At 45.9% G+C, this 60,948-nt stretch overlaps 1 protein-coding gene across 2 annotated transcripts; it reads right to left on the reverse strand.

Moving 5' to 3' along the window:
- Positions 1-2,615: 2,615 nt before the first annotated feature.
- emilin2a (elastin microfibril interfacer 2a) lies at positions 2,616-57,972 on the reverse strand. 2 transcript variants are annotated; one of them, XM_090226064.1, is made up of 10 exons: positions 57,603-57,972; positions 56,781-56,906; positions 36,805-37,136; positions 35,321-36,690; positions 34,427-35,008; positions 33,745-34,012; positions 16,150-16,614; positions 15,937-16,044; positions 11,201-11,338; positions 2,616-3,526 (listed from the first exon to the last, which is right to left on the reverse strand). In XM_090226064.1, the coding sequence occupies exons 1-10, from the start codon at positions 57,755-57,757 to the stop codon at positions 3,201-3,203; spliced, it is 3,870 nt and encodes a 1,289-aa protein (XP_090082190.1). In that variant the 5' UTR covers positions 57,758-57,972; the 3' UTR covers positions 2,616-3,200. The 2 variants fall into 2 exon arrangements, with proteins under 2 accessions (XP_090082190.1, XP_036822425.2); XM_036966530.2 differs by having other exon boundaries at positions 34,427-35,041.
- Positions 57,973-60,948: the final 2,976 nt, after the last annotated feature.

Consider the following 60,948-nt stretch of genomic DNA (forward strand, 5'->3'; position numbering starts at 1 on the left):
CGAGACACATGCTATCTGAATCCATGTTAAACCGTCTAACCCAACCCTGAGACACATGCTATCTGAATCCATGTTAAACCAACGTCTAACCCAACCCTGAGACACATGCTATCTGAATCCATGTTAAACCAACGTCTAACCCAACCCTGAGACACATGCTATCTGGATTCATGTTAAACCAACGTCTAACCCAACCCTGAGACACATGCTATCTGAATCCATGTTAATCCGTCTAACCCAACCCTGAGACACATGCTATCTGGATCCATGTTAAACCGTCTAACCCAATGCTGAGACACATGCTATCTGAATCCACGTTAAACTGTCTAACCCAACCCTGAGACACATGCTATCTGGATCCATGTTAAACCGTCTAACCCAACCATGAGACACATGCAATCTGAATCCATGTTAAACCAACGTCTAACCCAACCTGAAGACACATGCTCTCTGAATCCATGTTAAACCAACGTCTAACCCAACCCCGAGACACATGCTATCTGGATCCATGTTAAACTGTCTAACCCAACACTGAGACACATGCTATCTGGATTCATGTTAAACCAACGTCTAACCCAACCCTGAGACACATGCTATCTGAATCCATGTTAAACCAACGTCTAACCCAACCCCGAGACACATGCTATCTGGATCCATGTTAAACTGTCTAACCCAACACTGAGACACATGCTATCTGGATCCATGTTAAACCAACGTCTAACCCAACCCTGAGACACATGCTATCTGGATTCATGTTAAACCAACGTCTAACCCAACCCTGAGACACATGCTATCTGAATCCATGTTAAACCAACGTCTAACCCAACCCTGAGACACATGCTATCCCGATCCCTTTTAAACCGTCTAACCCAACCCTGAGACACATGCTATCTGAATCCATGTTAAACCAACGTCTAACCCAACCCTGAGACACATGCTATCTGGATCCATGTTAAACCGTCTAACCCAACCCTGAGACACATGCTATCTGAATCCATGTTAAACCCTCTAACCCAACCCTGAGACACATGCTATCTGGATCCATGTTAAACCAACGTCTAACCCAACCCTGAGACACATGCCATCCGGATCCCCTTTAAACCGTCTAACCCAACGCTGAGACACATGCTATCTGAATCCATGTTAAACCGTCTAACCCAACCCTGAGACACATGCTATCTGAATCCATGTTAAACCAACGTCTAACCCAACCCTGAGACACATGCTATCTGAATCCATGTTAAACCAACGTCTACCCCAACCCTGAGACAAATGCTATCTGGATTCACGTTAAACCAACGTCTAACCCAACCCTGAGACACATGCTATCTGAATCCATGTTAATCCGTCTAACCCAACCCTGAGACACATGCTATCTGGATCCATGTTAAACCGTCTAACCCAATGCTGAGACACATGCTATCTGAATCCACGTTAAACTGTCTAACCCAACCCTGAGACACATGCTATCTGGATCCATGTTAAACCGTCTAACCCATCCATGAGACACATGCAATCTGAATCCATGTTAAACCAACGTCTAACCCAACCTCGAGACACATGCTCTCTGAATCCATGTTAAACCAACGTCTAACCCAACCCCGAGACACATGCTATCTGGATCCATGTTAAACTGTCTAACCCAGCGCTGAGACACATGCTATCTGAATCCATGTTAAACCATCTAACCCAACACTGAGACACATGCTATCTGGATCCATGTTAAACCAACGTCTAACCCAACCCTGAGACACATGCTATCTGGATTCATGTTAAACCAACGTCTAACCCAACCCTGAGACACATGCTATCTGAATCCATGTTAAACCAACGTCTAACCCAACCATGAGACACATGCTATCCGTATCCCTTTTAAACCGTGTAACCCAACCCTGAGACACATGCTATCTGAATCCATGTTAAACCAACGTCTAACCCAACCCTGAGACACATGCTATCCCGATCCCTTTTAAACCGTCTAACCCAACCCTGAGACACATGCTATCTGAATCCATGTTAAACCAACGTCTAACCCAACCCTGAGACACATGCTATCTGGATCCATGTTAAACCGTCTAACCAAACCCTGAGACACATGCTATCTGCATCCATGTTAAACCAACGTCTAACCCAACCCTGAGACACATGCTATCTGAATCCATGTTAAACCCTCTAACCCAACCCTGAGACACATGCTATCTGAATCCATGTTAAACCGTCTAACACAACCCTGAGACACATGCTATCTGGATCCATGTTAAACCAACGTCTAACCCAACCCTGAGACACATGCTATCTGGATCCATGTTAAACCAACGTCTAACCCAACCTCGAGACACATGCTATCTGAATCCATGTTAAACCGTCTAACCCAACCTGAGACACATGCTATCCGAATCCATGTTAAACCGTCTAACCCAACCTGAGACACATGCTATCTGAATCCATGTTAAACCGTCTAACCCAACCTGAGACACATGCTATCTGAATCCATGTTAAACCGTCTAACCCAACCTGAGACACATGATATCTGAATCCATGTTAAACCGTCTAACCCAACCCTGAGACACATGCTATCTGAATCCATGTTAACACCATCCATCCAACTATCAGACAAATCTTCAAATGGGTTTATTGACAACATACGTGAAGGAATGAATCAACCCTACTGTTTTACTAATGGTAACAGTGTTTTGGTATGGAATAACCTGTAAAACAGATTAATCTAAACAGGATGTGGTATGGAATACTGATTAAACTATATGGTTGTCTCTTCCCTCTGACATTTATTTAAAGAAAAAAAAGTACATATATAATTGTATAAATGTTAATTTAGGAAAATGTTTTAAAACAAAAGGTAGAAAAAAAACAGATATCCAAATTGTCAAATACATGAATTAACACTTAATATTTTTTTATATCTTTGGCATAATTGTTCAGTAAAAAGGCGAGCATAGAATTACTTTTTACATGGTGAATATCTATATCTATGATACAAATCATTATTCTGAACAACTGCAGGGTTGCAGAATTACTTTTTACATGGTGAATATCTTTGATACAAATCATTATTCTGAACAACTGCAGGGTTGCAGCTGATTGGATTTCTGGTGTCTGTTTAAATGTATTCCTGCTTTCTGATTGGTTGTGGAATGTACATGACCAAGTCCTTGCTGTGTGATTGGTTGGCCCAGTGGTAACTATCTGGTGATTGGCTGCGGGGCATAGAGGAAGATGGCGCTGAATGTTGATAGGATGTCTCTGGACTCTGTGGTGGCCAGCTGCCCTGCGGTCCGGACCAGAGCTACGTGGTCCCCTTGCCTCAGAGACAGGATCAGGCTGAACGAGATAGAGCCTCCACAGGGACAACTGTCCTGGGCCACTGTCCCTGCTCCAGACGCGGAGCTCATCAGCCTATGGACACTACGGTTGGAGACAGACAAAACAGCCTCCAGTCCCTTCCCCTGCCGAGCCATCAGAACTCCTGAGATCAGGTAACGCCCTTCCATCGGTATCGTGAAGATACCTGGAGAGAGAGAGGGAAAATATTATATTAGTCTGTGTCTGTGTTTTGAAAACCATCCCTAGGTAACCCTAGTAACATAACCCAAACCCAGGTCAACACTGAACCCTGCCTCACTTACAGTCGTGGCCAAAAGTTGAGAATGACACAAATATTAATTTTAACAAAGTCTGCTGCCTCAGACTGTATGATGGCAATTTGCATATACTCCAGAATGTTATGAAGAGTGATCAGATAAATTGCAAAGTCCTTCTTTGCAATGAAAATTAACTGAATCCCCAAAAACATTTCCACTGCATTTCAGGCCTGCCACAAAAGGACCAGCTGACATCATGTCAGTGATTCTCTCGTTAACACAGGTGTGAGTGTTGACGAGGACAAGGCTGGAGATCACTCTGTCATGCTGATTGAGTTTGAATAACAGACTGGAAGCTTAAAAAGGAGGGTGGTGCGGTCACAACTTTCCGGTCACAACTTGCAGACTTGTTTTCGAGTTGCTGTGCGTTTTGTTGCCAACCTGTTTTGCTACCTGACAAATTTATGGTTTTTACTTTTTAATTACCGTTTATATATATATATATATATATATATATATATATATATATATATATTTTTTTTTTTTTTTTTCCTCAACTTTTTCACTCCGGACGCTTTATCTGGACACGATTCGTCAGGACCTCCAACAGCCGAAGCTAAGTAGTAACAATACCATGATGCCTTCTAATTGCAGTCGCTGTACTCGCCTTACGGCGAGGATAGCTGTGCTACAAGCCCAGCTTCAGACGCAATCGTTAGGCAAGGGTAATTTCAGTGTAGGAAAGGATGAAACAGCGTCTGTGCCACCAGTAAGTACAGATAGTAGTATAAATCCACTGGCACAGTCCCCGCAGCCGGACAACTTTCTCACGGTTTCTGGAAGGAAATGAGGTAGGAACGCACAACCAGTGTCGCTCATTCAGCCGACAGAAACTTTCAACCGGTTTTCCCCATTAAGCAGCGGGTCGGAGTCAGAGGCCGAGTCTTCTCTGGTCTCTACTCCTCCCGTTAAGGGGTCTGAGACGCCGAAGCTTCCCACCATTAGCTCTGACAAATTGAAAACTCTAGTCATTGGCGACTCCATTACCCGCAGTATTAGACTTAAAACAAATCATCCAGCGATCATACACTGTTTACCGGGGGGCAGGGCTACCGACGTTAAGGCTAATCTGAAGATGGTGCTGGCTAAAGCTAAAACTGCCGAGTGTAGAGAGTATAGAGATATTGCTATCCACGTCGGCACCAACGATGTTAGGATGAAACAGTCAGAGATCACCAAGCGCAACATAGCTTCTGCGTGTAAATCAGCTAGAAAGATGTGTCGGCATCGAGTAATTGTCTCTGGCCCCCTCCCAGTTAGGGGGAGTGATGAGCTCTACAGCAGAGTCTCACAACTCAATCGCTGGTTGAAAACTGTTTTCTGCCCCTCCCAAAATATATAATTTGTAGATAATTGGCCCTCTTTCTGGGACTCACCCACAAACAGGACCAAGCCTGACCTGCTGAGGAGTGACGGACTCCATCCTAGCTGGAGGGGTGCTCTCATTTTATCTACCAACATAGACAGGGCTCTAACTCCTCTAGCTCCACAATGAAATAGGGTGACAGGCTTTTAGCCAGCCTGCCAGCATAGTGGAGTCTGCCACTAGCACAGTCAGTGTAGTCAGCTCAGCTATCACCATTGAGACTGTGTCTGTGCCTCGACCTAGGTTGGGCAAAACTAAACATGGCGGTGTTCGCCTTAGCAATCTCACTAGGATAAAGACCACCTCCATTCCTGTCATTATTGAAAGAGATCATGATACCTCACATCTCAAAATAGGGCTACTTAATGTTAGATCCCTTACTTCAAAGGCAATTATAGTCAATGAACTAATCACTGATCATAATCTTGATGTGATTGGCCTGACTGAAACATGGCTTAAGCTTGATTAATTTACTGTGTTAAATGAGGCCTCACCTCCTTGCTACACTAGTGACCATATCCCCCGTGCATCCCGCAAAGGCAGAGGTGTTGCTAACATTTACGATACCAAATTTCAATTTACCCCCCAAAAAATGACGTTTTCGTCTTTTGAGCTTCTAGTCATGAAATCTATGCAGCCTACTCAATCACTTTTTATAGCTACTGTTTACAGGCCTCCTGGGCCATATACAGCGTTCCTCACTGAGTTCCCTGAATTCCTATCGGACCTTGTAGTCATAGCAGATAATATTCTAATCTTTGGTGACTTTAATATTCACATGGAAAAGTCCACAGACCCACTCCAAAAGGCTTTCGGAGCCATCATCGACTCAGTGGGTTTTGTCCAACATGTCTCTGGACCCACTCACTGTCACAGTCATACGCTGGACCTAGTTTTGTCCCATGGAATAAATGTTGTGGATCTTAATGTTTTTCCTCATAATCCTGGACTATCGGACCACCATTTTATTACGTTTGCAATTGCAACAAATAATCTGCTCCTACCCCAACCAAGGAACATCAAAAGTCGTGCTATAAATTCACAGACAACACAAAGATTCCTTTGATGTCCTTCCAGATTCCCTCTGTCTACCCAAGGACGCCAGATGACAAAAATCAGTTAACCACCTAACTGAGGAACTCAATTTAACCTTGCGCAATACCCTAGATGCAGTTGCACCCCTAAAAATTAAAAACATTTCTCATAAGAAACTAGCTCCCTGGTACACAGAAAATACCCGAGCTCTGAAGCAAGCTTCCAGAAAATTGGAACGGAAATGGCGCCACACCAAACAGGAAGTCTTCCGACTAGCTTGGAAAGACAGTACTGTGCAGTACCGAAGAGCCCTTACTGCTGCTCGATCATCCTATTTTTCTAACTTAATTGAGGAAAATAAGAACAATCCGAAATTCCTTTTTGATACTGTCGCAAAGCTAACTAAAAAGCAGCATTCCCCAAGAGAGGATGACTTTCACTTTAGCAGTGATAAATTCATGAACTTCTTTGAGAAAAAGATTATGATTATTAGAAAGCAAATTACGGACTCCTCCTTAAATCTGCGTATTCCTTCAAAGCTCAGTTGTCCTGAGTCTGCACAACTCTGCCAGGACCTAGGATCAAGAGAGACGCTCAAGTGTTTTAGTACTATATCTCTTGACACAATGATGAAAATAATCATGGCCTCTAAACCTTCGAACTGCATACTGGACCCTATTCCAACTAAACAACTGAAAGAGCTGCTTCCTGTGCTTGGCCCTCCTATGTTGAACATAATAAACGGCTCTCTATCCACCGGATGTGTACCAAACTCACTAAAAGTGGCAGTAATAAAACCTCTCTTGTAAAAGCCAAACCTTGACACAGAAAATATAAAAAACTAAAATCGGCCTATATCGAATCTTCCATTCCTCTCAAAAATTTTAGAAAAGGCTGTTGCGCAGCAACTCACTGCATTCCTGAAGACAAACAATGTATACGAAATGCTTCAGTCTGGTTTTAGACCCCATCATAGCACTGAGACGGCACTTGTGAAGGTGGTAAATGACATTTTAATGGCATCGGACCGAGGCTCTGCATCTGTCCTCGTGCTTCTAGACCTTCGTGCTGCTTTTGATACCATCGATCACCACATTCCTTTGGAGAGATTGGAAATCCAAATTGGTCTACACGGACAAGTTCTGACCTGGTTTAGATCTTATCTGTCGGAAAGATATCAGTTTGTCTCTGTGAATGGTTTGTCCTCTGACAAATCAACTGTAAATTTCGGTGTTCCTCAAGGTTCCGTTTTAGGACCACTATTGTTTTCACTATATATTTGACCTCTTGGGGATGTTATTCGAAAACATAATGTTAACTTTCACAGCTATGCGGATGACACACAGCTGTACATTTCAATAAAACATGGTGAAGCCCCAAAATTGCCCTTGCTAGAAGCATGTGTTTCAGACATAAGGAAGTGGATGGCTGCAAACTTTCTACTTTTAAACTCGGACAAAACAGAGATGCTTGTTCTAGGTCCCAAGTAACAAAGAGATATTCTGTTGAATCTGACAATTAATCTTAATGGTTGTACAGTCGTCTCAAATAAAACTGTGAAGGACCTCGGCGTTACTCTGGACCCTGATCTCTCTTTTGAAGAACACATCAAGACCATTTCAAGGACAGCTTTTTTCCATCTACGTAACATTGCAAAAATCAGAAACTTTCTGTCCAAAAATGATGCAAAAAAATTGATCCATGCTTTTGTCACTTCTAGGTTAGACTACTGCAATGCTCTACTTTCCGGCTACCCGGATAAAGCACTAAATAAACTTCAGTTAGTGCTAAATACGGCTGCTAGAATCCTGACTAGAACCAAAAAATTTGATCATATTACTCCAGTGCTAGCCTCTCTACACTGGTTTCCTGTCAAAGCAAGGGCTGATTTCAAGGTTTTACTGCTAACCTACAAAGCATTACATGGGCTTGCTCCTACCTATCTCTCTGATTTGGTCCTGCCGTACATACCTACACGTACGCTACGGTCACAAGACGCAGGCCACCTAATTGTCCCTAGAATTTCTAAGCAAACAGCTGGAGGCAGGGCTTTCTCCTATAGAGCTCCAGACTTTTGGAGGATGGCCTTGTGTCAAGAAGGGCTGCAAAGAAGTCACTTCTCTCCAGGAAAAACATCAGGGACAGACTGATATTCTGCAAAAGGTACAGGGATTGGACTGCTGAGGACTGGGGTAAAGTCATTTTCTCTGATGAATCCCCTTTCCGATTGTTTGGGGCATCCGGAAAAAAGCTTGTCCGGAGAAGACAAGGTGAGCGTTACCATCAGTAAAGTATCCTGAGACCATTCATGTGTGGGGTTGCTTGTCAGCCAAGGGAGTGGGCTCACTCACAATTTTGCCTAAGAACACAGCCATGAATAAAGAATGGTACCAACACATCCTCCGAGAGCAACTTCTCCCAACCATCCAGGAACAGTTTGGTGACGATATATATTTTGGGTCCATGGCTAGGAAACTCCCCAGACCTTAATCCCATTGAGAACTTGTGGTCAATCCTCAAGAGGCGGGTGGACAAACAAAAACCCACAAATTCTGACAAACTCCAAGCATTGATTGTGCAAGAATGGGCTGCCATCAGTCAGGATGTGGCCCAAAAGTTAATTGACAGCATGCCAGAGCGGATTGCAGAGGACTTGAAAAAGAAGGGTCAACACTGCAAATATTGACTCTTTGCATCAACTTCATGTAATTGTCAACAAAAGCCTTTGACACTTATGAAATGCTTGTAATTATACTTACATTTTCCATAGTAACATCTGACAAAAATACCTAAAGACACTGAGGCAGCAGACTTTGTGAAAATTAATATTTGTGTCATTCTCAAAACTTTTGGCCACGACTGTATACCACTCCTGGGACCTGACTGTGTCAACTAATAAGTCTACTCATGAATGGCTGGATTGACAGAATTACAACCACACCCAACACACACACTGACAAATACCTGTCTGTCTGTCTGTCTGTCTCTCTGTATGTCTCTGTCTGTCTGTCTCGGTCTGTCTGTCTGTCTGTCTGAATCTCTGGCTGTCTGTCTGGCTGGCTGTCTGTATCTCTGTCTGTCTCTGTCTGCCTGTCTGTATCTCTGTCTGTCTGTATATATCTCTGTCTGTCTGTATATATCTCTGCCTGTCTGTATGTATCTCTGCCTGCCTGTCTGTATGTATCTCTGCCTGTCTGTCTGTCTGTATCTCTGTGTCTGCCTGTCTCTCTGTGTCTGCCTGTCTCTCTCTGTCTGCCTGTCTCTCTCTGTCTGCCTGTCTCTCTCTGTCTGCCTGTCTCTCTCTGTCTGCCTGTCTCTCTCTGTCTGCCTGTCTCTCTCTGTCTGCCTGTCTCTCTCTGTCTGCCTGTCTCTCTCTGTCTGCCTGTCTCTCTCTGTCTGCCTGTCTCTCTCTGTCTGCCTGTCTCTCTCTGTCTGCCTGTCTCTCTCTGTCTGCCTGTCTCTCTCTGTCTGCCTGTCTCTCTCTGTCTGCCTGTCTCTCTCTGTCTGCCTGTCTCTCTCTGTCTGCCTGTCTGTCTGTATCTCTGTTTGTCTGGCTGTATGTCTCTCTGTTTGTCTCTGTCTGTCTATCTCTGTCTGTCTATCTCTGTCTGTCTGTCTATCTCTGTCTGTCTGTCTGTCTGTCTGTCTATCTCTGTCTGTCTGTCTGTCTGTGTCTGTCTGCCTGTCTGTCTGTGTCTGTCTGCCTGTCTGTCTGTATCTCTGCCTGTCTGTCTGTATCTCTGCCTGTCTGTATGTATCTCTGCCTGTCTGTATGTATCTCTGCCTGTCTGTATGTATCTCTGTCTGTCTGTCTGTATCTCTGTCTGTCTGTCTGTATGTATCTCTGTCTGTCTGTCTGTCTGTCTGTCTGTCTGTCTGTCTGTCTGTATCTCTGCCTGTATCTCTGCCTGTCTGTATGTATCTCTGTCTGTCTGTCTGTGTCTGTCTCTCTGTCTGTCTCCCTCTCTCTGGCTGTCGGGTCTGTTTTTATCTCTGTCTGTCTGTCTCTCAAGGTCTGCCTGTCTCTCTCTCTGTCTGTATCTCTGTCTGTCTGGCTGTATGTCGCTCTGTTTGTCTCTGTCTGTCTGTCTGTTTGTATCTCTGTCTGGCTGTATCTCTGTCTGTATGTCTGTCTGTCTGTCTGTCTGTCTGTCTGTATCTCTGTATCTCTGTATCTCTGTCTGTATCTTTGTCTGTCTGTATGTATCTCTGTCTGTCTGTCTGGCTGTATGTCTGTCTGTTTGTGTCTCTGTCTGGCTGTATCTCTGTCTGGCTGTATCTCTGTCTGTCTGTCTGTCTGTATCTCTGCCTGTCTGTCTGTATGTATCTCTGTCTGTCTGTCTGGCTGTATGTCTGTCTGTCTGTCTGTGTTTCTGTATTTATGTCTGTCTGTATCTCTGTCTGTCTGGCTGTATCTCTGTCTGCCTGGCTGTATCTCTGTCTGCCTGGCTGTATCTCTGTCTGTCTGGCTGTATCTCTGTCTGTCTGGCTGTATCTCTGTCTGTCTGTGTTTCTGTATTTATGTCTGTCTGTATCTCTGTCTGTCTGTATCTCTCTCTGTCTGTATCTCTCTCTGTCTGTATCTCTCTCTGTCTGTATCTCTCTCTGTCTGTATCTCTCTCTGTCTGTATCTCTCTCTGTCTGTATCTCTCTCTGTCTGTATCTCTCTCTGTCTGTATCTCTCTCTGTCTGTATCTCTCTCTGTCTGTATCTCTCTCTGTCTGTATCTCTCTCTGTCTGTATCTCTCTCTGTCTGTATCTCTCTCTGTCTGTATCTCTCTCTGTCTGTCTGTTTGTCGACGTGTTTAGCTATCCCACAAGAATAGTAAACAAACAAAAATTTGACCAACTGTTAGTCCCCAAATTCCAAATACTATTTCTAGGGGGTTTAGGGTTAAGGTTAGAATTAGTGTTAGGGTTAAAATTAGGAACTAGGGTTGGAGTTAGGGTTAGTTTTAGGGTTAAGGCTAGGAGCTAGGGTTAGTTTTAGGGTTAGGAGTTAGGGTTAGTTTTAGGGTTAGGGAAAATAGGATTTTGAATGGGACTTAATTGTGTGTACCCACAAGGTTAGCTGTACAATACTGTGTGTGGATGTCTCTCTCTGTGTGTGTGTGTATGTGTGTGTGTGTGTGTATGTTACCTGTGTGAGAGTTGTAATGTCCTCCATCGTTGACCAGCACCTTGTTGAAGAGGATGGTTCCAAACTCCCCAGAGAACTGAGTGGTCAGGCCAGCAGAGAAGGAGAAGGGGTCTGCCAGGAAACTACTGTCTGAAGACACTGACACAAAACAGACAGGATAGAGAACAGACAGATGCTATTAAATCAAAGTGCTTATGGGGAGTTAAATGTACACCTAATGCAATTAGTGACACATTGCTGTTCTGCATACTTGTGTAACAAGAATACACAAACGTGTACAGCGTGTAAACGTGTACAGCCGGAGGGTCTAATGGCCCCAGAGGGTCTAATGGCCCCAGAGGATCTAATGGCCCCAGAGGGTTTAATGGCCCCAGAGGGTCTAATGGCCCCAGAGGATCTAATGGCCCCAGAGGGTCTAATGGCCCCAGAGGATCTAATGGCCCCAGAGGGTCTAATGGCCCCAGAGGGTCTAATGGCCCCAGAGGATCTAATGGCCCCAGAGGATCTAATGGCCCCAGAGGGTTTAATGGCCCCAGAGGGTCTAATGGCCCCAGAGGATCTAATGGCCCCAGAGGATCTAATGGCCCCAGAGGGTCTAATGGCCCCAGAGGATCTAATGGCCCCAGAGGGTCTAATGGCCCCAGAGGGTCTAATGGCCCCAGATGATCTAATGGCCCCAGAGGATCTAATGGCCCCAGAGGGTTTAATGGCCCCAGAGGGTCTAATGGCCCCGGAGGGTCTAATGGTCCCAGTGGGTCTAATGGCCCCAGGGCCCCAGAGGGTCTAATGGCCCCAGGGCCCCAGAGGGTCTAATGGCCCTAGAGGGTCTAATGGCCCCAGAGGGTCTAATGGCCCCAGAGGGTCTAATGGCCCCAGAGGGTCTAATGGCCCCAGAGGGTCTAATGGCCCCAGAGGGTCTAATGGCCCCGGAGAGTCTAATGGCCCCGGAGGGTCTAATGGCCCCGGAGGGTCTAATGGCCCCAGAGGGTCTAATGGCCCCAGAGGGTCTAATGGCCCCAGATGGTCTAATGGCCCCGGAGGGTCTAATGGCCCCAGAGGATCTAATGACCCCAGAGGGTCTAATGGCCCCAGAGGGTCTAATGGCCCCAGAGGGTCTAATGGCCCCAGAGGATCTAATGGCCCCGGAGGGTCTAATGTTTCCTGTGACCGAAAAGAGCTTCTGTGCATCAGAGCAGCTATCACTAACCACGATTTGGACGAGGACTTCTACTTCAATTAGTCGTAAGCGAAAGACATATTGAACATTGCGGACCAGGCCCAACTCCCTGACACTCGTAGGAGGAGGAAATGGCGCTCTAGAGGCCGGCATGCGGGATACTTGACGAGACTACGTCGGAGAGTGGATAAATTGCGTCTACCCACTGTTCTATTGGCGAACATGCAATCACTGGAGAATAAACTGGATAACCTCCGTTCATGCACGGATCTGAAGAACTACAGTGCATTCGGAAAGTATTCAGACCCATTGACTTTTTCCACACTTTGTTAGTCACAGCCTTATTCTAAAATGGATTACATAGTTTTTTTCCCTCGTCAAGCTACACACAATACCCCATAATGACAAAGCTAAAACAGGTTTTTAGAAATGTTTGAAAATGTATTAAAAATAAAACACTGAAATATCACATTTACATAAGGATTCAGACCCTTTGTCATGTTGGAAGGTAAACCTTCGACTCAGTCTGAGGTCCTGAGTGCTCTGGAGCAGGTTTTCATCAAAGATCTTTATGTAATCTGCTCTGTTCATCTTTCCCTCGATCCAGACTGGTCTCCCAGTCCCTGACGCTGAAAAACATCCTCACAAATGATGCTTCACTGTAGGGATGGTGCCTAGTGTCCTCTAAACTTGACATTCAGGCCAAAGAAATCTTGGTTTCACCAGAACAGATATTTTTTTTCTCATGGTCTGAGAGTCCTTTGGGTGCCTTTTGGCAAACTCCAAGTGGGCTGTAACATGCCTTTTACTGACGAGTGGCTTCCGTCTGGCCACTCTACCATAAAGGCCTGATTGGTAGAGTGCTACAGAGATGGGAGAACCTTCCAGGAGGACAACCATCTCCTCAGAGGAACCCTGGAGGTCTGTCAGAGTGACCATTGGGTTCTTGGTCACCTCCCTAGACCAAGGCCCTTCTCCCCCGATTGCTCAGTTTGGCCGGGCGGTGGCCAGCTCTAGGAACAGTCTTGATGGTTCCAAACGTCTTCCATTTAAGAAAGATGAGGCCACTGTGTTCTTGGGACCTTCAATGCTGCAGAAATGTTTTGTTACCCTTCCCCAGATCTGTGCCTGAACACAATCCTGTCTCGGAGCTCTAAGGACAATTCCTTCGACCTCATGGCTTTGTTTTTGCTCTGACATGCACTGTCAACTACGTAAACAGGTGTGTTCCTTTCCAATCAATTGAATTTACGACAGCTGTGACCAATAACATTTAATTATAGCATAGGGTCTGAATAATTATGTAAATAAGGTATTTCTGATTGATTTATTTAAAAAAAAAACATTTTGCTTTGTCATTATGGGGTATTGTGTCATTATCAAGTATTGAGTCATTACGGGGTATTGAGTCATTACGGGGTATTGAGTCATTATGTGGTATTGTGATGTAATTATGGGGTATTGAGTCATTGCGTGGTATTGAGCCATTACGGGGTATTTAGTCATTGCGGGCTATTGAGTCATTGCGGGGTATTGAGTCATTACGGGGTATTGAGTCATTACGGGGTATTGAGTCATTACGGGGTATTGAGTCATTGCGGGGAATTGAGTCATTGCAGGGTATTGAGTCATTACGGGGTATTGTGATGTAATTAAGGGGTATCGTGATGTAATTAAGGGGTATTGTGTCATTACGGGGTATTGTGTCATTACGGGGTATTGTGTCATTATGGGGTATTGTGTCATTACGGGGTATTGAGTCATTACGGGGTATTGAGTCATTACGGGGTATTGAGTCATTGCGGGGAATTGAGTCATTGCGGGGTATTGAGTCATTATGGGGTATTGTGTCATTACGGGGTATTGTGTCATTACAGGGTATTGAGTCATTACGGGGTATTGAGTCATTGCGGGGTATTGAGTCATTGCGGGGTATTGAGTCATTGTGGGGTATTGAGTCATTGCGGGGTATTGTGATGTAATTATGGGATAGTGTGTCATTGCGGGGTATTGAGTCATTGCAGGGTATTGAGTCATTATGGGGAATTGAGTCATTATGGGGTATTGTGTCATTATGGGTTATTGTGATGTAATTATGGGGTATTGTGTCATTACAGGGTATTGAGTCATTACGGGGTATTGAGTCATTACGGGGTATTGAGTCATTACGGGGTATTGAGTCATTACGGGGTATTGTGTCATTGCGGGGTATTGTGTCATTAAGGGGTATTGTGTCATTACAGGGTATTGTGTCATTACGGCGTATTGAGTTATAATGGGGTAGTGTCATTACGGGGTATTGTGTCATTATGTCATTACGGGGTATTGAGTCATTATGGGGTATTGTGTAATTACGGGGTATTGAGTCAATAAGGGGTATTGAGTCATTATGGGTATTGTTATGTAATTATGGGGTATTGTGTCATTACAGGGTATTGTGTCATTATGTCATTATGGGCTATTTAGTCATTATGGGGTATTGAGTCATTATGGGGTATCATTACGGGGTATTGTGTCATTATGGGGTATTGTGTCATTATGGGCTATTTAGTCATTATGGGGTATTGAGTCATTATGGGGTATCATTACGGGGTATTGTGTCATTATGGGGTATTGTGTCATTACGGGGTATTGAGCCATTACGGGGTATTGAGTCATTATGGGGTATTGAGTCATTATGGGGTATTGTGTCATTATGTTATTATGGGCTATTGAGTCATTATGGGCTATTGAGTCATTATGGGGTATCATTACGGGGTATTGTGTCATTATGGGGTATTGTGTCATTATGGGGTATTGTGTCATTATGTCATTATGGGCTATTGAGTCATTATGGGCTATTGAGTCATTATGGGGTATTGAGTCATTATGGGGTATCATTACGGGGTATTGTGTCATTACGGGGTATTGTGTCATTACGGGCTATTGTGTCACTGCGAGGTATTGAGTCACTGCGGGGTATTGAGTCACTGCGGGTTATTGAGTCACTGCGGGTTATTGAGTCACTGCGGGTTATTGAGTCACTGCGGGTTATTGTGTCACTGCGGGGTATTGTGTCATTACGGGGTATTGAGTCATTACGGGGTATTGAGTCATTACGGGGTATTGAGTCATTACGGGGTATTCTGTCATTACGGGGTATTGCATTTTTGGCAAAAAATAAGGGTGTGTGAATATTTTCTGAAGGCACTGTACCTCAATGAACTCATACCCCTACACATCGACTCAGTACTGGTACCCTGTGTATATAGCCAAGTTATCATATTTTTCTACTATTTCTAATGTTTTTCTCTCTGCATTGTCAGGAAGCATTTCACTGTTACACCTGTTGTTTACTTTCTCTCTGCATTGTTGGGAAGGGCCCGTCAGGAAGCATTTCACTGTTACACCTGTTGTTTACTCTCTCTCTGCATTGTTGGGAAGGGCCCGTCAGGAAGCATTTCACTGTTACACCTGTTGTTTACTTTCTCTCTGCATTGTTGGGAAGGGCCCGTCAGGAAGCATTTCACTGATAGTTTACATTGTTGTTCTAGTATGGGTATAGGTGTAGTTGTGTTACCTGGTGTGACTAGTGGGGTCTGTGACGCTGGGTTCCAGGGGACCTTGGCAGCTACTGGGATCGTCTCATGTTTGTTGAAGGAGAATGGCTTTTCGGGAGGGTTGTATCCTGGTGGTTTAGAAAACATTCACTTGGTTATAATCTCTCATACCATTTAAAACACTTGGGCAACATTTTGGTGGTAACTCCATCCACATCCCCATCACTACTGACCTGGTGCTCCAGCGAATCCTTTAACAGGTGTGGAGGATGAGTCATCTGATCCTCTCCTGACTGTTACCCTCCTCATGTAGCCTGGTGGACCAGCCTCTCCCACCTCCAGGACCCGACGCGGCTGACTGGGAGGGTTAGAGGGGGGGCTGGGCTGGCGGGGTACCATCGTTAAGAAGGGTTGGTTAGGGTTGGATGGTTGGTTAGGATGGGGTACGAGGATGACAGTGGGCTGGCCTGGCTGATTAGGCTTATGTGGCACCAGGTACAGAGTTGGTTGGTTCGGATGGCGGTGGGTGTTGGGCTGTAGAGGGTTGGTAGGCTGGTGTGGACTGGCTGGCTGTCTGGGGTTGTAGGGTTGCCTGGGGGTCTGGGGGGACGAGTCAAGGGGGGTCCTGTGGGGAATGTGGATCTGGTTAACCCTGGTTCTGGTCTGATCTGGGACAGAACCAGGTCTCACAGCTTCATCTGAGAGAGAGAAACAGGGAGAGAGAAAAACAGGGAGAGAGAGAAAAACAGGGAGAGAGAGAGAAACAGGGAGGCAGAGAGAAACAGAGAGAGAGAAAAACAGGGAGGCAGAGAGAAACGGAGAGAGAGAGAGAAACAGGGAGAGTGAGAGAAACGGAGAGAAAGAAACGGAGAGAGAGAAACACAGGGAGAGAGAGAGAGAAACAGGGAGAGAGAGAGAGACAGGGAGAGAGAGAGAGACAGGGAGAGAGAGAGAAAGAGAGAGAAACGGAGAGAGAGAAACACAGGGAGAGAGAGAGAGAAAGAGAGAGAAACGGAGAGAGAGAAACACAGGGAGAGAGAGACAGAAACGAGAGAGAGAAACAGGGAGAGAGAGAGAAACGGAGAGAGAGAAAGGCAATGAGAGAGAAAGGCAAGGAGAGAGAAACAGGGAGAGAGAAACAGGGAGAGAGAGAGAAACAGGGAGAGGGAGCAGAGGGGAACAGGGAGAAAGAGAGAAATAGGGAGAGAGAGAGGCAAAGAGAGAAACAGGGAGAGAGAGAGAAACGGAGAGAGAGAAACAGAGAGAGAGAAACGGAGAGAGAGAGAGAGAGAGAGAAACGAGAGAGAGAAACGGAGAGAGAGAGAAACAGGGAGAGAGAGAGAGAAACGGAGAGAGAGAAACAGGGAGAGAGAGAGAGAGAGAAACGGAGAGAGAGAAACAGGGAGAGAGAGAGAAACGGAGAGAGAGAGAAACAGGGAGAGAGAGAGAAACGGAGAGAAACGGAAAGAGAGATACACAGGGAGAGAGAGAGAGAAACGAGAGAGAGAAACGGAGAGAGAGAAACAAAGGGAGAGAGAGAGAGAAACGGAGAGAGAGAAACACAGGGAGAGAGAGAGAGAGAGAGAAACGGAGAGAGAGAAACAGGGAGAGAGAGAGAGAGAGAAACGGAGAGAGAGAAACACAGGGAGAGAGAGAGAGAAACGGAGAGAGAGAGAAACAGGGAGAGAGAGAAACGGAGAGAAACGGAGAGAGAGATACACAGGGAGAGAGAGAGAGAAACGAGAGAGAGAAACGGAGAGAGAGAAACAAAGGGAGAGAGAGAGAGAAACGGAGAGAGAGAAACACAGGGAGAGAGAGAGAGAGAGAGAAACGGAGAGAGAGAGAAACAGGGAGAGAGAGAGAGAAACGGAGAGAGAGAGAAACGGAGAGAGAAAGAAACAGGGAGAGAGAGCAAAACAAGGCGAGTAGAGAGAGAAACAGGAAGAGAAAGAGAGAAACAAGAAAGAGTTACAGAGATATTGTTTTTTAGTTGGTTTACCATAAGGATGGGTGTTGTTGAGTGAGTATATGTGAAACCATAACAATGCATCATATCTCATAATTAATACCAGTACTTTGGAACACGTGATGGAAAAACAGGGTAACTATAACACGCCTAAGTTGAACAACCTGCTCATAAACACCCACACTGTTTCTCTCTGGGGAATCAGCTGCTAGGCATTCTGCTGATGAAATTCCAGCGAGGTCCTCCTCACCTTAACCTCACAGAGAGACAGGCAGGGTCATCCTCACATTAACCTGCCAGAGAGACAGGCAGGGTCCTCCTCACATTAACCTCACAGAGAGACAGGCAGGGTCCTCCTCACATTAACCTCACAGAGAGACAGGCAGGGTCATCCTAACATTAACCTCACAGAGAGACAGGCAGGGTCATCCTCTCCTTAACTTCACAGAGAGACAGGCAGGGTCATCCTCTCCTTAACTTCACAGAGAGACAGGCAGGGTCCTCCTCACATTAACCTCACAGAGAGACAGGCAGGGTCCTCCTCACATTAACCTCACAGAGAGACAGGCAGGGTCATCCTCTCCTTAACTTCACAGAGAGACAGGCAGGGTCATCCTCTCCTTAACTTCACAGAGAGACAGGCAGGGTCCTCCTCACCTTAACCTCACAGAGAGACAAGCAGGCAGTGGAACACCCACCCCTCTGGCCTCCTGCCCCCTAAAGCAGATAGTTTGTGTAGTTGCAGACTTTTGTTCAAGCCAAGCTGTAATATACAGCGCCTTGCGAAAGTATTCGGCCCCCTTGAACTTTGCGACCTTTTGCCACATTTCAGGCTTCAAACAAAGATATAAAACTGAATTTTTTTGTGAAGAATCAACAACAAGTGGGACACAATCATGAAGTGGAACGACATTTATTGGATATTTCAAACTTTTTTAACAAATCAAAAACTGAAAAATTGGGCGTGCAAAATTATTCAGCCCCTTTACTTTCAGTGCAGCAAACTCTCTCCAGAAGTTCAGTGAGGATCTCTGAATGATCCAATGTTGACCTAAATGACTAATGATGATAAATACAATCCACCTGTGTGTAATCAAGTCTCCGTATAAATGCACCTGCACTGTGATAGTCTCAGATGGTCCGTTAAAAGCGCAGAGAGCATCATGAAGAACAAGGAACGCCCCCTATCCACATCGACGGGACAATAGTGGAGAGGGTAGTAAGTTTTAAGTTCCTCGGTGTACACATCACGGACAAACTAAATTGGTCCACCCACACAGACAGCGTGGTGAAGAAGGCGCAGCAGCGCCTCTTCAACCTCAGGAGGCTGAAGAAACTTGGCTTGTCACCAAAAGCACTTACAAACTTTTACAGATGCACAATCGAGAGCATCCTGTCGGGCTGTATCACCGCCTGGTACGGCAACTGCTCCGCCCACGACCGTAAGGCTCTCCAGAGGGTAGTGACCCGATGTCACAGGAAGGCCATAAAGATCATCGAGGACATCAACCACCCGAGCCACTGCCTGTTCACCCCGCTATCACCCAGAAGGCGAGGTCCGTACAGGTGCATCAAAGTAGGGACCGAGAGACTGAAAAACAGCTTCTATCTCAAGGCCATCAGACTGTTAAACAGCCACCACTAACATTGAGTGGCTGCTGCCAACATAGTGACTCAACTCCAGCCACTTTAGTAATGTAAAAATGTATCTAAAAATGTATCACTAGCCACGTTAAACAATGCCACTTAATATAATGTTTACATACCCTACATTACTCATCTCATATGTATATACTGTACTAGATACCATCTACTGCATCTTGTCTATGCTGTTCTGTACCATCACTCATTCATATATCTTTATTTACATATTCTTCATCCCTTTACACTTGTGTGTATAAGGTAGATGTGGAATTGTTAGTTAGATTACTCGTTGGTTATTACTGCATTGTCGGAACTAGAAGCAAAAGCATTTCGCTACACTCGCATTAACATCTGCTAACCATGTGTATGTGACAAATAAAATATGACTTGATTTGAGACTCACTAAACACGCATGCTTAGTTTGTAAATTATCTCTGAGTATTGGAGTGTGCCATTTGCTATCTGTATATTAAAATAACAAGAAAATGGTGCCGTCTGCTTTGCTTAATATAAGGAATTTGAAATTATTTATACTTTTACTTTTGATACTTAAGTATATTTAAAACCAAATACTTTTAGACTTTTACTTAAATAGTATTTTACTGGGTGACTTTCAATTTAACTTGAGTCATTTTCTTTTAAAAGTATCTTTACTTTTGCTCAAGTATGATAATTGGGTACTTTTCCACCACTGAGTCTGGTAGTAAGGTCTCAGTTTGACTGAAAGGAAATTCACTTTCTATAGATAAGCACGTTAGCTATAACCTGCTATGTTTGGTTTTGGATCTCATCCTTTCACACCATTATACCCACCCCCATCCAAACACCCTCTGACCCAGGTTAATCAAAACTGTGGAGAGATCCCAGCTCCAGGGAAGCTTCCTCTGTCATGACATCACAGCTGAGGAGAGGAGAGAGCATCTGGAGTGGGGGTGTAGAGCCATGAGTCTCCCCTAGTTCCCTGAACTCTGCCTCTCTTCTCATCTCACCCTGAACAGGCAGAGTGCAGGGAGAGGAGGAGGCTGGAGTGGTGAGGGGAGAAGAGAGGCAGAATGGAGGGAGAGGAGGAGGTTGGTGTGGTGAGGGGAGGGGAGAAGAGAGGCAGAATGCAGGGAGAGGAGGAGGTTGGTGTGGTGAGGGGAGGGGAGGGGAGAAGAGAGGCAGAATTCAGGGAGAGGAGGAGGTTGGTGTGGTGAGGGGAGAAGAGAGGCAGAATGCAGGGAGAGGAGGAGGTTGGTGTGGTGTGGGGAGAAGGGAAGAGAGGCAGAATGCAGGGAGAGGAGGAGGTTGGTGTGGTGTGGGGAGAAGAGAGGCAGAATGCAGGAAGAGGAGGTGGTTGGTGTGGTGAGGGGAGGGGAGGGTCAAAGAGAGGCAGAATGCAGGGAGAGGAGGAGGTTGGTATGGTGGGGGGAGAGGAGAAGAGAGGCAGAATGCAGGGAGAGGAGGAGGTTGGTGTGGTGAGGGGAGAAGAGAGGCAGAATGCAGGGAGAGGAGGTTGGTGAGGGGAGGGGAGAAGAGAGGCAGAATGCAGGGAGAGGAGGAGGTTGGTGTGGTGAGGGGAGAAGAGAGGCAGAATGCAGGGAGAAGAGGAGGTTGGTGTGGTGAGGGGAGAAGAGAGGCAGAACGCAGGGAGAGGAGGAGGTTGGTGTGGTGAGGGGAGGGGAGGGTCAAAGAGGCAGACTGCAGGGAGAGGAGGAGGTTGGTGTGGTGAGGGGAGGGGAGAAGAGAGGCAGAATGCAGGGAGAGGAGGAGGTTGGTGTGGTGAGGGGAGGGGAGAAGAGAGGCAGAATGCAGGGAGAGGAGGAGGTTGGTGTGGTGAGGGGAGAAGAGAGGCAGAATGCAGGGAGAGGAGGAGGTTGGTGTGGTGAGGGGAGAAGAGAGGCAGAATGCAGGGAGAGGAAGAGGTTGGTGTGGTGAGGGGAGAAGAGAGGCAGAATGCAGGGAGAGGAGGAGGTTGGTGTGGTGAGGGGAGAAGAGAGGCAGAATGCAGGGAGAGGAAGAGGTTGGTGTGGTGAGGGGAGAAGAGAGGTAGAATGCAGGGAGAGGAGGAGGTTGGTGTGGTGAGGGGAGGGGAGGGTCAAAGAGAGGCAGAATGCAGGGAGAGGAGAGGGTGCTATGGTGAGGGGAGGGGAGAAGAGAGGCAGAATGCAGGAAGAGGAGGAGGTTGGTGTGGTGAGGGGAGGGGAGAAGAGAGGCAGAATGCAGGGAGAGGAGGAGGTTGGTGTGGTGAGGGAAGGGGAGGGGGGAAGAGAGGCAGAATTCAGGGAGAGGAGGAGGTTGGTGTGGTGAGGGGAGAAGAGAAGAGAGGCAGAATGCAGGGAGAGGAGGAGGTTGGTGTGGTGTGGGGAGAAGGGAAGAGAGGCAGAATGCAGGGAGAGGAGGAGGTTGGTGTGGTGTGGGGAGAAGAGAGGCAGAATGCAGGAAGAGGAGGTGGTTGGTGTGGTGAGGGGAGGGGAGGGTCAAAGAGAGGCAGAATGCAGTGAGAGGAGGAGGTTGGTATGGTGAGGGGAGAGGAGAAGAGAGGCAGAATGCAGGGAGAGCAGGAGGTTGGTGTGGTGAGGGGAGAAGAGAGGCAGAATGCAGGGAGAGGAGGTTGGTGAGGGGAGGGGAGAAGAGAGACAGAATGCAGGGAGAGGAGGAGGTTGGTGTGGTGAGGGGAGAAGAGAGGCAGAATGCAGGGAGAGGAGGAGGTTGGTGTGGTGAGGGGAGAAGAAAGGCAGAACGCAGGGAGAGGAGGAGGTTGGTGTGGTGAGGGGAGAGGAGGGTCAAAAAGAGGCAGAATGCAGGGAGAGGAGGTGGTTGGTGTGGTGAGGGGAGGGGAGGGGAGAAGAGAGGCAGAATGCAGGGAGAGGAGGAGGTTGGTGTGGGGAGGGGAGGGGAGAAGAGAGGCAGAATGCAGGGAGAGGAGGAGGTTGGTGTGGTCAGGGGAGGGGAGAAGAGAGGCAGAATGCAGGGAGAGGAGGAGGTTGGTATGGTGAGGGGAGAAGAGAGGCAGAATGCAGGAAGAGGAAGAGGTTGGTGTGGTGAGGGGAGAAGAGAGGCAGAATGCAGGGAGAGGAGGAGGTTGGTGTGGTGAGGGGAGAAGAGAGGCAGAATGCAGGGAGAGGAGGAGGTTGGTGTGGTGAGGGGAGGGGAGGGTCAAAGAGAGGCAGAATGCAGGGAGAGGAGAGGGTGCTATGGTGAGGGGAGGGGAGAAGAGAGGCAGAATGCAGGGAGAGGAGGAGGTTGGTGTGGTGAGGGGAGAAGAGAGGCAGAATGCAGGGAGAGGAGGTTGGTGAGGGGAGGGGAGAAGAGAGGCAGAATGCAGGGAGAGGAGGAGGTTGGTGTGGTGAGGGGAGGGGAGGGTCAAAAAGAGGCAGAATGCAGGGAGAGGAGAGGGTGCTATGGTGAGGGGAGGGGAGAAGAGAGGCAGAATGCAGGGAGAGGAGGAGGTTGGTGTGGTGAGGGGAGGGGAGAAGAGAGGCAGAATGCAGGGAGAGGAGGAGGTTGGTGTGGTGAGGGAAGGGGAGGGGGGAAGAGAGGCAGAATTCAGGGAGAGGAGGAGGTTGGTGTGGGGAGGGGAGGGGAGAAGAGAGGCAGAATGCAGGGAGAGGAGGAGGTTGGTGTGGTGAGGGGAGGGGAGAAGAGAGGCAGAATGCAGGGAGAGGAGGAGGTTGGTGTGGTGAGGGGAGAAGAGAGGCAGAATGCAGGGAGAGGAAGAGGTTGGTGTGGTGAGGGGAGAAGAGAGGCAGAATGCAGGGAGAGGAGGAGGTTGGTGTGGGGAGGGGAGGGGAGAAGAGAGGCAGAATGCAGGGAGAGGAGGAGGTTGGTGTGGTGAGGGGAGAAGAGAGGCAGAATGCAGGGAGAGGAGGAGGTTGGTGTGGTGAGGGGAGGGGAGGGGAGAAGAGAGGCAGAGTTCAGGGAACTAGGGGAGGATCATGGCTCCACACCCCACTCCAGATGCTCTCTCCTCTCCTCAGCTGTGATGTCATGACAGAGGCTTGGAGCTGGGATCTCTCCACAGTTTTGATTACCCTGGGTAAGAGGGGTGTAGATTGGGGTGGGTATAACGGTGTGCAGGGATCAGATCCCAAACCAAATGATGGCGTAAAAATAAAAAAAAGCACACTAGTACCTAAAAAATAGCACTACACCACTGCCCCCAACAGAAAACCGAAGATAAAATAAAGTATATTTAAACGTTAAGAAATGTTTTCCAATTGTCACATCCCTACCGTGGGCCTCTACTAGAGAGAACTGTGCCAATGATGGCTGCAGGGTTGAGGATGACGTACTGCAGGGATGCATGACAGCCCCAGTGACCTCAGCACGGCCCTCTCCTAAAAACACCATCAGGATACACAGACAGGAGGAGACCCTCTCTATGAGGCCCAGCAGGACAGGGGGACGGGAGGAGACTAGAGGTCGACCGAGTATGATTTTTCAACGCCGATACCGATTATTGGAGGACCAAAATGCCGATAATGATTAAATCGGCCAATTTTTTAAAATGTATTTGTAATAATGCCAATTACAACAATACTGAATTAACACTTATTTTAACTTAATATAATACATCAATAAAATCAATTTAGCCTCAAATAAATAATGAAACATGTTCAATTTGGTTTAAATAAGACAAAAACAAAGTGCTGGAGAAGAAAGTAAAAGTGCAATATGTGCCATGTAAGAAAGCTAACGTTTCAGTTCCTTGCTCAGAACATGAGAACATATGAAAGTTGGTGGTTCCTTTTAACATGAGTCTTCAATATTCCCAGGTAGGAAGTTTTTTGAATATCCGGTTGTTCTTACAGGCACTATAGTATTGCCAGTGTAACAGTATAGCTTCCGTTCCTCTCCTCGCTCCTCCCTGGGCTCGAACCAGGAACACAATGACAACAGCCACCCTCGAAGCAGCATTACCCATGCAGAGCAGGGGAAACAACCACCCCAAGGCTCAGAGCGAGTGACGTTTGAAACACTATTAGCGCGCGCTAACTAGCCAGCCATTTCACTTCGGGTTACACCAGCCTCATCTCGGGAGTTGATAGGCTTGAAGTCATAAACAGCGCAATGCTTGACGCACAACGAAGAGCTGCTGGCAAAACGCACGAAAGTGCTGTGTGAATGAATGTTTACGCGCCTGCTTCTGCCTACCACCGCTCAGTCAGATACTTAGATACTTGTATGCTCAGTCAGATTACACGCAAAGCAGGACACGCTAGATAATATCTAGTAATATCATCAACCATGTGTAGTTAACTAGTGATTATGATTGATTGATTGTTTTTTATAAGATAAGTTTAATGCTAGCTAGCAACTTACCTTGGCTTACTGCATTCGCGTAACAGGCAGTCTCCTGTGGAGTGCAACGAGTGCAACGGTCGTTATTGCGCTGGACTAGTTAACTGTACGTTTTCAAGATTGGATCCCCCGAGCTGACAAGGGGAAAATCTGTCGTTCTGCCCCTGAACGAGGCAGGTAACCCACCGTTCCTAGGCCGTAATTGAAAATAAGAATGTGTTCTTAACTGACTTGCCAAGTTAAATAAAGATTACATTAAAAAAAAAACGATTTCCGATTGTTATGAAAACTTGAAATCGGCCCTAATTAAATCGGCAATTCCGATTAATCGGTCGATCTCTAGAGAAGACCTTCTATGAGGCCCAGCAGGACACAGACAGGGGGACAGGAGGAGACCCTCTCTATGAGGCCCAGCAGGACACACAGACAGGGGGACAGGAGACTCTCTATGAAGCCCAACAGGACACACAGACAGGGGTACAGGAGACCCTCGCCATGAGGCCCAGCAGGACACACAGACAGGGGGACAGGAGACCCTCTCTATGAGGCCCAACAGGACACACAGACAGGGGGACAGGAGACTTTCTATGAAGCCCAACAGGACACACAGAAAGGGGGACAGGAGACCCTCTCCATGAGGCCCAGCAGGACACACATACAGGGGGACAGGAGACCCTCTCCATGAGGCCCAGCAGGACACACAGACAGGGGGACAGGAGACCCTCTCTATGAGGCCCAACAGGACACACAGACAGGTGGACAGGAGGAGACCCTCTCTATGAGGCCCAGCAGGACACACAGACATGGGGACAGGAGACCCTCTCTATGAGGCCCAGCAGGACACACAGACAGGGGGACAGGAGACCCTCTCTATGAGGCCCAGTAGGACAGGGGGGCAGAAGGAGACCCTCTCCATGAGGCCCAACAGGACAGGGGGACAGGAGGAGATCCTCTCTATGAGGCCCAACAGGACACACAGACCGGGGGACAGGAGGAGACCCTCTCTATGAGGCCCAACAGGACAGGGGGACAGGAGGAGATCCTCTCTATGAGGCCCAACAGGACACACAGACCGGGGGACAGGAGGAGACCCTCTCCATGAGGCCCAGAATGGAGCTTCATATTAACCTTTAAAAACCTCTTCATCAAATCAAATGTATTTATATAGCCCTTCGTACATCAGCTGATATCTCAAAGTGCTGTACAGAAACCCAGCCTAAAACCCCAAACAGCAAGCAATGCAAGTGTAGAAGCACGGTGGCTAGGAAAAACTCCCTAGAAAGGCCAAAACCTAGGAAGAAACCTAGAGAGGAACCAGGCTAAACTCACTACATGTCATCAGTTAAACCAAGCAGACTACATTCCTTCCCCGTGGCTAAACACAACCCTATGGCCTATTCCTTACATTTGGCCATTTCCTCAAATCTGAACCTCTCCATGTCCAAGCGCTCCATACAGGGGATTTACTTTCAGGAAACAGCTTCTTCAGAGTGGAAACACGCCACTGGCTGCATATTAGTTTTCCAGTTATCCAGGTCTCTAATATGACTTTATCTCCGTAGCCCATATTGACACAGCTGTCTGCAGGTCACAGGATTTAGGAGGAGCTGGGAGTGAGACTTAAACAGAAACTGTGTCTTTCAAACTGAGGTAATCTTTCCATCTTCTATCCCTGTTAATTATCTAGAAGGTCTGGGACCCAACAGCCCAATTCATTAATTAATCCATCCATCCACCCAAGCCATACATAGTCACTGGGGCCAAGCTTCCTGCCATCCAGGACCTCTATACCAGGCGGTGTCAAAGGAAGGCCCTAAAAATGGTCAAAGACTCCAGCCATCCTAGTCATAGACTGTTCTCTCTGCTACCACACGGCAAGTGGTACCGGAGTAACAAGTCTAGGTCCAAGAGGCTTCTAAACAGCTTCTACACCCAAACCATAAGACTCCTGAACATCTCATCAAATGGCTACCCAGACTATTTACACCCCCCCCCCCCCCTTGACGCTGCTGCTACTCTCTGTTTATTATCTACGCATCACTTTAATAACTCTACCTACATCAAATCAAATTTTATTTGTCACATACACATGGTTAGCAGATGTTAATGCGAGTGTAGCGAAATGCTTGTGCTTCTAGTACCGACAATGCAGTAATAACCAACAAGTAATCTAGCTAACAATTCCAAAACTACTACCTTAGACACAAGTACATATTACCTTAATTACCTCGACTAACCGGTGCCCCCGCACATTGACTCTGTACCGGTACCCCCTGTATATAGCCTCCACATTGACTCTGTACCAGTACCCCCTGTATATAGCCTCCACATTGACTCTGTACCAGTACCCCTTGTATATAGCCTCCACATTGACTCTGTACCAGTACCCCCTGTATATAGCCTCCACATTGACTCTGTACCAGTACCCCTTGTATATAGCCTCCACATTGACTCTGTACCAGTACCCCTTGTATATAGCCTCCACATTGACTCTGTAACAGTACCCCTTGTATATAGCCTCCACATTGACTCTGTACCAGTACCCCTTGTATATAGCCTCCACATTGACTCTGTACCAGTACCCCTTGCATATAGCCCTGCTATTGGTATTTTACTGCTGCTCTTTAATTATTATTGAACATTTTTTGGGGGTATTTCTCTTATTAAAACTGCATTGTTGGTTAAGGGGCTTGTAAGTCAGCATTTCACTGTAAGGTCTACACCTATTGTATTCAGCATTTCACTGTAAGGTCTTCACCTATTGTATTCGGCGCATGTGACAAATAAGAAGTGATTTGATTTGGTACGTTGACTGATAACCTGAACCAAGTCACAGGCATTGGTTACAGTTTGAGGTAACCTTCCGATTACTAGTCCAACGCTCTAACCACTAGGCTACCCTGCTGGTTACTAGTCCAACGCTCTAACCACTAGGCTACCCTGTTGGTTACTAGTCCAACGCTCTAACCACTAGGCTACCCTGCTGGTTACTAGTCCAACGCTCTAACCACTAGGCTACCCTGCTGGTTACTAGTCCAACGCTCTAACCACTAGGCTACCCTGCTGGTTACTAGTCCAACGCTCTAACCACTAGGCTACCCTGCTGGTTACTAGTCCAACGCTCTAACCACTAGGCTACCCTGCTGGTTACTAGTCCAACGCTCTAACCACTAGGCTACCCTGCTGGTTACTAGTCCAACGCTCTAACCACTAGGCTACCCTGCTGGTTACAGTTTGAGGTAACCATCCGGTTACTAGTCCAACGCTCTAACCACTAGGCTACCCTGCTGGTTACTAGTCCAACACTCTAACCACTAGGCTACCCTGCTGGTTACTAGTCCAACGCTCTAACCACTAGGCTACCCTGTTGGTTACTAGTCCAACGCTCTAACCACTAGGCTACCCTGTTGGTTACTAGTCCAACGCTCTAACCACTAGGCTACCCTGCTGGTTACTAGTCCAACACTCTAACCACTAGGCTACCCTGCTGGTTACTAGTCCAACGCTCTAACCACTAGGCTACCCTGCTGGTTACTAGTCCAACGCTCTAACCACTAGGCTACCCTGTTGGTTACTAGTCCAACGCTCTAACCACTAGGCTACCCTGTTGGTTACTAGTCCAACGCTCTAACCACTAGGCTACCCTGTTGGTTACTAGTCCAACGCTCTAACCACTAGGCTACCCTGTTGGTTACTAGTCCAACGCTCTAACCACTAGGCTACCCTGTTGGTTACTAGTCCAACGCTCTAACCACTAGGCTACCCTGTTGGTTACTAGTCCAACGCTCTAACCACTAGGCTACCCTACTGGTTACTAGTCCAACGCTCTAACCACTAGGCTACCCTGTTGGTTACTAGTCCAACGCTCTAACCACTAGGCTACCCTGTTGGTTACTAGTCCAACGCTCTAACCACTAGGCTACCCTGCTGGTTACTAGTCCAACGCTCTAACCACTAGGCTACCCTGCTGGTTACTAGTCCAACGCTCTAACCACTAGGCTACCCTGCTGGTTACTAATCCAACGCTCTAACCACTAGGCTACCCTGCTGGTTACTAGTCCAACGCTCTAACCACTAGGCTACCCTGCCGGTTACTAGTCCAACGCTCTAACCACTAGGCTACCCTGCCGGATACTAGTCCAACGCTCTAACCACTAGGCTACCCTGCTGGTTACTAGTCCAACGCTCTAACCACTAGGCTACCCTGCTGGTTACTAGTCCAACGCTCTAACCACTAGGCTACCCTGCTGGTTACTAGTCCAACGCTCTAACCACTAGGCTACCCTGCTGGTTACTAGTCCAACACTCTAACCACTAGGCTACCCTGCTGGTTACTAGTCCAACGCTCTAACCACTAGGATACCCTGCTGGTTACTAGTCCAACGCTCTAACCACTAGGCTACCCTGCTGGTTACAGTTTGAGGTAACCATCCGGTTACTAGTCCAACGCTCTAACCACTAGGCTACCCTGCTGGTTACTAGTCCAACACTCTAACCACTAGGCTACCCTGCTGGTTACTAGTCCAACGCTCTAACCACTAGGCTACCCTGTTGGTTACTAGTCCAACGCTCTAACCACTAGGCTACCCTGTTGGTTACTAGTCCAACGCTCTAACCACTAGGCTACCCTGCTGGTTACTAGTCCAACACTCTAACCACTAGGCTACCCTGCTGGTTACTAGTCCAACGCTCTAACCACTAGGCTACCCTGCTGGTTACTAGTCCAACGCTCTAACCACTAGGCTACCCTGTTGGTTACTAGTCCAACGCTCTAACCACTAGGCTACCCTGTTGGTTACTAGTCCAACGCTCTAACCACTAGGCTACCCTGTTGGTTACTAGTCCAACGCTCTAACCACTAGGCTACCCTGTTGGTTACTAGTCCAACGCTCTAACCACTAGGCTACCCTGTTGGTTACTAGTCCAACGCTCTAACCACTAGGCTACCCTACTGGTTACTAGTCCAACGCTCTAACCACTAGGCTACCCTGTTGGTTACTAGTCCAACGCTCTAACCACTAGGCTACCCTGTTGGTTACTAGTCCAACGCTCTAACCACTAGGCTACCCTGCTGGTTACTAGTCCAACGCTCTAACCACTAGGCTACCCTGCTGGTTACTAGTCCAACGCTCTAACCACTAGGCTACCCTGCTGGTTACTAATCCAATGCTCTAACCACTAGGCTACCCTGCTGGTTACTAGTCCAACGCTCTAACCACTAGGCTACCCTGCCGGTTACTAGTCCAACGCTCTAACCACTAGGCTACCCTGCCGGTTACTAGTCCAACGCTCTAACCACTAGGCTACCCTGCTGGTTACTAGTCCAACGCTCTAACCACTAGGCTACCCTGCTGGTTACTAGTCCAACGCTCTAACCACTAGGCTACCCTGCTGGTTACTAGTCCAACGCTCTAACCACTAGGCTACCCTGCTGGTTACTAGTCCAACACTCTAACCACTAGGCTACCCTGCTGGTTACTAGTCCAACGCTCTAACCACTAGGATACCCTGCTGGTTACTAGTCCAACGCTCTAACCACTAGGCTACCCTGCTGGTTACTAGTCCAACGCTCTAACCACTAGGCTACCCTGCTGGTTACTAGTCCAACGCTCTAACCACTAGGCTACTCTGTTGGTTACTAGTCCAACGCTCTAACCACTAGGCTACCCTGCTGGTTATTAGTCCAACGCTCTAACCACTAGGCTACCCTGCTGGTTACAGTTTGAAGTAACCTTCCGGTTACTAGTCCAACGCTCTAACCACTAGGCTACCCTGCTGGTTACAGTTTGAAGTAACCTTCCGGTTACTAGTCCAACGCTCTAACCACTAGGCTACCCTGCTGGTTACTAGTCCAACGCTCTAACCACTAGGCTACCCTGCTGGTTACTAGTCCAACGCTCTAACCACTAGGCTACCCTGCTGGTTACTAGTCCAACGCTCTAACCACTAGGCTACCCTGCTGGTTACAGTTTTAAGTAACCTTCCGGTTACTAGTCCAACGCTCTAACCACTAGGCTACCCTGCTGGTTACTAGTCCAACGCTCTAACCACTAGGCTACCCTGCTGGTTACAGTTTAAAGTTTTTTCTTGAGTGGGCAGCTTGATGAGAACCTGTCAATATTTAAATCACCCAGAAAATGTACTTCTCTGTTTTCGTGACATACATTATCCAGCATTTCACACATATTTTCCAGATATGAGCATGCTGAGTCTGACAGCACAGTGGGTCGATAAGGATTTCGTACTGAAGAAAGCCGCATTACATGCTCAAGAATGTGCTGGTTCTCATACCACTGCTGCCTTTTCAATGGCATTTGAGAACATGTTTGAAACATGAACTCCTAGTGTCATTCGAATAACTGATTGGAGAAATAAGCTTCAGCAGAGCCTCTTTACTGTGTCGCCGCCAATAAACCCAAGGAAGAGTACATGCTGCCTTGGCAGGAACTAATGGGGATCCATAATAAACCCCAGGAAGAGTAGCTGCTGCCTTGGCAGGAACTAATGATGATCCATAATAAACCCCAGGAAGAGTAGCTGCTGCCTTGGCAGGAACTAATGATGATCCATAATAAACCCAAGGAAGAGTAGCTGCTGCCTTGGCAGGAACTAATGGGGATCCATAATAAACCCCAGGAAGAGTACCTGCTGCCTTGGCAGGAACTAATGGGGATCCATAATAAACCCCAGGAAGAGTAGCTGCTGCCTTGGTAGGAACTAATGATGATCCATAGTAAACCCCAGGAACTGTAGCTGCTGCCTTGGCAGGGACTAATGGGGATCCATAATAAACCCCAGGAACTGTAGCTGCTGCCTTGGCAGGGACTAATGGGGATCCATAATAAACCCCAGGGAGAGTAGCTGCTAGCTTGACAGGAACTAATGGGGATCCATAATAAACCCCAGGAAGAGTAGCTGCTGCCTTGGCAGGAACTAATGGGGATCCATAATAAACCCCCGGAAGAGTAGCTGCTGCCTTGGCAGGAACTAATGGGGATCCATAATAAACCCCAGGAAGAGTAGCTGCTGCCTTGGCAGGAACTAATGGGGATCCATAATAAACCCCAGGAAGAGTAGCTGCTGCCTTGGCAGGAACTAATGATGATCCATAATAAACCCCAGGAAGAGTAGCTGCTGCCTTGGCAGGAACTAATGATGATCCATAATAAACCCCAGGAAGAGTAGCTGCTGCCTTGGCAGGAACTAATGATGATCCATAATAAACCCAAGGAAGAGTAGCTGCTGCCTTGGCAGGAACTAATGGGGATCCATAATAAACCCCAGGAAGAGTACCTGCTGCCTTGGCAGGAACTAATGGGGATCCATAATAAACCCCAGGAAGCGTAGCTGCTGCCTTGGTAGGAACTAATGGGGATCCATCATAAACCCCAGGGAGAGTAGCTGCTGGCTTGACAGGAACTAATGGGGATCCATAATAAACACCAGGAAGAGTAGCTGCTGCCTTGGTAGGAACTAATGATGATCCATAGTAAACCCCAGGAAGAGTAGCTGCTGCCTTGGCATGAACTAATGGGGATCCATAATAAACCCCAGGAAGAGTAGCTGCTGCCTTGGTAGGAACTAATGGGGATCCATCATAAACCCCAGGAAGAGTAGCTGCTGCCTTGGCAGAAACTAATGGGGATCCATAATAAACCCCAGGAAGAGTAGCTGCTGCCTTGGTAGGAACTAATGATGATCCATAATAAACCCCAGGAAGAGTAGCTGCTGCCTTGGCAGGAACTAATGGGGATCCATAATAAACCCCAGGAAGAGTAGCTGCTGCCTTGGCAGGAACTAATGGGGATCCATAATAAACCCCCAGGAAGAGTAAGTAGCTGCTGCCTTGGCAGGAACTAATAGGGACCCTTAATAAAGACAAAAGGGACCCTTAATAAAGACAAATTCAAACTGGACCCTAAACTCATTGAGATGGAGAGGGCACATAGGAATGACACTTTCTTCCCTGATGGATGGCCCAGATCTACAGTGTGGGACAAAATCCCTCCTGAGATGTGTGCAAACCTGGTGGCCAACTACAAGAAACGTCTGACCTCTGTGATTGCCAACAAGGGCTTTGCCACCAAGTACTAAGTCATGTTATGCAGAGGGGTCAAATACTTATTTCCCTCATTAAAATTCAAATCAATTTATAACATTGAAAAGCTTTGTTAAAGTTTGGTCGCAAGTTTGGTTCCAAATGGCCAATAACCCCAAACATACTTCCAAAGATGTGGCAAAATGTCTTCAGGGCAACAAAGTCAAGGTATTGGAGTGGCCATCACAAAGCCCTGACCCTCAATCCCATAGAAAGTTTCTGGGCAAAACTGAAAAAGCGTGTGCGAGCAAGGAGGCCTACAAACCTGACTCAGTTACACCAGCTCTGTCAGGAGGAATGGGCCAAAATTCACCCAACTTATTGTGGGAAGCTTGTGGAAGGCTACCCGAAACATTTGACCCAAGTTAAACAATTTAAAGGCAATGCTACCAAATACTAATTGAGTGTATGTAAACTTCTGACCCACTGGGAATGTGATGAAAGAAATAAAAGCTGAAATAAATCATTCTCGCTACTATTATTCTGACATTTCACATTCTTAAAATAGTGGTGATCCTAACTGACCTAAGACAGGGAATTTATACTAGCATTAAATGTCAGGAATTGTGAAAAACTGAGTTTAAATGTATCTGGCTAAGATAGATGTATGTAAACTTCCGACTTCAACTGTATGTATTGTATATAGTTTTTCGTGGTGTGGTTTTTTCAAGCCCCTGAGCTTCCAACTACACCTGCACACCGTTTATTTATTTGTTTTTATCTGTACTGTTGTTGATCACTTGTTTTATTTGGTACAAATAAATTAAACTACACAAAAACAAATCCATCCATTCATCCACCCATTCATCCATCCATCATCCACAGTATACTACTGACCTGTCTCCCTGGCGTTGGTGTCAGTGCTCCTGGTCTGTAGTGTCTTTAGGGAGGTCTCTAGGGTGGTGATGTCAGCAGCCTGTCTTTCCAGCATGGTGTTGACACGGCTGACGTGGTGCCACAGCCCAGCGACGTGCTTCTCCAAACCCTCCTTCACTCCCCGCACCCTGGCCGACACCCCGTCCAGCTGAACACACACTTTCTCCAGGCGCTGGACACGCCCCTCCACCCCAGACACACCAGAGCAACGCTGAAGTTCTGTCTGCACCTAAGAAGAAGAGCAATCTTAATATTTTTGGATATCAAGGAAATTACAACAAGATATCAACACAGATAACAGTGTTATCCACTAACTAATAACTGACAACTAGACTACTAGATAACTAACTGGCTAGTGACATAACAGACTACTAGATAACTAACTGGCTGGTGACATAACAGACTACTAGATAACCAACTGGCTAGTGACATAACAGACTACTAGATAACAAACTGGTTAGTGACATAACAGACTACTAGATAACTAACTGGTGAGTGACATAACAGACTACTAGATAACTAACTGGTGAGTGACATAACAGACTACTAGAAAACTAACTGGTTAGTGAGATAACAGACTACTAGATGACAACCTGGTTAGTGAGATAACGGACTACTAGATAAAAGACTACTAGATAACTACCTGGTTAGTGAGGCTGTCCAGTTTGGTTCTCAGCTCCTCCACCTGGCTGCTGCTGCTTCCCTCCACCTCTCCTCTGGGGACCGTTACCTCAGACGCACTCTGGATCCTGCCTGGACCGATAGTAGTGGCACCAAACCCACCTAACCCTTCCCCTGGCCTGGCCCCTGACCCAACCTGGCAGCAGGTGTTGTAGGTGGTGTTAATCCTGGTGAGGTCCTGGGTGTACCTGCTCAGAGAGTCCCCCAGCCCTGTCACTGCCCCCCCCAGACCCCCTACGTTGTCCTGCAGGATCACCATCCCCCTCTGGAGGTCCTCCACCTCCTTAACGCTCCGCTTCTGCCCCACCATTTGCCTGTCTATAATCTCCTCCAGCTCTCTCAGTTTGTCAGAGTTGGACGTCACATCCGTGTGGAGGATTTCCAGGTCGTTACAACAGAGCTTCAGGTCCTTCACCACACTGTCCAGAACTACAGGGTGGGAGGAAGCCCCAGGGTTGGTGTTGGGAAACCCTCCGGTGTTAGGTCCTCCACCACAGCCGGGAGCACAGAGCTCAGCCACAGCGGTCACCTTGTCATTCAGACCCTGCAGAAGAAACTTGTTGTTGTTCAACTCAGCCTGGAGGAGGGAACAAGACAGAATCTGTTACCATGGACACATAACACACAAACACACTGCCATGTGCAGTGCAGCACGCACAATGGCTGGAGATGGTACCTGGGAACTGCAGTGCAGCACCCACAAAGGCACAACGGCTAGAGATGGTACCTGGGATCTGAGACCAGCAGCCCTCCGGTTGCCAGATCATCTCCCACTTTCTATCACCAGGTCTGAGATTAAAACCAACAACGTTCCGAAAACTGGTCCTCCTCTACCAGAGTTGTCTACCTATAGTACCTGAAGGTCCACGCTCCCTCCTCCTCCAACAGGATATGACTCGTTGTTCATCTCGACCAGCATGGTAGTAAACTGGTCTTCCAGTACGTTTACTCGTTCCTCCAGCAGCTGTCGTAGCTCCGCCCCTTGCTCGGCTAGTGCCCGGGTCAGCTTCTCCTCCACGTAGAAACAGTGGACCTCCGCGTTCTGCTCTGTCACATTCAGACGCGCCTCTAACTCCTCCAGCCGAGACCCCACCTCTCCCTCTAGTCCTAACCCCTCCCCCTCTAGCTCTAACCCCTTTCCCTCTAGCTCCCCCCGTGGAGAGGACAGGTACTGCAGCTCATTGTCCATGCGGGCATTCAGGATGCGATGGGCCTCCGCCACACGCTCCAGCTCCCTCCACAGGTCAGATAGGTCACCACGCTGGACAGCTGGTAGGATACCTGGTGGCTGGTTATCCTGTCTAGCCAGGTCGGTCTGTCTGGCAGGGGCAGTTTGCCTAAGGCTGGGTTTGGAATCAGTCTGTCTAACATTAGGTTTAGTGTCAGTCTGTCTAACATTAGGTTTGGGGTCAGTCTGTCTGAGTGACCGGCCAGGCTGGTCGGAGGCAGTGATGTCCAGTCTCAACTCCCTGATCTCCTGCTTTAGCTGCTCCTCCTTGTCCACCATCTCAGTCAGACTGAGCATTCCTCTCTCCCGCTCCTCCTCACACCTCCTCTCCATCAGCTGGATCCTTCCATCACAGAATTTCTGCAGCTTCTCCACCTCCTTCCCTATCCTCTCCTCTATCGTTCTCTCCATGCTGTCCTCCATGTTCTTCCTCAGGAAGCCCAGCTGCCTGTCCATGTATTTCTCTAGTAGCTCCTCCAGGTCAGCAGGGGCTCCACCCCCAACAGGGTTAGGGTCAGGGTCTTGCTGTGTCTGAGAGGCGTCAAGCAGCAGGCGGATATGACCGCTGTGTGAGGTCACGGTACCTCTCAGCTCCTCCAGAGCCTCCTCTTTACTCTTCAGAGAGGTGTTGACATCATCCAACCTGGCCAGGACCTTTTCTAGCCCCCTGTCCCCCTGGACTGGCCCCCTGGTGGCCTGGTGCCCGTCGATCACTGACCCCTGGTGGTTGTCTGGTGGTACTGCGGCCTGCTCTATGTCGGGGGCGTGGACACTGTCAGGGGTCACAGCGCGGAGGTTGTTGAGCAGGGTGACCAGCATCTTGGAGGTGTCCTCCTGCAGGTCAGATCTCAGAGTAGAGCTCAGCCCAGTTATCGCAGCCTGCAGCGCCCCCACTGTTTGGGAGAGGCGCTGCACCTCATCCTCCAGGAGACGCACCCTGTCTTTTTCTGCTCCTCCATGCCTCCCCTCGTACACTCCCGTCTCCCTCCTCTCTGGCCCTGAGACAGAGGACACAGTTAAGTCAATAACACATTAACACACTTCATATTCGAATCCATCTCTAAGAAGAAGATTGAGAAAGCAGCAACATGTCATGTTGTAAAGTGTCTTACTCTGTGGGTGTCTGGTCTGTCCAGGGATGGATCTGGTCTGGGGGTAGTGTGGTGCTTCCTCTGAGTTATGGTTCTGGTGAGGCTGTGACCCTGCTGGCACTGTCTGTCTGTTAGGGTACTGGTTTTGGTGAGGTTGTGACCCTGCTGGTACGATCTGTCTGTTTGGGTACTGGGTTTGGGGTGGCTGTGACCCGGCTGGTACTGTCTGTCTGTTAGGAGCAGCCTTCAGCTCAGAGCAGTCTGGTCCCTGGTAACTAGGGCAACACCTCCACTCCAGGTCTGTCACCGTCTTATAGGCGATCTTATAGGCCGGCCGGAACCGCGTCCGATACCTGGGAGAGAAGGCAGGACAAACTTGTAAGTGCACACACACACACACACACACACACACAGGCATGCACAAACACACAAAGACAAACAAGTCTTCAAATTTCTACTTAAGTCTATGACATTATTCCTCTTTTGATAATATAATCTTTGTTGAGAATATTACAAACTGATGCTAAACTTAAAAGGATAGACGTGTTGCAGATGCAATCATTATGTAGGTGTAGTAGAGAATGAAACAGGGTCTGTGCCACCAGTAAGTACAGATAGTAGCTTGGCTCTCGACTGGTCTAAGACACTGTATCTCAGTGCAAGAGGCATTAGGGTTGGGCTGCATCACATCTGGCCGTGATTGGGATTCCAATAGGGAGGCTCACAATTGGCCCAGCATCGTCCGGGATTGGCTGGGGTAGGCCATCATTGTAAATAAGAATTTGTTCTTAACTGACTTGCCTAGTAACTGGATCTTGGACTTCCTGACGGGCCGCCCCCAGGTGATAAGAGTAGGCAACAACAACACGTCTGCCATGCTGACCCTCAACACTGGGGCCCCTCAGGGGTGTGTACTTAGTCCCCTCCTGTATTCCCTGCTTACCCACGACTGCGTGGCCAAACATGACTCCACCACCATAAGTGTGCTGACGACACAACGGAGGTAGGCCTGATCACCGACAATGATGAGATGGCCTATAGGGAGGTCAGAGAACTGGCAGTGTGGTGCCAGGACAACAACCTCTCCCTCAATGTGAGCAAGACAAAGTAGCTGGAAAAGGCGGACCGTACAGGCCCCCATTAACATCGACAGGGCTGTAGTGGAGCGGGTCGAGAGTTTCAAGTTCCTTGGTGTCCACATCACCAAAGAACTATCATGGTCCAAACATACCAAGACAGTCATGAAGAGGGCACGACAAAACCTTTTCCCCCTCAGGAGACTGAAAAGATCTGGCATGGGCCCCCAGATTCTCAAAAGGTTCTACAGCTGCACCATTGAGAGCAACCTGACTGGTTGCATCACCGCCTGTTATGGCAACTGCTCGACATCTGACCGTAATGCGCTACAGAGGGTAGTGTGAATGGCCCAGTACATCATTGGGGCTAAGCTTCCTGCCATCCAGGACCTATATAATAGGCAGTGTCAGAGGAAAGCCAATAAAATTGACAGAGACTCCAGTCACTCAAGTTATAGAATGTTTTCTCTGATTCCGCATGGAAAGCGGTACCAGAGCGCCAAGTCTAGGACTAAAAGGCTCCTCAACAGCTTCTACCCCAAGCCATTAGACTGCTGAACAATTCATAAAAATCGCACCGGACAATTTGCATTGACACACCCCCCCCCCCCCCCCCGTTCTACACTGCTGCGACTCACTGTTTGTATGTTACCTATGCATAGTCACTTCACCTCCACCTACATGTACAGATTACCTCAACTAGTCTGTACCCCTGCACACTGGCTCGGTACCGGTACCCCCTGTATATAGCCTCGTTATTGTTATTCTTATTGTGTTACTGTTCATTATTACTTTTTATTTGAGTCTACTTGGTAAATATTGTATTCTTCTTGAACTGCACTGTTGATTAAGGGCTTAAGTATTTCACGGTAAAGTCTAACACTTGTTATATAAGTATTTCTAACACTTGCTGTATTCGTCGGAAAATAAAGTTTGATTTGATTTGATTGATTTGATTTTAAATAAATTTTAAATAAAAAATGTCAATAGTAGTATAAATCCCCACAGCAGGACAATTTCCTGGAAAGAAACTCAACCGGTGTTGCTCATTCAGCCGACAGAAACTTTGAACTTGTCCCCATTAAGCAACGAGTTGGAGTCAGAGGCCGAGGCTTCTCAGGTCTCTCCTCCACCCGTTACAGGTTCTGAGCCGCTGAAGCCTTCCACCATTGGCTTTGACAAATTGAAAACCTGAGTCATTGGCGATGACATTACCCACAATATTAGACTTAAAAGAATCATCCAGCGATCATACACTGTTTACCAGGGGCAGGGCTACTGACGTTAAGGCTAATCTGAAGATGGTGCTGGCTAAAGCTAAAACTGGCGAGTGTGGAGAGTATAGAGATATTGTTATCCACGTCGGCACCAACGAGGTTAGGATGAAACAGTCAGAGGTCACCAAGCGCAGCATAGCTTCAGCGTGTAAATTATCCAGAAAGATTGTGTCGGCATTGAGTAATTGTCTCTGTCCCCTTCCCAGTTAGGGGGAGTGATGAGCTCTACAGCAGAGTCTCACAACTCAATCACTGGTTGAAAACTGTTTTCTGCTCCTCCCAAATGATAGAATTCGTAGCTAATTGGCCTTCTTTTTGGGACTCACCCACAAACAGGACCATGGCTGGCTGGCTGAGGAATGACAGACTCCATCCTAGCTGGAGGTGTGCTCTCATCTTATCTACCAACATAGACAGGGCTCTAACTCCTATAGCTCCACAATGAGATAGGGTGCAGGCCAGGCAGCAGGCTGTTAGCCACCCTGCCAGCTTAGTGGTGTCTGCCACCAGCACAGTCAGTGTGGTCAGCTCAATATTTGTTAAAAGAAAAGAAAAACCCGAGCCCTGAAGCTTCCAGAAAATTGGAACAGAAATGGTGCTTCACCAAACTGGAAGTCTTCCGACTACCTTGGAAATATATATTAATAATAATATCAGTATCGAAGAGCCCTCACTCCTGCTCGATCATCCGATTTTTCCAACCTAATTGAGGAGAAAAGCTACATTCCTCAAGAGAGGATGGCTTCCACTTCAGCAGTGATAAATTCATGAACTTGACAAAAATATCATGATAATTTGAAAGCAAATTATGGACTCCTCTTTGAATCTGCGTATTTCTCCAAACCTAGTTGTACTGAGTCTGCACAGAACTGACAGGACCTAGGATCAATGGAGACACTCACATTTTTAAATCCTGTATCTCTTGACACTGTTAGGTTCTAATTATCAGAGTAAATAACTCAATGGACATTATGAATGCATAACCAAGTTTAATTTAATTATTCCCAGAGGATCAATACAGCTGCATTAGACAAACTGTCTAGTGTTTCCACCACCACAAGTGTATATACTGTATATATTCCAATTTAAGAACTCCTCCTTCTCTCCAATCCTTACATCTATGATGGTTCGACAGGAAGATGAAGTAATAGGGTAATAAACCATAATTTCTCCCTTAAGGGGATCTGACCTGACCTCAACCCCTCATTTGCCTAATCCACAGATATCCATCTGTATCCCCTACAGCAATCCTGTGACTTCTTCCTGTCCACCACATTCCAAAACCATCTGGCCCTACAGATAACCATTAACTTCTGATGTAAAAAAAAAACAGTCTCTAGCATAGCAATGTTCCAAGTTTAACCCAGAATCCAACAACACATTAATTAAAAATAGTCACAGCCTCTAAACCTTCAAGCTGCATACTGGACCCTATTCCTACTAAACTACTGAAAGAGCTACTTCCTGTGCTTGGCCCTCCTATGTTGAACAATAAATGACTCCCTATCCACCGGATGTGCACCAAACTCACTAAAAGTGGCAGTAATGAAGCCTCTCTTGAAAAAGACAAATCTTGACCCAGAAAATGTACAAAACTATTGGCCTATATCGAATCTCTCATCTCTGGGTGATGTTATTCGGAAACACAATGTCAGCTTTCACTGCTATGCGGATGACACACAGCTGTACATTTTGCTGAAACATGGTGAAGCCCCAAAATTTCCTATTCTGGACGCCTTTGTTTCGGACATAAGGAAGTGGATGGCGGCAAATGTTTTACTTTTAATCTCGGACAAAACAAGAGATGCTAGATCTAGGTCCCAAGAAACAAAGAGAACTTCTGTTGGATCTTACAATTAATCGTGATGGTTGTACAGTCGTCTCAAATAAAACTCAGAAGGACCTCTGCGTTACTCTGGACCCTGATCTCTCTTTTGATGAACATATTGAGAATATTTCAAGGACAGCTTTTTTCCATCTTTGTAACATTGCAAAAATCTGGATTTTTTTGTCAAAAAATGATGTCAGAAAAGCTAATCAATGCTTTTATCACTTCTTGATTAGACCACTGCAATGTGACCACTGGATGTTCCCGATTTCGACCCTGCCAACCAGCCATGGAGGTACGTCACTCGCCGTCGAAGTCAAAAGCAGGCCTTTGACAATAGGGGCCTCCTTAGCGGTGGGAAGCCCGGACCTGATACAAACTTCAAACAGCATCGCTACCCTGGATCCAGAGGTTCCAGCAACTTCATCCCTTGGGGCTTCCACTTCGTGATCAGATCCAGAGGTACCAGTGCCTTCGTCCCCTGTTCTGTCTCCCTCTCCGGTGGCTTCTACAGTGAATGAGGCTCCGGAGGTACCTGCACCTTCGTCCCCTGTTCTGTCTCCCTCTCCGGTGGCTTCTACAGTGAATGAGGCTCCGGAGGTACCTGCACCTTCGTCCCCTGTTCTGTCTCCCTCTCCGGTGGCTTCTATGGTGAATGAGGCTCCGGAGGTACCTGCACCTTCGTCCCCTGTTCTGTCTCCCTCTCCGGTGGCTTCTACAGTGAATGAGGATTCATTGGTTATGGGAGGCTTCAAACGGGTGCCAAGAGTTGCAGCTGTGCGAGATGGTGCCTCTCGCCAGTCCTTGACGGGTCATCCTGAATCATATGAGGTGTAGTAATGGGTGTACAGTGCATTGCGAAAGTATTCGGCCCCCTTGAACTTTGCGACCTTTTGCCACATTTCAGGTTTCAAACAAAGATATAAAACTGTATTTTTTTGTGAAGAATCAACAACAAGTGGGACACAATCATGAAGTGGAACATTTATTGGATATTTCAAACTTTTTTAACAAATCAAAAACTGAAAAATTGGGCGTGCAAAATTATTCAGGCCCCTTAAATTAATACTTTGTAGCGCCACCTTTTGCTGCGATTACAGCTGTAAGTCGCTTGGGGTATGTCTCTATCAGTTTTGCACATCGAGAGACTGAAATGTTTTCCCATTCCTCCTTGCAAAACAGCTCGAGCTCAGTGAGGTTGGATGGAGAGCATTTGTGAACAGCAGTTTTCAGTTCTTTCCACAGATTCTCGATTGGATTCAGGTCTGGACTGACTTGGCCATTCTAACACCTGGATATGTTTATTTTTGAACCATTCCATTGTAGATTTTGCTTTATGTTTTGGATCATTGTCTTGTTGGAAGACAAATCTCCGTCCCAGTCTCAGGTCTTTTGCAGACTCCATCAGGTTTTCTTCCAGAATGGTCCTGTATTTGGCTCCATCCATCTTCCCATCAATTTTAACCATCTTCCCTGTCCCTGCTGAAGAAAAGCAGGCCCAAACCATGATGCTGCCACCACCATGTTTGACAGTGGGGATGGTGTGTTCAGCTGTGTTGCTTTTACGCCAAACATAACGTTTTGCATTGTTGCCAAAAAGTTCAATTTTGGTTTCATCTGACCAGAGCACCTTCTTCCACATGTTTGGTGTGTCTCCCAGGTGGCTTGTGGCAAACTTTAAACAACACTTTTTATGGATATCTTTAAGAAATGGCTTTCTTCTTGCCACTCTTCCATAAAGGCCAGATTTGTGCAATAACGACTGATTGTTGTCCTATGGACAGAGTCTCCCACCTCAGCTGTAGATCTCTGCAGTTCATCCAGAGTGATCATGGGCCTCTTGGCTGCATCTCTGATCAGTCTTCTCCTTGTATGAGCTGAAAGTTTAGAGGGACGGCCAGGTCTTGGTAGATTTGCAGTGGTCTGATACTCCTTCCATTTCAATATTATCGCTTGCACAGTGCTCCTTGGGATGTTTAAAGCTTGGGAAATCTTTTTGTATCCAAATCCGGCTTTAAACTTCTTCACAACAGTATCTCGGACCTGCCTGGTGTGTTCCTTGTTCTTCATGATGCTCTCTGCGCTTTTAACGGACCTCTGAGACTATCACAGTGCAGGTGCATTTATACGGAGACTTGATTACACACAGGTGGATTGTATTTATCATCATTAGTCATTTAGGTCAACATTGGATCATTCAGAGATCCTCACTGAACTTCTGGAGAGAGTTTGCTGCACTGAAAGTAAAGGGGCTGAATAATTTTGCACGCCCAATTTTTCAGTTTTTGATTTGTTAAAAAAGTTTGAAATATCCAATAAATGTCGTTCCACTTCATGATTGTGTCCCACTTGTTGTGGATTCTTCACAAAAAAATACAGTTTTATATCTTTATGTTTGAAGCCTGAAATGTGGCAAAAGGTCGCAAAGTTCAAGGGGGCCGAATACCTTCGCAATGCACTGTATTTCCTCTCCCATCTCGCCGGCTGTTGTTTTAGGCAGCTCTAAGGTACCAAATGGCTCGGTTACTGGAGAAAAATACATGATCTACCCCAGGGCACAAGAACAGGGTATTACTAGGCTCCCCACCGTTATACGTCAATACATAGAGGTTGATGCTGTTGCAGCCCACGTGGGAGAGAATTCCATTAGGAATGGTAGCTCGGACACAAAAATACATTCTATAATTTCTGGCTCTGTGCCCTCGCTGGGTCGATGTAGTGAAAATTTTAGCAGTCTATAGCGCTTCACAACTGGCTACGTGACTTCTGCAGCTCCATTGGTGTGACTTTTGTAGACAACTTTGACACCTAATGAAGCAGAGCATTCTCTATAAGGAGGATGGAATCCACCCTAATCATCGAGGTGCCTGTTCTTCCCCCATACAGCCTCCAGTTGCCTGTTCTTCCCCCCGTACAGCCTCCAGTTGCCTGTTCTTCCCCCATACAGCCTCCAGTTGCCTGTTCTTCCCCCATACAGCCTCCAGTTGCCTGTTCTTCCCCCATACAGCCTCCAGTTGCCTGTTCTTCCCCCCGTACAGCCTCCAGTTGCCTGTTCTTCCCCCATACAGCCTCCAGTTGCCTGTTCTTCCCCCATACAGCCTCCAGTTGCCTGTTCTTCCCCCATACAGCCTCCAGTTGCCTGTTCTTCCCCCATACAGCCTCCAGTTGCCTGTTCTTCCCCCATACAGCCTCCAGTTGCCTGTTCTTCCCCAATACAGCCTCCAGTTGCCTGTTCTTCCCCAATACAGCCTCCAGTTGCCTGTTCTTCCCCAATACAGCCTCCAGTTGTCTGTTCTCCCCCCATACAGCCTCCAGTTGCCTGTTCTTCCCCAATACAGCCTCCAGTTGCCTGTTCTCCCCCCATACAGCCTCCAGCTGACTGTTCTTCCCCCATACAGCCTACAGCTGACTGTTCTTCCCCCATACAGCCTCCAGCTGACTGTTCTTCCCCCATACAGCCTCCAGTTGCCTGTTCTTCCCCCATACAGCCTCCAGTTGCCTGTTCTTCCCCCATACAGCCTCCAGTTGCCTGTTCTTCCCCCATACAGCCTCCAGTTGCCTGTTCTTCCCCCATACAGCCTGCAGTTTCCTCGATGGATGATCAGTCAACATCACATGACTTGGGAAATGATAGTCAGGGTTTTTCTTTTTGGCAACTCACAGAAACAAAAGTTATTGCTTGCTTATTAGCTATTGACACCAAGAAGTCATTAGAGGCTGACAATTTGAAGCAAACTGAAGTGGGTCTAGGGTGGCCGGTAAGGTGGCGGTGATATGACCCTGGACTAGCCTCTCAAAGCATGATGACAGAAGTGAGTGCTACGGGGCAGTAGTCATTTAGTTCAGTTATCTTTGCCTTCTTGGGAACAGCAACAATGGTAGCCATGTTGAAGAATATGGGGACAACAGAGGATAGGGAGCAATTAAATATATCTATAAAACACAACCATGCTGAATGAACACTTATTTTAACTTAATATAATACATTTAAAAAATACATTTAGTCTCAAATAAATAATGAAACATGTTCAATTTGGTTTAAATAATGCAAAAACAAAGTGTTGGAGAAGAAAGTAAAAGTTCAATATGTGCCATGTAAAAACGCTAAAGTTTAAGTTCCTTGCTCAGAACATGAGAACATATGAGTCTTCAATATTCCCAGGTAAGAAGTTTTAGGTTGTAGTTATTATAGGAATTATAGGACTATTTCTCTCGATAGCATTTGTACAGTCGTGGCCAAAAGTTTTGAGAATGGCACAAATATTAATTTCCACAAAGTTTGCTGCTTCAGTGTCTTTAGATATTTTTGTCAGATGTTACTATGGAATGCTGAAGTATAATTACAAGCATTTCATAAGTGTCAAAGGCTTTAATTGACAATTACATGAAGTTGATGCAAAGAGTCAATATTTGCAGTGTGGACCCTTCTTATTCAAGACCTCTGCAATCTGCCTTGGCATGCTGCCAATTAACTTCTGGCACACACCCTGACTGATGGCAGCCCATTCTTGCATAATCAATGCTTGGAGCTTGTCAGAATTTGTGGGGTTTTGTGTGTCCACCCGCTTCTTGAAGATTGACCACAAGTTCTCAATGGGATTAAGGTCTGGCCAAAATATTGATGTTTTGTTCCCTGAGCCACTTGTTCCCTGAGCCACTTGCCTTATGGCAAGGTGCTCTATCATAGTGGAAAAGGCATGGTTCGTCACAAAACTGTTCCTGGATGGTTGGGAGAAGTTGCTCTCGGAGGATATGTTGGTGCCATTCTTTATTCATGGCTGTGTTCTCAGGCAAAATTGTAAGTGAGTCCACTCCCTTGGCTGACAAGCAAGGGCACACATGAATGGTCTCAGGAAGCTTTACTGTTGGCATGACACAGGACTGATGGTAGCGCTCACCTTGTCTTCTCCGGACAAGCTTTTTTCCGGATGCCTCAAACAATCGGCAAGGGGATTCATCAGAGAAAATGACTTTACCGCAATCCTCAGCAGTCCAATCCCTGTACCTTTTGCATAATATCAGTCTGTCCCTGATGTTTTTTCTGGAGAGAAGTTACTTCTTTGCTGCCCTTCTTGAAACCAGGCTATCCTCTAAAAGATGCAATCACACCTGCCTGCTGCCATTCCTGAGCAAGCTCTGTACTGGTGGTGCCCGGATCCCGCAGCTGAATCAACTTTAGGAGACGGTCCTGGCGCTTGCTGGACTTTCTTGGGCGCCCTGAAGCCTTCTTTACAACAATTGAACCACTCTCCTTAAAGTTCTTGATGATCCGATAAATGGTTGATTTAGGTGCAATCTTACTGGCAGCAATATCCTTAAGCCCTTTTTGTGCAAAGCAATGATGACGGTACATGTTTCCTTGCAGGTAACCATGGTTGACAGAGGAAGAACAATGATTCCAAGCACCACTCTCCTTTTGAAGCTTCCAGTCTGTTATTCAAACTCAATCAGCATGACAGAGTGATCTCCAGCCTTGTCCTCGTCAACACTCACACGTGTGTTAACGAGAGAATCACTGACATGATGTCAGCTGGTCCTTTAGTGGCAGGGTTGAAATGCAGTGGAAATGTTTTTTGGGGATTCAGTTAATTTGCATGGCAAAGAGTGACTTTGCAATTAATTGCAATTAATCTGATCACTCTTCATAACATTCTGGAGTATATGCAAATTGCCATCATGCAAACTGAGGCAGCAGACTTTGTGAAAATTAATATTTGTGTCATTCTCAAAAACTTTTGGCCACGACTGTATTACATATACCTTTGACTATTGGATGTTTGTGTAGGCACTTTAGTATTGCCAGCCTAATCTTGGGAGTTGATAGGCTTGAAGTCATAAACAGCGCTGTGCTTCATTTGTTTTGTGCATAATAATAATTGTATTTATTTTATTTGACCTTTATTTAACTTCTTATGGGACGGTAGCATCTCACCTGGCCATTATCCAGTGAAATTCAAATATTTAACATTCTTAAAAATATATGTGTTATACATCAAAATAAACCTTAACTTCTTGTTAATCCTGCCGCTGTGTCAGATTTCAAAAAGGTTTTGTGGCGAAAGCACACCATGTGAATATCTGAGGACAGCACCCTGCATACAAACACATGAAAAACATATTTCAACCAGGCAGGTGCGACACAAAAGTCAGAAAGAGCGATATAATTAATGCCTTACCTTTGAAGATCTTCTTCTGTTGGAACTCCAAAATGTCCCAGAAACATCACAAATTGTCTTTTTGTTCGATAATGTCCTTCTTTATGTCCAAAAAACGTCCATTTATCTGGCGCATTTGATTCAGAAATACACCGGTTTCAACTCGCCCAACATGAATGTAAACTTGGTCCAAACATTTCAAACAACATTCCTAAACCAACCTCAGGTACCCTAAAATGTAAAAAAAATCGATAAAATTTCAAACGGAATAAACTGTTTCTAATACCGGATAAAAACAATTTGGAGCGCGCTCCTGTTCACACGCACCAAAACAATAGTCCACCTGGAGTGACATTTACAATGAATAGGACTACTTCTTCTTTTCTCAAAAGAAAAACATCAAACGATTTCTAAAGTCTGTTGACATCTAGTGGAAGCCATATGAAATGCAACCAGGCTCCTAATAATAAGGGTATCCCATAGAAACCTATTGGAAAATATTTTTTTCCCTGGATGGTTTGCCTGCCAAATCAGTTCTGTTATATTCACATACATTATTTTAACAGTTTTAGAAACGTTAGAGTGTTTTCTATCCAAATCTACAAATTATATGCACATTCTAGCTTCTGGGCCTGAGTAACAGGCAGTTTTGTCACGCCCTGACCTTATATAACCTTAGATAATAATTTCTCTATTTTGGTTAGGTCAGGATGTGACTAGGAGGGGTAGTCTAGTTTTTTATTTTCTATGTTGGCCTGGTATGGTTCCCAATCAGAGGCAGCTGTCTATCGTTGTCTCTGATTGGGGATCATATTTAGGCAGCCTTTTCCCTCCCTTTTCCCTGTTTGTGGGATCTTGATTTTGTATTATTGCTTTTTAGCCCTACAAAGCTGGACGTTTAGTTTGTTACTCTTTCTTGTTTTGTGTTTTGTTATCATAAATGTAAATGATTAACCTACCCCAAGCTGCATCTTGGTCCGACCATCCTTCCAACAACGATCATTACAAGTTTACTTTGGGCACGCTTTTCATCCGGATGTCAAAATACTACCCCCTACCCAAGAGAGGATAACTAGGCAAGTCAGTTAAGAACAAATTCTTATTTACAATAACGGCCTACCAAAAGGCAAAAGGCCTCCTGCGGGGACGGGGGCCTGGGATTAAAAATAAAAACAATATAAATATAGGACAAAACACAAGAGAGACAACACTACATAAAGAGAGACCAAGACAGCAACATAGCAAGGCAGCAACACATAACACACCATGGTAGCAACACACCATAAGAACAACATGGTAGCAACACAACATGGTAGCAGCATAAAACATGGTACAAACATTATTGGGCACAGGCAACAGCACCACAACTTTGCTTTGGGGACCTTTAACAGAATGTGACTGGCAAAACGGGTGTTGTATGTGTAGGTTGAGGGCTTCAGTAGACATCTCAGATGGGGGGAGTGAGGCCTAAGAGGGTTTTATAAATAAGTATAAACCAGTGGGTCTTGCGACAGGTATAGAGAGATGACCAGTTTACAGAGGAGTATAGAGTGCAGAGATGTGTCCTATAGGGAGCATTGGTGGCAAATCTGATTGCCGAATGGTAAAGAACATCTAGCCGCTCAAGAGTACCCTTACTTGCCGATCTATAAAATAAATGTCTCCGTAATCTAGCATGGGTAAGATGGTCATCTGAATCAGGGTTAGTTTGTCAGCTGGGGTGAAAGAGGAGCCATTACGATAGAGGAAACCAAGTATAGATTTAACTTTAGCCTGCAGCTCTGATATGTGCTGAGAGAAGGACAGTGTACCATCTAGCCATACTCCCAAGTGCTTGTATGTCGTGACTGCCTAAAGCTCTAAACCTCAGAGGTAGTAATAACACCTGTGGGAAAAGGGGCATTCTTCTAACCAAACCACATGACCTTTGTTTTGGAGGTGTTCAGAACAAGGTTAACGGCAGAGAAAGCTTGTTGGACACTAAGAAAGCTTTGTTGTAGAGCATTTAACACAAAATCCAGGGAGCGGCCAGCTGAGTCTGTATCATCTGCATATAAATGGATGAGAGATCTTCCTACTGCCTGAGCTATGTTGTTGATGTAAAATGAGAAGAGCGTGGGGCCTAGGATTGAGCCTTGGGGTACTCCCTTGGTGACAGGAAGTGGCTGAGACAGCAGATTTTATGACTTTATACACAGCACTCTTTGAAAGAGGTAGTTAGCAAACCAGGCCAAAGACCCCTCAGAGACATACTCCTTAGCCTGCCTACAAGAATGATATGGTAGACCATTCCAAAAACTTTTGCCAAGTCAATAATATAACAGCACAATATTGCTTCGAAACAAGGGCAATGGTGAAATCATTGAGGACCTTTAAGGTTGCAGTGACAAATCAAATCAAAGTTTATTTGTCACGTGCCCTGAATACAAAATGTGTAGACCTTACAGTGAAATGCTTACTTACAGGCTCCAACCAACAGTGCAATTTCAAAAATTATATATATTCAAAAAATAAATAAGGTATTAGGTGAACAATAGGTAATTATAGAAATAAAAACAACAGTAAAAGACAGTGAAAAATATCATTAGCGAGTCTATATACAGTAGCGAGGCTATAGCAGTAGCGAGGCTATATACAGGCACCAGTTAGTCGGGCTGATTGAGGTAGTATGTAAATGTAGATATGGTTAATAAAGTGACTTTGCATATATGATAAAGAGAGAGTAGCAGTAGCGTAAAAGATGGTTTGGTGGGTGGTGAAAAGTGTGGCACAATGTAAATACCCAGTTAGATGGAAAGCAACAGATAGGTGGATAGCAACAGAAAGAGAGAGCAACAGAGGTGGATAGGAACACATAAGTGGATAGCAACAGAAAGAGAGAGCAACAGATAGGTGGATAGCAACAGATAGGTGGATAGGAACAGAAAGAGAGAGCAACAGAAAGGTGGATAGCAACAGAAAGAGAGAGCAACAGATAGGCGAACAGCAACAGCAACAGATAGGTGGACAGCAACAAATAGGTGGATAGCAACAGAAAGAGAGAGCAACAGAAAGGTGGATAGCAACAGAAAGAGAGAGCAACAGATAGGTGGATAGCAACAGATAGGTGGACAGCAACAGATAGGTGGACAGCAACAAATAGGTGGACAGCAACAAATAGGTGGACAGCAACAGATAGGTGGATAGCAACAGAAAGAGAGAGCAACAGATAGGTGGATAGCAACAGATAGGTGGATAGCAACAGAAAGAGAGAGCAACAGATAGGTGGACAGCAACAGAAAGAGAGAGCATCAGATAGGTGGATAGCAACAGATAAAGAGAGAGCAACAGAAAGGTGGATAGCAACAGAAAGAGAGAGCATCAGATAGGTGGATAGCAACAGATAAAGATAGCAACAAATAGGTGGATAGCAACAGATAAAGAGAGCAACAGATAGGTGGATAGCAACATATATGTGGATAGCAATAGATAAAGAGAGCGCAACAGAAAGGTGGATAGCAACAGCTAAAGAGAGAGCAACAGATAAAGAGAGAGCAACAGATAAAGAGAGAGCAACAGATAAAGAGAGAGCAACAGATAAAGAGAGAGCAACAGATAAAGAGATAGCAACAGATAGATGAATAGCAACAGATAAAGAGAGAGGAACAGATAGGTGGATAGCAACAGATGAAGAGAGAGCAACAAATAGGTGGTCAGCAACAGATAGGTGGACAGCAACAGACAGGTGGATAGCAACAGAAAGAGAGAGCAACAGGTAGGTGGACAGCAACAGATGAAGAGAGCAACAGGTAAAGAGAGAGCAACAGATAAAGAGAGAGCAACAGATAAAGAGAGAGCAACAAATAAAGAGAGCGCAACAGATAGGTGGATAGCAACAGACAAAGAGAGCAACAGATAGGTGGATAGCAACAGACAAAGAGAGCAACAGATAGGTGGATAGCAACAGAAAGAGAGAGCATCAGATAGGTGGATAGCAACAGATAAAGCGAGAGCAACAGATAAAGAGAGAGCAACAGATAAAGCGAGAGCAACAGATAGGTGGACAGGAACAGATAGGTGGACAGCAACAAATAAAGCGAGAGCAACAGATAGGTGGATAGCAACAGAAAGAGAGAGCATCAGATAGGTGGATAGCAACAGAAAGAGAGAGCATCAGATAGGTGGACAGCAACAGATAAAGAGAGAGCAAAAGATAAAGAGAGAGCAACAGGTAAAGAGAGAGCAACAGGTAAAGAGAGAGCAACAGGTAAAGAGAGAGCAACAGGTAGGTGGACAGCAACAGATAGGTGGACAGCATCAGATGAAGAGAGAGCAACAAATGAAGCGAGAGCAATAGATAGGTGGACAGCAACAGATGAAGAGATAGCAACAGATGAAGATAGAGCAACAAATAGGTGGACAGCAACATACAGGTGGATAGCAACAGAAAGAGAGAACAACAGATGTGGATAGCAACAGATAAAGCGAGAACAACAGATAGGAGGACAGCAACAGATATAGAGAGAGCAACAGACAAAGAGAGAGCAACAGATAGGTGGACAGCAACAGACAAAGAGAGAGCAACAGACAGGTGGATAGTAACAGATAGGTAGATAGCAACAGATAAAGAGAGAGACTCAACAATTTAAGTCCAGTAGTGAAACAGAGCTGTCTAACCATAACCCAATGCCAGGCCTCCTCCCTATCTCTCTCACGGAAACTTGGGTTCAGGTTTCTCTGACCTGCCTCCCAGGAGATTCTGGGATTTCCAGATCATTTTCCGTCATGCAGAGAAAGGAGTTAGGGTTAGAAAAAGAAAGCAAAGGCATGAACTCTAATAGTTTACCAGCCCCTTTGTCTCTCTTCCTCCCTCTGCCTCTCTCTCTAATAGTTTACCAGCCCTTTTGTGTCTTTCTCTTTCCCTCTCGTTCTCTCTCCCTCCCTCTGTCTCTCTCTCTAATAGTTTACCAGTCTCTCTCTCTCTCTCTCTCTCTCTCCCTCCTTCCGTCTCTCTCTCTAATAGTTTACCAGTCCCTTTGTGACTCTCTTTCTCATTCTCTCACACTCCCTCCGTCTCTCTCTACTTCCCTCCTTGTCACCCTCCCTCTCCATGTCTCCCTCCCTCCCTCTCCATGTCTCCCTCCCTCCCTCTCCATGTCTCCCTCCCTCCCTCTCCATGTCTCCCTCCCTCCCTCTCCATGTCTCCCTCCCTCCCTCTCCATGTCTCCCTCTCCGTGTCTCCCTCTCGCTCGCTCTCTCATTTTTATTCCATGAAGTCATGACCGTTTGAGAACAGATTTCACAAGACAGAGGTGTTCTCAAGGGGGTAAAACGTCAAATATTTAACTTCACTCCAACTATGTGTCTAAAGTGTATGTTGCAAAATAGTGTGGCCACAAGTTCCAAATTACAATAAAACTATGACGTCACTCTAAACATGAATGTCACAGTGTTATGGCAAAACCGAGGTACTTATTGTTGGAGCCAAAGCACAGGGAGAGAATCTGTCCGAACATTTTAATTAATGGGCAATAAAGATAAAACACCTGGAAAAAAAACTAAGTGTTATTTTAGATTCTGAACTACATTTCGAATCACACATTAGGAATGTGACCACAATAGCTTTTTAACATCTGAGGAACATTTCCAAGGTGTGGCTGTTTCTCTCTCAGGCTGATACAGAGACACTCATCCATGCTTTTATTACAAGCAGGCTTGACTACAGTAATGCTCTCCTGTCTGGTCTACCTAAGAAAGCTATTGGTCATCTGCAAAACATACAGAATGCTGCAGCATGGGTACTGACCAAGATCAGACAGAGAACACACACTACATCGGTTTTAACCTCTCTAGGGTATGTGGGACGCTAGCGTCCCATCTGGCCAACATCCAGTGAGATTGCAGAGCGCCAAATTCAAATACAGAAATACTCATTATAAAAATTCAGAAAACAAAACATATTTTCCTTAGTTTTAAAGATTAACTTCTTGTGAATCCAACCACGGTGTCAGATTTAAAAAATGCTTCACGGCAAAATCATACCTTACGATTATTTGAGAACATAGCCCAGTTGACAAATTATTACAAACAGTAACCAGCCAAGCAGAAGCGTTACAAAACTCAAAAATAGAGATAAAATGAATCCCTTACTTTTGATGATCTTCATATGGTGGCACTCAGAAGACATTAATTTACTCAATAAATGTTCCTTTTGTTCGATAAAGTCTATTTATATCCAAAAACCTCCGTTTTCTTCGCACGTTTTCTTCAGTAATCCACAGGCTCAAACGCAGTCAAAACAGGCAGACAAAAAATCCCAATTGTTTCCGTAAAGTTCATAGAAACATGTCAAACAATGTTTATATTTAATCCTCAGGTTGTTTTTAGCCTAAATGATCTATAATATTTCAACCGGACAATAACATTGTCAATATAAAAGGTAAACAAGAAATGCACTCCCTCGTGATTGCGTATGAAAAAGCTCTGTGACATGTCAGGGTCCAATCATTCAGACTGGTCTTACTCCCTCATTTATAAGAATACAAGCCTGAAACAATTTCTAAAGACTGTTGACATCTAGTGGAAGGCATAGGAACTGCAAATTGAGTCCTATGTCAATGGATACTGTAATGGCATTGAATAGAAAACTACAAAACCACAAAAAAAAATAGTTCCTGAATGGATTTTTCTCAGGTTTTCGCCTGCCAAATCAGTTCTGTTATACTCACAGACACTATTTTAACAGTTTTGGAAACTTTAGAGTGTTTTCTTTCCAAATCTACCAGTTATATGCATATCATATCTTCTGGGCCCGAGGAGCAGGGCGTTTAATTTAGACATGCTTTTCATCCAAAAATCCGAATGCTGCCCCCTACCCTAGAGAAGTTTTAACGTCTCTGCACTGGCTGCCTGTGAGTTTTAGAATTAATTTTAAGATTTTTGAATCGGTTTTTAAATCAATTCAAGATTGTGCACCTCAATACATGTCAGACATGCTTTAAGTTATGTACCCAGTAGGTCCCTCAGGTCCTTTGGGGGGCCGAAACTGTGGATATATCTAAAAGAGATCTTAAAACATATTTTTAGCTTTTCTTTTCCTCAGGGTGCTTTTTAGTCATTCAGTTTGTGTCATTATTTTGTTTGCGTTGAATTTCATGACTGAAATGTGATGTATTATTAAAGTATGATTAGATTTGATGGTAAATCTAATTGAGTGGAACCCCATCAGTGGAACCTGGGCTGCCCAGCTATGGTAAATCTAATGGTGTGAAACCCAATCAGTGGAACCTGGGCTTTTTTAATTTCACCTTTATTTAACCAGGTAGGCCAGTTGAGAACAAGTTCTCATTTACAATGTGAATCTTAAGGGATCGCAAACGATACGAAAGAGTTGTTGAACAGGCTAGTATTAGGGGTTGCAAAAATTGCGACGGATAATTTTAGAAAGAGAGGGTTCAGATTGTAAAGCCCAGCTGATTTGTAGGGGTCCAGATTTTGCAGCTTCTTCAGAACATCAGCTTTCTGGAATTGGGTGAAGGAGAAATGGGGAGCTTGGGCAAGTTGCTGTGGGGGGTGCAGAGCTGTTGACCGGGGTAGGGGTAGCCAGGTGGAAAGCATGGCCAGCCGTAGAAAAATACCTGTTGAAATTCTCGATTGTCGTAGATTTAATCGGTGGTGACAGTGTTTCCAAGCCTCAGTGCAGTGGGCAGCTGGGAGGGGGTGCTCTTATTCTCCATGGACTTTACAGTGTCCCAGAACTTTCGGAGTTTGTGGTACAGGATGCAAATTTCTGTTTGAAAAAGCTAGCCTTTGCTTTCCTAACTGCCTGTGTATATTGGTTCCTAACTTCCCTGAAAAGTTGCATATCACGGGGGCTATTCGATGATAATGCAGTACACCACAGGATGTTTTTGTGCTGGTCAAGGGCAGTCAGGTCTGGATTGAACCAGGGGCAATATCGGTTCCTGGATCAATTTTTTTTGAGTGGGGCATGCTTATTTAAGATGGTGAGGAAAGCACTTTTAAAGAATAACCAGGCATCATCTACTGACGGAATGAGGTCAATGTCCTTCCAGGATACCCAGGCCAGGTCGATTAGAAAAGCCTGCTCTCTGAAGTGTTTTAGGGAGAGTTTGACAGTGATGAGGGGTGGTCGTTTGACTGCAGACCCGTTACGGACGCAGGCAATGAGTGATTGCTGAGATCCTGGTTGAAGACAGCAGAGGTGTATTTGGAGGGCAGGTTGGTTAGGATGATATCTATGAGGGTGCCCATGTTTTACGGATTTGGGGTTGTACCGGGTAGGTTCATTGATAATTTGTGTGAGATTGAGGGCATCAAGTTTAGATTGTAGGAGGACCAGGGTGTTAAGCATGTCCCAGTTTAGGTCACCTAACAGCACGAGCTCTGAAGAAAGACGGGGGGACATCAATTCACATATGGTGTCCAGGGCACAGTTGGGGGCAGAAGGTGGTGTCTATAGCAAGCGGCAACGGTGAGAGACTTGTCTCTGGAAAGGTGGATTTTTAAAAGTAGGAGCTCAAATTGTTTGGACACAGACCTGGATAGTAAGACAGAACTCTGTAGGCCTTCTTTGCAGTAGATTGCAACTCCGCCCCCTTTGGCAGTTCTATCTTGTCGGAAAATGGTATGGTTAGGGATGGACATTTCAGGGTTTTTGGTGGTCTTCCTAAACCAGGATTCAGACACAGCTAGTACATCCGGGTTGGCAGAGTGTGCTAAGGCAGTGAATAAAACAAACTTAGGGAGGAGGCTTCTAATGTTAACATCTAAGATCCATGAGGGTGCCTGTGTTTATGGATTTAGGGTTGTATCTGGTAGGTTCCATGATAATTTGTGTGAGATTGAGGGCATTTTTGTTAGATTGTAGGACGGCCAGGGTTTTAAGTATATCCCAGTTTATGGCATATCCCAACTATGGTAAATCTAATGGTGTTAAACCCCATCAGTGGAACCTGGGCTGTCCAACTATGGTAAATCTAATGGTGTTAAACCCCATCAGTGGAACCTGGGCTGTCCAACTATGGTAAATCTAATGGTGTTAAACCCCATCAGTGGAACCTGGGCTGTCCAACTATGGTAAATCTAATGGTGTTAAACCCCATCAGTGGAACCCCGGATGCCCAGTTATGAAATGTTTCCAGTGACGCTCTAATAATGAAAACAACAACTTTCATTTGATGTTGTCAGAGTCATTCATTCTGTGGTTGATCAGTCATCCCGTCAGTCTTATTACTGGAATAAATGAGCTAATCAGAGTGGATTAATCATTGCTGTTCACTGGCTAACTCATAAGTACTTTCCAAGCTGCTGTTTTCTCCCTTCTGTCCTCCCTTTTCCTAACCCTTCTCACCCCTCCAGTGGACCTGAGGTGACTAAGTAGTAAGGAGCAACTCCACCTAGTTTCCATCACATTGCTGTAACATCCCCAGCCCTCTTAGATGAGAAAATAAGAGAAGGGAGGGAATAATATTCTATTATATCCCATCTCTCTCCGTCCTCCACCCATCTCTCTCTCACTCTGTCCTCCACCCATCCCTCTCTGTCCTCCACCCATCCCTCTCTGTCATCCCCCTCTGTCCTCCACCCATCCCTCTCTCCCATACCTCTCTGTCATCCCTCTCTCTGTCCTCCACCCATCCCTCTCTCCAGGGAAACTTACATCACTTGTTGCTCACAGTCTGGGTCATGGTTTGGGCACGGTGCCACCTCAGGCTCCACAAAGCTCTCCACATTCCCCTGGACGGTACAGCTCACGTTCTTATGGACCACATATGCACACCAATTCCTAGAGGGGGAGGAGAGAAAGAGAGAGAGATGTGTAAGCAAAATATGTCATTGGTAACCAACCATCAGGCAACAATTCCAACCCTTCCAAGCTTGAGAAATAAGATACAAATAGTCTATTGTCTGATAGAAATAGTTGAGAAAAAAGAGAGAAATAAAAGTCAGCATCTGTGTGGATCATTTAGCTGTAGCTGACTGGTGCAGATAACCAGCCTATCACATTACAGGGTGACTGGGGCAGATAACCAGCCTATCACATTACAGGGTGGTTTCCACCTCCAATTAGTATATCTACTGATTGACATGTGATTTTATCATTATGGATTAGAGCAGATCGGTTGATATGTACAGTGGAGACACAGACAGGCTGCATCAGAACACAGAACACAGATTATAATGCTGCAGCAAACAGACAAGACTAGACACACTCAGTGGTGCATTATTCTCCATAACAAAACTCAGAAACAACTCAATGCAACAATTTAGTGATAAATAACTGCAGTAAAATAATTCAAAATGTAAACGTATATTGAATTAATTCAATGTAATCACGAGTAATCTCTCCATTTACTGCACTAATTAAAGAGAAAAAGTCCTGCGAAAATAAAATAAGATCGCAACGACACAGAACACAACTCGTTTGAGGCAAATGGAAATAAATAAAACAGATTAACAATAGATACAAATAATAATTTACCTATTCCTCTGTGACTGTCGGTGTCTCGCGCCCTGGTACGCAGCTCCTTGGAAAAGGTTGTAGTTCGGCGGATTTTGTCCGTTGGTGACAGAAAAGTTGAAGAACAGAGAGAACAATGTCCATGTTACCCCCAAATCAGCTGCTCCCCACTTCATCGTAGACAACAGATTAAATTAACTACTACGGAACATGGACAAGAAAAGTTCAGATATATGTATCTTTTAAAAGTTGATATTCTATGTGCGGCCGCCCGGTAACTGAGCAGAACCTGACTAAATTTTGGAGATCTCTTTGCGGGTCGCTGTTGACTCCACTGGAACGACGTAGCTGTTAGACTCCTTTCCCCTCCCATCCTCCCTGCCTTCCTTCGACCCCAGCCCCTCCCCTCTCCACCCCATGAGAAACAAACACGCCCCGAATTGTCCGCAGCTTGTACTGTGCGCGCGCACACACACACGCTGTAACAGCGCGTACTGTGCCCTGCCGGCAGACTGTTACAAACATTTATAGCATCTACCTTCTTGCTGTTCCCATTAATGTTTGTACCATGTTGTGTTGCTACCATGTTGTTGTCATGTGGTGTTGCTGCCATGCTATGTTGTTGTCTTAGGTCTCTCTTTATTTAGTGTTGTGTTGTCTATCTTGTCGTGATGTGTGTTTGCCTTTTGGTAAGCCATCATTGTAAATAAGAATTTGTTCTTAACTGACTTGGCTAGTTAAATAAAGGTTAAATACATTAAAACACATCTGCTATCGGTTCTGTCACACTGAAGACCAATTACGTGCCTGATTTTGTTGTGGGAGACTTTTGAGAAAACATTTGATATCTTATATTTATTTAACTTAATACGATTTAGCAATATCCCCTCTAATTTTAGTCATTGACTATTAGTCAAATTGATAAGAGTGAGTCAAATACATTTCCTGGGATGTCTTTTTCACCATGCATTCCCTATGCTGCTAAATAGTGAATCAAACATCAGATATATGAGTACTGTAGACTCCTGTCATGATGTTGAATTAGCCAATGAATGGCTAGGAATATTTAAGGCCAGGTTCCTATATTTCCTGTTGTTATTAGGTACAGTCATCATCTTTTACTGTGGATGGAGGCAAATTGTTACAGTCTTGTACCAATTAACCTCTACGTGATCGGTGTGTCCCCCGCAGGATGGTTGAGCTAACGTAGGCTAATGTGATTAGCATGAGGTTGTAAGTAACAAGAACATTTCCCAGGACATAGACATATCTGATATTTGCAGAAAGCTTACATTCTTGTTAATCTAACTGCACTGTCCAATTTACAGTAGCTATTACAATGATAGAATACCATGGTATTTTTTGAGGAGAGTGCACAATTTTGAACTTGAAAATGTATTAATAAACCAATTAGGCACATTTGGGCAGTCTTGATACAACGTTTTGAACAAATATGCGATGGTTCAATGAATCAGTCTAAAATTCCAGATCTAATGTGTTATATTCTTCTACATTCATTTTACATTTTCACAAACTTCAAAGTGTTTCCTTTCAAATGGTAGCAAGAATATGCTTATCCTTGCTTATCCATCCTTGCATTGTTGCAGCCCTGGAGGCAGCACACACACGGGCGGGCGGGCGGGCGGGCGGGCGGGCAGGCAGGCAGGCAGGCAGGCAGGCAGGCAGGCAGGCAGGCAGACAGGCAGGCAAGGGAAAGTCACCCACTAAAATACTACTTGACTAAAAGTCTAAAAGTATTTTGTTTTAAATATACTTAACTATCAAAAGTACATGCAATTGCTAAAATATACTTAAGTATCAAAAGTAAAAGTGTAAATCATTTAAAATTCCTTATATTACGCAAACCAGATGGCACCATTTTTTACATTTGTATTTATTTATGGATAGCCAGGGACAAACTCCAACTCTCAGACATAATTTACAAATGAAGCATTTGTGTTTAGTGAGTCTGCCAGATCAGAGGCAGTAGGGATGACCAGGGATGTTCTCTTCATAACTGTGTGAATTTGACCATTTTCCTGTCCTGCTAACCATTCAAAATGTAAGGACTACTTTTGGATATCAGAGAAAATGTATGGAGTAAAAAGTACCTTATTTCACTTCCTATCCATCACTTCCTGTTAAACGCGGAATGAGGTAGAGCTCAGTTTGTTATTTTGGAAAGTTTTGAAAGTCTATTGAAATAGTTTGGTTACTAGCCAACTACCTTTTGAGTTTGGATCCTGTGACGCGGTCGGCATCAGGTGCTGGGACTCCTACTATCTGCCTAGTGTTCCTGCCGACCATGGCCGGGTCTGAGGAGCTGTTTGGCGTAGCAGCTAGCCTAGCTGTGCTAGTTACCTGCATATCAAGCTAGTTGGGTTTTCTTGAGGGCTCGAATGCAGCCTGCAACGCTGTAGGCCATTGTGGCTGGGACCGCAGATTGCCCCAGGCTTGTGGCTGTCTAGGTCCGTGCTGTTTGTTGTTGTTGTTTTCAATCTTCCCTGCAGGGCAGATGCCATGTCTGGAACTGAGAGGAGTAACAGCATAACCTACATTGTTACCATGACAAAGACCAAAGCTAGCGGGAGTACAGGTGACCAGCTAACTAAAAGGTGAACAGCTAGCAGGTGACCAGCTATCTAAAAGGTGACCAGCTAACTAAAAGGTGAACAGCTAGCAGGTGACCAGCTAGCAGGTGACCAGCTAACTAAAAGGTGACCAGCTAGCAGGTGACCAGCTATCTAAAAGGGTGAACAGCTAGCAGGTGACCAGCTAACTAAAAGGTGACCAGCTAGCAGGTGACCAGCTATCTAAAAGGGTGAACAGCTAGCAGGTGAACAGCTAACTAAAAGGTGACCAGCTAACTAAAAGGTAAACAGCTAGCAGGTGACCAGCTAACTAAAAGGTGACCAGCTAACTAAAAGGTGAACAGCTAGCAGGTGACCAGCTAACTAAAAGGTGAACAGCTAGCAGGTGACCAGCTAACTAAAAGGTGAACAGCTAGCAGGTGGCCAGCTAACTAAAAGGTGAACAGCTAGCAGGTGACCAGCTAACTAAAAGGTGAACAGCTAACAGGTGACCAGCTAACTAAAAGGTGACTAGCTAACTAAAAGATGACCAGCTAACTTAAAGGTGAACAGCTAGCAGGTGGCCAACTAACTAAAGGGTGAACAGCTAGCAGGTGACCAGCTAACTAAAAGGTGAACAGCTAGCAGGTGACCAGCTAACTAAAAGGTGACCAGCTAACTAAAAGGTGAACAGCTAGCAGGTGACCAGCTAACTAAAAGGTGAACAGCTAACAGGTGACCAGCTAACTAAAAGGTGAACAGCTAACAGGTGACCAGCTAACTAAAAGGTGACTAGC

The sequence above is a fragment of the Oncorhynchus mykiss genome, chromosome 28 (genome assembly GCF_057628025.1).
Source record: "Oncorhynchus mykiss isolate SJ-2025 chromosome 28, ASM5762802v1, whole genome shotgun sequence".
NCBI classification, from domain to species: Eukaryota; Metazoa; Chordata; class Actinopteri; order Salmoniformes; family Salmonidae; genus Oncorhynchus; species Oncorhynchus mykiss.

Bases quoted from the DNA above. Each gene is read 5' to 3' on its own strand.
- emilin2a (XM_036966530.2), bottom strand. From the start codon at position 57,757: ATGAAGTGGGGAGCAGCTGATTTGGGGGTAACATGGACATTGTTCTCT. The intron at 35,042-35,320 runs GTACTATAGGTA...TCCCTCCTCCAG, and splicing joins GAGGGAGCGTGGACCTTCAG to GCTGAGTTGAACAACAACAA. The intron at 3,527-11,200 runs GTAACATACACA...CTCTCTCTCCAG, and splicing joins ACATTACAACTCTCACACAG to GTATCTTCACGATACCGATG.